The 60948-nt window shown below is 44.0% G+C and overlaps 2 long non-coding RNA genes across 5 annotated transcripts; both read right to left on the reverse strand.

Moving 5' to 3' along the window:
* Positions 1–2708: 2708 nt before the first annotated feature.
* On the reverse strand, positions 2709–19912 carry LOC135310123 (uncharacterized). Its single transcript, XR_010370370.1, has 4 exons — positions 19010–19912; positions 7602–7706; positions 3322–3421; positions 2709–2947 (listed from the first exon to the last, which is right to left on the reverse strand). It is a non-coding gene; the product is annotated as an uncharacterized LOC135310123 (long non-coding RNA).
* Positions 19913–30056: 10144 nt separating this feature from the next.
* LOC135311528 (uncharacterized) lies at positions 30057–59192 on the reverse strand. Of its 4 annotated transcripts, none has more exons than XR_010371163.1 (4): positions 59001–59192; positions 57480–58443; positions 34423–42407; positions 30057–33283 (listed from the first exon to the last, which is right to left on the reverse strand). It is a non-coding gene; the product is annotated as an uncharacterized LOC135311528 (long non-coding RNA). The 4 variants fall into 4 exon arrangements; XR_010371161.1 differs by adding an exon at positions 42598–42716 and having other exon boundaries at positions 30057–42407; positions 59001–59167; XR_010371162.1 differs by having other exon boundaries at positions 30057–34766; positions 42290–42407; positions 59001–59165.
* Between the last annotated feature and the right edge of the window lie 1756 nt (positions 59193–60948).

The raw sequence follows: 60948 nt of genomic DNA on the forward strand, positions 1-60948 counted from the left end.
GACCTGCTGGCCATGCTTCCTGTTACAATATGCTTTCTTGGCAGCAAGTGCATATTGCCCACTTGTATCCCCAAATCCTTCCCTGCAGGGCAGCTCTCAGTCTATTCCTCCCCCAGTCTGTACTCAAATTGGGGATTGTCCTCACCCAAGTGCAGGACCTTGCACTTGGCCTTGTTGAACTTCATGAGATTCATGTGGGCCCACTCCTCAAGCCTGTCAAGGTCCCTCTGGATGGCATCCCTTACCTCAGGCGTGTCAGCTGTACCACTCAGCTTGGTGACACCTGCAAACTTGCTGAGGGTGGACTCAATCCCACTGTCTATGTTATTGATCCAGATATTAAATAATATTGGACCCAGTATATACCCTTGGACGTTGAGCCATTGAGCATAATGTTTTAGGTATGTCAATCCAGCCAGTTCCTTATCCATCTAACAGGCCACCCATCAAACCCATATCTCTTCAATTTAGAGGTAAGAATGTGTGGGGGCCATATCAAAGGCATTACAGAAGGCCATGTAGATGACATCTGTAGTAGGTCTTCCCTTGTCCACTGACACAGTCTTTCCATCTTAGAAGACCACTATGTTAGTCAGGCACAATTTTCCCTTGGTGAAGACAGGCTGGCTTTCTATAATCACCTCGTTGTCTTCCATATGTTTTGAACTACCTTTCAGGAGGATCTGCTCCATGATCTTACAAAAAAACCCAAACAAAACCAATAGTGCAGGGGATGAGCCTTGCACTGGGAAAACCACCTGCTTGATCATGGTGTCTCCCATACCAGGTAAGTATTTGCTTCCTGAAATTTACCTCTACTCCCTTTCATAGGAGAGTATAACATGGTTTTGAATCACTTGTGTCAGAGGTTTAAAGATAACTGTTGGAATCAGATTGTAATTGTGTCTTGGCATTTCAGATGATTGTGTCATTAAATAATTATCAGCCCAGACAAATTATACTGAGTAAATGCTTTGTGTTATTTGGACTTCAGAGGAATGACAGCAGAGAAGAGGCTGGTAAAGCAAGAGCATTTCAAACATTGATATTTGTGTAATAACTCGGGGATTTGCTTTCTTCCTGAAAAGCAGGGATGTACAGACACACTTTCCTTTTTGAAAGACTCCATTCTTTTCCCTTTGTGCTAAACAACTCCAAAGGTGCAAAAGCATGGAAGGTTGGAAGGGAACATCAGCAGCTGTTTACATGAGAGACCAGAAATTATAGAGCAAGCTTGAGTGCTGTTTTCATTTCAAAAGTGTGATACACTTGACAGTATCTCTCAGTCTTTTGAAGAGATTTGGGTCAAGAGGAGAATGTATTTCTCAAGGACCTGCTTAGGAAAGTGTTTTACTCAACAACAACAACATAGACACTACATTTATTTTAATACAGCATATGTTGCAATACTGAACTTCTCAACACCTTGATGATAAGGGGGACAAAAGACACAACACTTCCAGGAGGCAGAACAGCGGTATATGCTTATCACTGTTTTCATGATCTGCTTGACCCTCCAGCTAAAGCTAGACCCTTCAATCTACCTTAAAGGTAGATGCTCTCTGTCCCACAACCTCTAGTTACCCATTATGATTTACAGTGAGAAAGTGATTTGAAATAGTTGTGCTCTAAACCAGTCCTTCTTGCTTGTTGTTTGCACTGAGGGGGGATTTAGAAGCCCAGCAGTTTTGGACTTTCTGCGACCCTCCTATCGAAAGACAGTTTGGGGGCTGAAGGCTATAAAAGCTAAGATTAGAATAAGGCAGAAAAAGAAAATAACACATGAAGACCGGGAAAACGAAGCTGGGCATGACAGGGCACTCTGTGGTGTATCACTCCCAGGGTCACAGCGCGGTGGCTGTCTCTGTGTTGATACGACAGAGGCCCCTAACACCCATTTGTCCCCTTGACCTCTTTTCCCTTTGTGAACTGAAACCAAAGCCTGTCACAAATTAAACCAAGCAACTCTATAAAAAATCTTGTTCCTGGGTAGAAAAACCGTCTCTTGTACTGTGAGGGCTGCCTCTGCGTCCTTTCATTTCAGCCTGGAGCCACATGTAATCCTAGTGCATTCAGTTTCCATGGGAGGTGGACTTTTCATTTCAGTGGACTCATTTTAACATGCTTCTGTGTTAAAAAAGTAAACCTGAAAGCAATTAAGCAGAGCCTGTTACAGGTAAAATTAAGTAGGTAAAATCACTTCAGTTTTCACCAACGCAAATCACTGGTTCTGCTGGTTAAAATACCTCCAGCTGATTTGAAAGCAAGAGCCAACGTTCAGCATTGCACAGATGCACAAAAAGGTGTGAAATCTGCAGGCATCTGATGAAATTAGTACAGACTTCCACAAAACACTGAAAATGGCCTTATGAGGAATGTCATAAGAAGCCTGGGAATGGAGTTTGGGGCAGGACCCAGGCTCAGGCCAGGGCTTGCTGGGGAGCAGCTGCAGCTGAGCCTGAGGGCAGCTCACCCTTGCACTGCATCATGCTTGGGGGTGCAGCCCCCTGGCCGCTGTGCTGCCATGCTGGGGGTCTGGCCAGCCCCACCTCTACCTCTTCCAGCCCATCTGAAGGTGGTGCAGGACATGTCAGAAAAATTGCAAAGCAAGATACTGCTCATTTCTTTTTCTCATTTAGTGTATGTTGATGACCCATCTAAATAATTTCCAAGACAAAATAAATTTGAAAATGAAACGACACCACGGCTCTGCTCCCATTTCATTGATTTGCCTTCAGACTACTCTGCCCCTATTGCTACAGAGCTGGGCTGGGGTTTCTCTTTGTCTGTTGTTAAGTCCCAAGCTGGCTCGATGGACTCTAACCTCAGTCATTAATATCAATTACCATAAGGACAGCTGCCTTGTTCTCCTTGTCAGAACTTCAGCACGGAGGGTAATAGATGGCTTCGGGCTGGCCTCCTGCCAAGAGGGCTCCATTGTTTTCATCTGTGATACACGAGGAAGAAAATAATGGGGTTAAATTAATTTGATTAGACCGAGCTCAGCCTAGCGTAGCATTCAGGCTCTAATTTTGCTCTTCTACAGTATGATTTTACATCCCTGAAATCAGCACAGGTTTAGCTATTGATTTAAGGCTTATTTAGAAAGTCAATCACTCCTTTTAAGCTTTATAGCCTCCACCTAGACTCTCTCAGAGCTGGGCATGTTGACTTTATATTATATATATTCTATTTTTATTAACAAATATGAAATAAGTTTTGAAAGAAAAAGATGGAGATCTATTATTTCCAGACAGTGACATTTTTGCAGCTTGGCAAAGCAGTGAGTATTTAATACAGAAATTCTTCCTCCTGACACACATCGCCTGGTTTTTTTCCTTCTCATGCACAGTGTAGCATCTTCTGCCAGTTCTGCACTTGTACCAGCCACAGAAGCCTCACACGCCGGCACAGCAAAAGCCTACAAAAGAATCAAATAAAGAATAGTGGAGAATGTCTTACACAGATCTTTGTCACATACAAGAGAGCCACAGTGTGCACCAAAGAGATTTTTGCTGAGAGAAAAGGAGAAAAAATGTGACAGCTTAATATATGTACTGTTAAAGTTAATGGGAAAAATCCAAATGGCTTTAGTCAGTCTTGTGCGGGGCTCCAGTCTTTTACTGCAGAGATTTTAGGTTCTAAGAGCTGTATCCTTGCTTGGTGTCAGTTGGCATAATTCCATCTGGAGCTCCACCAGTCTACCCTTTTGAATGTCTAGCCCATGTGAGGTGCTAGCTTTATTTCAACACTGAATGAACTGATTAAAGAAGAAAATCACTATATAAAATGCTCAAAGAGACCATGAAGTTGAATCTGGCTCTGTTGCAGATGTAGAAACTCCATAGCAGCATTGTATAAGGAGCTATTCATGTTTAAATGTGCTGGCAGAAAAAAAAACAGGCTGTGGCATAGTAAATAACTATTTTGAGCATTTACAGAACCCCAATGAGGCCAACCTAGAGAATTTTGCATTTTCAGATGTGAAGATTGCTATTTTTCAATTCAATTTACATAATTACTATAACAAAATGTATATAATTTCACAAAGACAGACATGACTTTTTTGACACAACAAAATTGCTATTACATATTAATGCTAGAAATCTATCAGGGTGAAATTTTATGTAATGAGGAATTTTTGTGCCATTAGATTTGAAGAAGGCTCTATGGATTATCTTACTGGAAAGATGAACACCAAAGATGCAGAGATACAACAGTGATGAGCTCTGAATCAATACGCTGCTAAATTAAGCAACAAATCTGGCCATTAGACCAAGAAAACCACTGGAAAAACCTGCTCCATGGAGAATGACTGCATAGAACCTCATTCAGATGGGCAACCATATCAGCCAGGCTGGCCTACTTGAAGAGGAGTCTCCAGGTGTGGTTGATTTAAAAAAAAAAAAAAAAAAAGCAAAGATGTGCAAGGGGAAATATTTAGCAATTCAGTAAATCAGCAATATTTACAGACATGCTTACCCTGTTATCTCAAAAAGGGCACTTTTCATGGCAGCAGAAGGAAGCATATATACCATCTTTTGTAGGTTTCAGCTTTCAGCTATGCACTTGTGTCAAGGACTAGTTTTTATTATGTGTGTAGAGTCATCCTCCCACAATGAGCTTCATCAAATCCTTATCAAAAGTTTTAGGGCAAGGAGAAATAAGTGAACATACTTTTCTACCTGTTAGGACCTGTAAGACTGTGTATTCACAGCAACACTGAACTAGTTCAACTTCTGAGTACATTTCACAGGCTGTACAAAGGGGGCAAAAAAAAAAAAAGGAGAGCACTTTTCCCTACCCCTGAGAAATATCCAGAAATCGAGAGGTCTGACATGAATCTAAAGTTTCCTGACATCTTCCTTCCTGCTATGCAGACTGTTGGTGCAATAACAAATACTTTGGTATGTTAAGCTAGGGTAGTAGGTTTTTTATATCTTCCAGTGGGTGCTGTGGATGGATTTGTAACCACCTCGACTAGCTGAAGGACATTTAAGAGCAGATGTTTAAGCATAAATTTTTCTGTAATGTAAGACCTCGCCCAGCTGTAAAACCTATTCATGCTGAAAAAAACATTGTGAGGTATCTGAGGATCTTCTGGAATTATGGTTACTATAAATTGAGAGTAGTAAAGATTGTTGGCTAAGCTTGAATAAGGGGAACGGCACTTGGCTTTCTTATACACAATGGAATTTGTAATAAGAGATGTTCTGCCATCTTCATTTTATCCCATAAATGTAGAGGCACATGTATAAAAACAACTGACAGTTTAAAAATAGTGGAGCTGAAGGCCATAAGGCAGAGAGATTTGTGGCTGCTCCTATAGTTTCCTGTTCATGTAGCATGAAGGAAGACAAAATGTCAAAACAGAACCGAGAAAAGAAAAAGTCATGCTGTCCTTTCTGTCTCAGGAGCAGATTTACCCTCCCAAGAGCAGGGACCGGCTCTTGGGCTCTCTGTGTATTTTGTGGAGAAGCTTGAGGTAAAAAAACCCATGGAGCTGCAAACATGGCAAAGCCTCCTGGAAAGTAAACACCGCACAGATAAAAACAGGTTCATTGAGTATTTCCAGAGGAAGAAAAAGATCAGTTATCTGAAGGAAAGCAAGTTCTGACTCAATTTATTTCTGTTTCTGGAAACAAAATGAGGGTTTCTCACTAAGCAGCTCAGCAAGCTGCAAAACATCAGCAACTTCAAAGGAAGAGGGGGCTGCTACTGGTTTGCTCCATTCAACAGGAGTGCTTGGTCTGCTCCAAGGAACAGCCCTGCTGCTTTCCTAACTCCATTCTAATCTCTCCTGGGCTGTTTGCAGCCACAGCAGCAGAAAAAGAGGGCTGCCAAGGACTTGCCTATGCCTTCTGAATTAGTCGGCCTGTTTGAGCAAGAGAGAGGCCTTATAGCCCCCGCGGAGACATGCTGTCCTCTGTCAGCTGCCAGTGGCACCAAGCTGCTCTTTGCCAGCTCTCTTCTCTTTGTTGTGTGTTGGAAGGTCCCTGCTGGGGACTCCCCTGTGACCCTGGTGCAGCGCAGAGATTGAATTGCACATAATGTGCTGCTGGTTCCCCTGCAGGTGCCAGGGAGCGGAGTGGAAGCATGCAGGTGACAGTACCTAATCCCATGCACATTTTTGTGTGGCAAGAGGTTACGGCAATGGATCCCTGGTGGCAGGTGTGGTAAAGGCCTGGGAAAGTTGGGAAATGCATCTCCAAGGAAGGGTGAGGGTGCTGGGGAGTTGCTTGTCTCACTGGCAGAGGCGAGGGGGAACAGAAGGGAAGGATATCTGGTGCTGCCCTCTACTGTCACCTTACAGCAGGCTGGGAGATCCTCCAAGTGGAGTTCCTACATGTCCTCCGGTCAAGCATCGCAGGAGCACATATTGCTCAGCCTGGCTATTATCCACCAAAATGTTCGTTTAGGAGCTCAACCTGTTTGCCATGGTTTGCTCTAAAAATGATTTTGCTCGTCCATCTTAGCTTGGAGTTCCTCCTTATTGCAGAGTGGTGTCTTCAGCCTGACCTTGGCCGGTGCTGTGCAGCAGTGCTGGGTGCTTTGTGTCCCAGTAGCATGAGTGAATCAGCAGCGGTGGAAAGTATGGGCCTTGCAGGGGGGGTGGGGTGTCACACCGGGAGGGGCTCGTGGGGGCCTGCTCAGAGAGCAGCTTTGAGCCCCACTTTACAGCCTCACCCTCCATGCTCCACTGACCTGGTGCTGGAGAGCTGCAAGCAGGCTCTGGCACGTGCAAGCACCTTACCTGCCTGCTGATGACACTGTGCTGGGAAAGCTTTTTAGGAGAAACAACCTGCAGTCCTGCTTTGAGTTTTTGGAAGCTGTTCAACATTATTTCCACATTGCCAGGAAAACACATGGCCCAAACTTAGGAGCTTAATAATCACTTTAGCCCTCAACAGCAACTGATAGTGGCTTATCTTCTCAGGCTTGTCTACATTGCCTACTAAATGATAATCCTAATTACAGCCCTAATTATGTTTCTGCCCAGAATATTTGTAGATAACCTTAACTCTTGATCTGTTTAGTCTAGTTTTCCAGGTGGCAACAGATTTAAAAACAGGTTTTTAAACAAGATATGACTATTACATTTCTAATAATAGGAGAGTGTGATCTCAACATTGCCTGTTATTTACTGGCACGTGGTACAATCAGTTGACAGTGGTGGTTGTGAACACAAGCTTATAAATACAAGTTCACTTTTTAATTGCCTGATTTAACTCTTTGCATAGTGAATTGGATCTGAGGTTTTGGGGGTTTTTGTTTGTTTGTTTGTTTGTTTTTTAATTCCTCTGCTGAAATAACAGTATTTCAGACACTTTCAGTATTTCAGATATTTCAGATTAGGAGCACGTATCTTGTGTGCCAGGCATTGTTTTGAAACTTGTCTCTCAAGAAACCACTGGGGTCCTGGGCAACACATACCTTTTTTTGTCCCAGCTCTTTTATCTCTTACAGGAATATCTGAGGTAGAGATGTGCTCTTATGGGTTCAGTCTTCACTCTCCAGATGTTCCCTGGAGCACAGTATTTGTGGCCAAGATTACAACAAGAGTCGTAAAAAAGACTTGAGGTCTACAGAAAATGCCTTACAGGGAAAGCCTTGAAGAGCCTGAAGGTCTGCTTAGCAAAATCACGGCTTAAATGGTCAGTCAGTTGGCTTGAATGGTCAGTTAAAGGTCAGTCTCACTTCTGTTCCTGGTAAAATTATGGAGAAGATTATTCTGGTGGTTAGTGAAAAACACCTGAAAGACAACACAGTCATTGGTCCTAGCCAGCATGGGTTCATGAGGGGAAAGTCCTGCCTAACAGATTTTATTTCCTTCTATGACAAAGTTACCCACCTAGGTGACCAAGGGAAGCCAGTCAATGTAATCTTTTTGGATTTCAGTAAAGCTTTCAGTACTGTCTCTCACAGTGTCCTCCTGGACAAAATGTCCAGCATACGGCAGGATAAACGCCTAATGTAGTGGGTGAGCAATTGGCCAACGGCTCAGGCTCAAAGGGTCATGGTAAATGGGATTACATAGGGCTGGCGGCCAGTCACTAGTGGGGTTCCACAGGGATCCATCTTAGGGCCGGTACTCTTTAATCTCTTTGTAAATGACTTGGATGCAGGACTGGAAGGAATACTAATTAAGTTTGTTGATGACATGAAATTGGGAGGAGCTGTTGACACTCTCAAGGCCAGAGAAGCCCTGCAGAGAGCTCTGGACAGACTGGAGAGATGGGCAATCACCAATATTATGAAGTTTAACAAGAGCAAGTGCAGAATTTTACACCTGGACCATGGCAACCCTGGATGTACAGACACACTGGGGAACGAGAGGCTGCAGAGCAGCCCTGCAGAGAGGGACCTGGGGGTTCTGGTCAACGATATGTTGAACATGAGCCGATAGTGTGCCCTGGCAGCCAAGAGGGCCAACGATGTCCTGGGGTGCATCAAGCACTGCATTGCAGCCGGTCATGGGAGGCGATTGTCCCACTCTACTCTGTGCTGGTACAGCCTCACCTTGAGTGCTGTGTGCAGTTCTGAGTGCCACAGTACATTAAGGATATAAAGCTACTACAAAGTGTCCAGAGGAGGGCCACGAGGTTGGTGAAGTGTTTAGAGGAGAAACCGTATGAGGAGTGACCAAAGTCACTTGGTTTGTTCAGCCTGGAGAAGAGGAGACTGAGGGGAGACCTCATTGCAGTCTGCAGCTTCCTCACAAGGGGAGGAGGAGGGGCAGGCGCTGATCTCTTCTCTCTGGTGACCAACGACAGGACCTGAGGGAATGGCAGGAAGACATGCCAGGGGAAGTTTAGGTTGGATATTAGGAAAAGGTTCTTCACCCAGAGGGTGGTGGAGCACTGGAACAGGCTCTGCATGGAGGCAGTCAGACAGGCTAATGCACTTTCTTATTTGCTCATGCCTAGTTCCTCCCCACTTACTGACTTACTATGGGTTAGTTTGGGTTCAGGAAGCAGGATTTGTTAAGGCATTTGGAATTTTCCTGACAGATACTGAGGGGTCATCTAATCACCATTTGTCATCATCATCTGTAGGTAATTACTACTTCTTATTAGTCCTTAAAACCATGGAAAACTTTGCTGCTTTAGTAAAATTTTTCGATGTGCAGAAACTGATTAGCAGATCAAATAAAAGGTTTGTGCATCTGAGCAATGAGGTTGCCACAAGGTCCAGCTTTAAGCCTCAGCTTCAAAGTGTAATTTATAACCCAATGTGAGATGCATAGACCCTGCATAGTGCTTGGGAGAGGTGATCAAACCTGGAAAATGATCCAAAATAGCTGAACACTGAGTAGAGGGCTGATTAAAGGTGATAAACACTAGCCCAGGGATAGATGACAATGAAAGGCCAGTGTCAAGGATTCCCCTTTGAATTATTTTTCATTGACCAGAACAGGGGAATGATCTTGGACCCAGGGCTTTTTCCTCCAAAGTAAGTGCCAGACCTGCTGCCCCTTCCTGTGTTTTCTCTCTTCATTTTGATATTCATTTCACATTTTGTATCACTCCCAGGGGAGCAGAGGGGAGTGCAGCCCCATGAGTGGACCCAGAGAAGTGGAAAGTGGGAAGTGGAACCACCTCAGGATAGGCAGGATGAGCTATGTCAGTGCAGGGTGGCACTGGATTCTGCTGTCTGGCTGCCTGCAGACATTCACTGACCAACAGTTTCCTCAGCGCCAGGCTACATGTTCAAATCGCATGGGACTGAGGGGTACCAGGAATATACCATACAAACTGAGGGACAGGCAAGCTCCAACACTACCTGCAGGTCAATGATAAGAGTAGTGTCCAGCAGTCCCAGGCTCCCTTGTAGGAATGAAACCAAATTCTCCTTTGCTGGGCCCCTTCCACCTGTAGCTAAAGATCTGGATTTCACATCAGCCTCTGCATTGCCTCAACCCAGCTTTCAGGTAACCTCACCTCAGCAATAATAGCTGCCTTTAAACCCCTTAAGACCTCCTTCAGTCTGTGGCTGATAGGCTCTTGTTGGCCTTTTTCCCTCCCAGAAAAGTAACAGTGAAAACCTACTGCCAGTAATGGGATAAGCAACACCAGCATGACAACACCTGAAGACCCAGAGGTCTCTGCCACTGGCAATCTTATTGCACTGAACGTGCTAACACAAAATAGCTGTTACCTGAGAGCACTCACTAGAGGTGGTCCTCAAGGAGCCTAGTCAAGACAATTCCTGTTTTCTGCCCCTTGCCTGAGCTTAGAGACAAAGTGCTCCAGATGTGGTCTTACAAGCGCCAGACAGCGGAAGAGGCACTTTCCTGGACCTATCTGGCTAGAGTCTTGCTAAGGCAGCCCAGGAGGTAGTTGACCTTCTTTGCAGCAAGGGCATGTTGCCCTTGTTTCCCACGAGATCCTTTTATGCAAAGCTCTTTCACAGACAAACATGTCTCAGACTGTCCTGCTTCCATCCCAGATGCAAGACTTCCTCTTGCTGAACTTTACAACGTTCCTTTTGGCTTGTTTCTCCAGCCTGTCCAGGCTCCTCTGAATTGTGGCCCACAAAATTGCTGAGGGCATGTTCCGCCCCATTATCCATATTGTTAACGAAGACATGAGAAAACAAGTACTTGTCCCAGTACTGATCCTTCAGGGACCCCAGTAGTAACTGTGTAAGAACTGACCGCAACATCTCAGAAGTGAGCAGCTCCTGCAGAAGTGAAAGGTTTCAGAATCATAGAATCATTAAGATTGGAAAAGACCTCTAGGGTCATCAAGTGCAACTGTCAATCCAACACTACCATGCCTCCTAAACCATGCCCAAAAAATGCCTGAAAATATTTTGTTATTGTGCCTGAAAATTTTTATTGCCTAGAACCAAGGCAGCTGTAACACTTCAAGGGATGCAGAAGATGCAGAGCTGAGCCAAGCTCCCTCTCAGGTCTCACGCTACACTCCCAGGCCATATATGCATTTTTTAAAGAAGCTGGAAGGGACAATTTCTTAGCTGGTATCAATCAGAATAGCTTGCTGGGATGATGCTGAAGAGATGCAGATAACCCTGGATCTTCCGCTCCTCCCAGAAGAGGGTTCAACCCAGTAAATTCCATTACCTTAAATTGATCTGGGCAGGATAAGCCCCAGTGAGCTTCATTGTTAAAAAATCTTTACTGTAATTTTTAGGGAAGGAAAAATAAGCATGCTGTTTTAAAGATGACTTCCACTGTAGAGTTGCATTCTCCATTAGGCTGCCTTTCATTTTGTTTCCAATGTTTGGTATCTCCATCAACATGTTAGGTGCAGGTCTGACAGACAGCTGCTATTCTTGGTCTTGTCAACACATTTCACTGTAGTAAAATGACAGTCACAGCTGTGACTCATTACAAGAAAACGGCCTAAATATAAAATAAAGACTGGGTCAAAAAAGCCACAAGAGTTAAAAAGAGGCTGAGATTAATAGCATGACTAAGAACAGGCCTAGGCTTTGTGAAGCAGATGAGAAAGGCTGCTATTGCTTTCCCCATCTTCCAAATAAGTATAGAGCAAGACTTTCCGAGAAAAGGTTTCCCTTCAAGGAGTGAGTCCGTCAGCCCTCGCCAAGAGCCTTAGAACACCTGCAGACTCGGTTCCTGGATGCGCCCATGCACAGCGCAGAAGCAGACTGAATTATGGCAGAAAGATAACAAAGTGACTATGTGCACCCACAATTTTGATCTCTTTTTATGGGAAGTTAGTCATGCTTTACGGTAGGGTGTATTCATTAATAGGTTAAGAAATGATTCTTGCATCTTTTAATAAATTACTAATTTTGTAGAGTCCAACAGTTTCTGAATCACTTATCAGAAGAACTTCCTACCAGCTTTAACACTTTCTCTCTGTTTCAGTAAAGCTGCTTTAAAAAGTCATGCTGTTCATGTCTTCAACATTGTTTATAAACTGTATTATAGTCATATCTAAAATAGAGGCCAAAAAAAATTTATGACCTAGTGGCAACAAGTGGCTTAACGTGCAGGCCTCAGCATCATGGGTCCTTGACTTCTATATCCATCCCTGTTAATGACTCACTGAAAAGTGCTCTGTGAGGTCTCATTTCATCTCCTCTATCCCCATGCCCCCACAATGGCAATCTGAGGTGTGTGCGTAATACCCTGAAGAAATAAAGCTTAACATTTAGGGCTGTGGTCAAAATTTCTCTTCTTTCTGAGGGCACTGCAGTGCTATTTTATATGGTAGACCTTACATGCTTCTCTATGGTAGTCTTACATTCTTCAACTATAACTCAAAACTAAATAGAAAAGCAGTTCTCCCATTCACCATGTGGCACAGAGATTTTGGATTCCATGAACAGATTGCTGTGGCTATAGCACTGGAGAAAGCTGAATGTAGGCTTGTAGAGGGGCTGCCCTTCAGGTCTGCCTCTTCTTCCTACATATTAGAGCTTTGGAATAGCTGTAGATTATCCACAGTGCCTTTTGCCAGCATCAGAGCTGAATATATGGCAGAGGAGGAGAAACAAAGATGAGGGGTTTCAGGGTAGAGCTGATGAGAAGACTCATAGGAAACAGAGCTTGGAAAATCCACCTAGGCCATCCAGCCTACTCCCCACCATTACCACCAACACCATGCCAGAGCAGCAGTTCCTGTCTTTCCCAGCAAACTTTGGCCTAACCCATTCCCCAAATGGAATTTCCAGTTGAAATGTGCGACAGTTCAGATGTGGAAACAGGTTGCCCCATGTGACCTCCTCATTAAAAAAGGGGAGCCAGGTAAAGGTGCAGAACATGCAGAGAAGTGAGTAGATCTGGTGCTACTGAGTAGTGTGTCACACCCATGGGGCATGCCTGATCTCCTTCGCCAGGGAAGAGCTAAAGGTAGGGTGCATGAAAAGAGTAGTCAAACCTATTGCTCAGCAGTGTGAAAGCTGAGGATCTGCTCATTTTTGTACCCAGCTCCTCTGCTGTATTAACAGCATGTCCTCAAAGTGGCCAAGGTCATATCTTTCTCCCAGAGTTCACCTCTGGCCAAACATATGACAATGAAAGATGCAAAGCACCGTACTTCAGGGTGCTCTGAACTCCGAGGATTTAGAGACAGCCTTGAATCTGGGGCTGGCTATGAACATACAGCAGTACGTGACGCAGCATTTGTGGGAGCACAAGCTTCCTTGCCTGTGTAGCCTCTTCCAACACAAAGTTTCTCTTCTGCTGACCGGGAGCAAGAGGGGAGTGAGTGCTGCAGGATCAGAACCTGCCACTCAAGAGTGTGTTCTTCATTTTAAATAGTCTCACTGTGGGAAATCAGTACCAAACAGTAAAAAAATCAAAGTCTGATGCTTTGTAAGAGACATGAAGGTCCTGCTTTATGTAACCATCTTCAGTAGTGTGGAAACTGCTCTGTCTTCCCTGTTCTCTTTGCAGCAAGAGAGTATAAAGTAGCAGAATAACTAAGACTTCTTCCATTGTTCTATAACAGAAAACATTTTTAAAGAAGGGTTGTCACCTCATTAGCTAGTATAACAACCTATATCCTAGTTCCTATATGAAGTTTCACCTCCAGCTCAACCTTCCTGCAGTCACTCAGGCGTAGTGCAAGTTAAGTGAGATTGCAAACATGTGGGAAGAAAGCTGGAGGGATTGTCCACATCCAGATCCTGTGGAAAGTGTGGACTCATATAGAACCTGCTTTGCAGATTAAGCTGCTCTCATCTGCCTTGCTTTAAGCAGAAGGGTTAGCCTAGATGATCTCCTGAGGTCCCTTCCAAATTGAACGGTGATGAGATTCTGTGATCTGGAAAAGTCTGCCAAACACTGGGAAACCAGGTAAAAATGGAAAATTTCTTCCATGCTGGTTTTGTGACTCTATCCCTTAGTTTTCTTTTGTTTTTATTAAAAATAAAACAAAGTGAAACATTTGGCTTCTGGTTGAGCAAAATGTTCTTTTCAACAAGCAAATGAAATATTTCAGTTTTTCATTTTGGCAAGAAAACCCCCAAAATATTGGTTTTGGCTTTAGCTGTGTTTTGCCACTGAACTGCAAAATCAATTATTTGCATAGCCCTAAGTGTAAGGTAAATCTCATCAATCTTCATAAAGAAACTTAACAACCAAATCTATTCAATGAAAGGATACATTTACTGGCAGAGATGTGATATATTAAGACTGTTTTCCAGCAGTTAAGAGTCCTCAAATTCTGCAAAGCCCATGAAAACCAGTACTAGAGGGCAAAGGAGCTCATGTGCTTTAATCTCGTAATAGAAACTACAAATATAACCTCTGGAACTAAATATCACCCTTTGAATGTTTTCTTCTCGAGCCTAGGTCTGCTGCTAAGAGAGAAGGAAATAGAAATGCTCAGTAGCAAATGGTATCCCCGTCACAATCTTTTAGTGTTTCTTGTGTGTATTTAAATGGTTTACGGTATAACTTAATGAAGCTGTTATCTCTTAGCCATAGGATAAATACTTGTCCTGAAAAGCTCAGCTCTTTGCAAAAGCAAACAAGGTTTTTAGAATAGGTTGAGGAAAAATATGAATAATCTTACGAGCATTTTAATGAAAAAAATCCCTCTGTACTTTGACATTTTTTACTAATTCTGCATTTCTGTAAGTCATTTCAGAGCATGATTTCTTTTTTTTTTTTTTCATTTTATGTTCTTAAATGGCAAAATACAAAGCACAGGAAACTGAAGAGGGAATTAGAAGCCCCTGCTCAGTCACAGTTATGGTGCCAATGGGATCACAGAGATGCAGTTGGAGCTTGACTGACTGCTAGTGCCATGGACTGTCTTTAGGAAGGTCAGAGAGAGGAGGTGATGAGGGAGGCTTCAACTCTGGACAAGAGTGGCTTGAGAGTACGAAACTTTGCAGTGAAATGGGTAACAAACCAGTCAACTGATTATTTGTCAGGATCATCCCAACCCTATTCCCTGGGAAGGTTATGGGGCAAATTTTCCTGAAGCCATGTCCAGGCACATGAAGGAGATAAAGATTACTGGGAACAGCCAGCATAGACTTACCAAGGGCAAATGATGCCTGACCAGCACGATTGTGTTCTTTGATGAGATGGCTGGCTCAGAAAACAAGAGAAGACCGTTAGCAAGGCTTCAGCAAGGCTTCAGGCAGTCTCCCATAATGCTGCTGTGGTCAAATTGGGGACATCTGGACTAGGTGGATGGACTACAAGGATGGCAAAAAAACCTGGCTGGGCTGCATCACTTAAAGAATAGAGGCCAATGGCTTGAACTGGTGACCAGTTATAAGTCACATTCCTTAGGATTTGATAAAGGGGCTGATACTGTTCAATATCTTTATTAATGGCATGTATGATGAGACAGAATAAACCCACAGCATGTATGCTAATGACACCAAACTGGGGGAAGAAATAGAAAGTAGGGCTACTATTCAGTGACATCTCAGCAAGCTGATGAAACAAGCTGACAGAAACCTCTTGAAGATCAACAAATGTGAGTGCAAAGGTGGAGTAACACTAAGCACCACTACAGGCTGTGGAAAAACTGCCTGGAAAGCAGCTCTGCAGGCTATAATCTGAGGGTCTAGGTGGACAACAAATTTGGGTGAAGAACGTCAACAGGATCCTGAACGGCATCAGCAAATGTCAGCTGGTTCAGGGAAGTGATTTTTCTTTCCATTTGACACTTGTGAAACCACTCCTGTAGAACTGTGTCCAGTTTGGGTAGTTGTCCAAAGAGGTTGGGGAAATCTGCATCTTTGGGTATAATCAGATCTCGACTGGACAGGTCCCTCCAACCTCTGATCTAGCTTTAAACTTGGCTCTCCTTTGAGAACAGGGCTGGATGAGGTGACTGAAGTGGTCTTTATCATCCTATTTTTTTCTATTAATTTCTACTTAGTTTGACAGTCAGGTATTATTGTTTGAGGCCCCAGTTGCAGTATTGTTTAGAATGGCTGGTGGTTTTTGAGGGTGAAGTGCTCACAGGTGTAGAGGGTAAGCAATGGATGCAGCCTCTCTTCATTGCTACAGTTTATTCTTGCCCAAAAGCACCAAATGTCTAGGCACCTCCTTGAGCTTCCTTACAAAGTGAGCAAAGTGCATAACTGCTTTACATCACAGGTGGTGAAAGACATCCTGGACCAGCTTGCGGATGATCATATCATCACTTCCCACTGCTTGGGAAAGAGTTCTATTCACCAGGTTATCTGCTACTCTTGGTGTAGGCACTGAGAGTGAAACGAAGAGGTCTCTAGAAAACTGAGGCATCTCCAGCCCACATGATTTATTGGATCAATCCTTTAGTGCCTTCTGAATGACACATATCTGAAGTTCTCAGATGAGTAGCAAATGAAGCATATTTTAGCACAGTACTGCAAAAATGTCAGTGACACTTGATAAGCTCATCTGTCAAGCAAAAAGAGAAATCAGCAATAGCTACTGAGAACAAAATGCTCTTTTACATCTGCAAAAAACCAAATGCTTCTGCTGTGTCTCATCAAAGCTAATTTTCCTTGGTTTTAAAGTGTTAAAAAAAATCTAAGACTTTAGCTCACAAAGAAATGATTAATTTTCTTTTTAATAAGCAGTTATGGCATTAGTCATCTCTTCTGATTCACAATGAAAGCTACGGGGCACAGTGGGATGTATTTACCCGGAGAGGTGTTGAATTTCGTCTGACATGTAGACTTTTTAAAGTATTATTACTTGAAGTTTTATGTGTGAAGGAAGAAAGGCACAAAGGCTTCGAAACTGGAAATGGCTGAGTATAGAGAAACAAATGGTGAGTCGGAAAAAATATTCTTCAGAAAGTCCTGGCTCTTCTTACATCAAAGGTCTCTTGTGTTTCTTTCTGCACACTTGTACCCCCTTTAAAACTTCCAGGAATACCAGCTCTGGCCCTCTGTCTCTTGGCAGGAGCTTCCCAAAAGATACCTCTCAACCCATGGCTCACCAGGATATGGTCCTTGTTTTCCTGTGCTTTCCCTGCCAGCTGCTACATATTGCTCAATGTTCACCTTCCTGGCTGTGCAGGCATCCGGTTTTGGTAGCATGGATGAGAGACTGCCTTATTCAAATACCTCCCAGCCACGTACATAGCTCCTGAGAACCAGGCTTAAAGGCATATATGAAGGCATACAATTCCCTTTCTTTCAGGAGTGCCACAACAGCCAGGCTTGGTACCTCCGTTAGGCTATTTCATAGAAACATAGAATCATTAAGGTTGGAAAAGACCTCTAGGATCATCAAGTCCAACCACCAACCGAACACTACCATGTCTCCTAAGCCATGCCCTGAAGTGCCACGTCTACACGTCTTTTAAATGCCACCAGGGATGGTGATTAAACCACTTCCCTGGGCAGCCTGTTCCAATGTTTGACAACCCTTTAGGAAGTTTTTCCTAATATGCAACCTAAACTTCCCCTGGCGCAGCTTGAAGCCATTTCTTCTCGTCCTATCTCTTGTTACTTGGGAGAAGAGTCCGACCCTCACCTCACTTCAACCTCCCTTCAGGTAGTTGTAGAGAGCAATAAGGTCTCCCCTCAGCCTCCTCTTCTCCAGGATAAACAACACCAGTTCCCTCAACCTCTCTTCATAAGACCTGTGCTCCAGACCCTTCACCAACTTCCTTGCCCTTCTCTGGACACACTCCAGCACCTCAATGTCCTTCTTGCAGTGAGGGGCCCAAAACTGCACACAGTAGTCAAGGTGTGGCCTCACCAGTGCTGAGTACAGGGGCACGATCATTTCCCTAGTCCTGCTGGCCACACTATTCCTGATACAAGCCAGGATGCCATTGGCCTTCTTGGCTGCCTGGGCACACTGCTGGCTCATGTTCAGCCGGCTGTTGACCAACACCCCAAGTCTCTTTCTGCCAAGCAGCTCTCCAGCCACTCTTCCCCAAGCCTGCAGCGTTGCATGGGGTTGTTGTGACCCAAGTGCAGGACCCGGCACCTGGCCTTGTTAAACCTCATACAATTGACCTCAGCCCATCGATCCAGCCTGTCCAGGTCTGTCTGCAGAGCCTTCCTACCCTCGAGCAGATCGACACTCCCGCCCAGCTTGGTGTCATCTGCAAACTTACTGAGGGTGCTCTCAACCCCCTCATCCAGATCACTGATAAAGATATTAAACAAGACTGGCCCCAACACTGAGCCCTGGGGAACACAACTCGTGACTGGGCACCAACTGGATTTAGCTCCGTTCACCACAACTCTCTGAGCTCGGCCATTCAGCCAGGTTTTTACCCATCGAAGAATACACCCGTCCAAGCCATGAGCTACCAGCCTCTTTAGGAGGATGCTGTTGGAGACAGTATCAAAGGCTTTGCTAATGTCCAGGTAGACAATATCCACAGCCTTTTCCCTCATCCATTATGCGGACCATCCTGTCATAGAAAAAGATCAGGTTGGTCAGGCAGGACCTGCCTTTCATGAAGCCATGCTGACTGGGCCTGATCACTTGGTTGTCCTGCACCTGCTTGGTGAGCGCACTCAAGATGAACCGTTCCATAACCTTCCCTGGTACCAAGGTCAAGCTGTCAGGTCTGTAGTTCCCCCGATCCTCCTTCCAGCCCTTCTTGTAGATGGACATCACATCACCAAGCCTCCAGATATCTGGGACCTCCAGATGGAGAGGGCTGGGGTGCTGGTCCTCTCATAGGAGGTCTGGGTCATGATGTGACAAGGATCTTTAGCAGACCTATGCTTATGTGCTCTCTGATTTTTTGCTGATGGGTTGGGGACAGTTTCTAAACCACAAATTTGTCCCAAACGTCACCAGTTTTTACACATATGTTATGCATAAGGTGGTGGGTACCATTAGCATCCCTCTGTCTTTAAATACAGCTCTGAAGTTAAACTGGCCTTTTCCATGTACGTGCACATTCTAGAAGGGTTTGAAGAGGAATTAAAAATTGATTCTAATTCTATATAGTAAGGAAAAGCAGCTAAATAAAAAGTACTCATAATACTTAATTGTCTGAAGGAAAAGAAACCTGATGGAAAACCAGCAAGTTCTGAAAGTGCAGACTGTGTTGCAATGACTTTAGAAACAAAATACACAAACCTGAAAATGGAGACTGATTTTCCTGCTCCTCCTCAGCTTCCTCACAAGTCAAAGGAGTCAGAAGAGTTACACTAGCCACAGTGAGAAGGTGACTCAAACATAACCCTTTGCTCTCACCTTCCTGTCTCCTTCAAGCAGTCACTTCTCTCTTCAGAGCAGATGTGATGTGTCTAAGCATGTTGCCATGCTTAGATCAATGTTTTAAGGTTGGGGGTTTTTTTGATTGTTTGCTTTAAAAAGAGAGCGCTACCCACTGAATGTATATAATCTTAAACCCCACAGGTCAGAGCTCAAATTAAGAGAGAGGCTGGACTGGATTACAGCTAATAAGTAAATCTTTGAATGAGACAAGTTAGTAAATCATCTTTAAAACATTATACATCTGTATAATACTTGAAACATTCAACGTTTAGACCTTTGGTTTTACTCTTGCACTGTGACTCCTACATAGACCCACCTTTTCCTTTTTTTCTTTAGTCATTATTTCTTCTGCTCGCTTACTTGTGTTAGGTTGGTTTTTTTTAAGATTGTTTTGCATTTTTATCAGCCTGCAGACATTTTAGCTTGTTAGTCAGTTAAAAAATCTGTACCTGAAATTTCAGAGTAGCTCAAAAGCTTGCAAAGTTTAATGCTTATAAAAGTGAAAAAGCAACAGCACTGGCCTGACTCATACCCTGTAGGAGTAGGTGCTAGCATAAACCTCCCCACATATATCTGCTGGTTCATCTCAGCCCTTTTAACAAGCTGCAGTCTGTATTAACTCATTACAGTGCAGTAATCGCAAGATTTGTAAGAGACTCTTTCCTTTCCTGGGTGAAGACAGCTTCTTCAGCAGCTACTGAACTGAATGTTAGTGTTAGCAGTTTATATTATTGTATGCTATTAGAGTGCTTGAGCCAAAATGTGTCAGGTTTTGTGTTGAAAAATACTGTATGTGTTAGTAAATTTATAACTCACCAACCCCTTGCCAGATTTAGGGTGGATGTTGTATTTGCATGTGGTATGTTCCCTGCCTGCCTAGCCTCTCTTGTGCCCTACAGATACAGCCTGACCTGTGGCAGAAGCTCTGTTTCAAATATCTGACCAAAAGGATCATTTCTGCCCAAACACAACATGGATGTGGGAAATATACCCATATAAGAAGTGCTCTGTCATGCCTTTGCTTTGCATGGTGCTGCAGGAGTATTCAGGTAGATGGTACTTGGTTGCCACCTCTCCCCATGCAGAGTGTGCTGGGTGCCAGGGGTAGGCCAGGAGGTAAGTCATGCCATTTGGCTTGGACCTATATCGTAACTCTTGCTGGCACCGACCAACGAGGAATATTTATTCTGAATACCACTGTGCTGCTCTGGTCTGTGGCCAAGAGAGAAAAACAGGAGGAGGACCAGAAATCCTGTGCTTTGCTTTGAAAGTTCCTCCGTAGTTGCGTTTCCTCTCCAACAGGCCCCTAAAGGAGATGAGATGAGCATATGTTTATGTTTCCCTGTTGTTTTTTTTTTAAATGATCTTCATTTAAAGTGTTCATTCCGATTTTGTTAGTGGATTTTTATTTGGCTACTCAAAGTGTGTTCAAAGTCCTTTTCTCTCCACCCCCTTCCTGTTTTGGTTTTTTCCTTTTTTCTTTAGTGGTGTGAACATAAGTTATTGTAATTATTCTACTAGGACTATTCAAAATTTTTGTCTCTGCACTTGACTTCCTAGGTCCCTGTAGAACTGGTCTCATGTGCAGAAATCCACCATTTTGGAGAAAACAGGTGTAACAAAGGATGCTTGTTTAGGGCACTTTGGCCTTCAGGAAGAACAAGGGTCGAGATCACCAACAGGAGTGAGGTACCTGAGTGAGTTTAACAGTCTCGGCTAGCCAGGGTATGGTATGTGGAGCTGCAATGTGCCATATCACAGTATATAATGGGAGGCAAAGTGGCAGAATCTTGTCTAAAGTCACATTCTGGGATACTGCTGAATTTGTAAACCATTTATGCACTTACACAAAAAAAAAAAAAAAGAAAAAGAAAAAGCAAAGGGACAGAGGTGTATTTAGCTGAACTGTGAACAGCCTACTCCAGCATTACCTTGATTTTCTCATACTGATAACATCTGCAAGAAGAGGGTGTTGGAAATGAGAGCAAATCATTTTGCAAAATGAAAAAAAATCACATTCATCAATTTGCAAGTGATATAACTTCTTCTGGTATTTTCCCTTCAAATTAAAAACACTTGTCAGGCAGATTTCCAGCATAACATGTGGTGAATTTGTAGCAAAAATTATGATGAACATAAAGAAAACACTGTCAGGTTCGATTCAGCTCTATATTTGGGGTTTGGAGAAAAAAAAAGGGGGGGGACCAAAACCAATAGAAAGACTTATGGCTGGTTTGTTTTTTAACTTCAACAAAAATGGTTAAGGAAAACAAGAATGCAAACACTCTTGGTGGGGTGACCGTGAGTCACACTGCAGCTCTGTGTTGGTGCAGAGGTCCTTCAGCCACGGGACTGAGCTCCTCCTGGGACGCAGACCGCTGCAAAGTCTACGTGACCCAGCACAGGTTCGGCAGCTATGGCTTCCTCTGTGTTACCCGCCTCCCTCCCCCCAAAAAAAGTCTATAGGCACCTGTCTAAAAAACATGGCTTAAAAAAGCAGCTTGGCTGGCAGCCATCTTCTCCTCTGGGACAAATGAAGGAGAAGGGAGGGGGAGCTTTTACAGTGAAATTTAAGCATAAGATTTGAGTGCTCTTTAATGTTTTTACCCCAGCTGTTGTCCTATGGCCATGAGTCTGATGTGCAGCTGGCACTACCCATACACGACCCCAGTGCAAGTCCCCAAAAGTGGACCCCTGCTGAGGAGTCTTGTGGGTGAGAAGTGGCCAGGGTTTGGAGAGGCAAAATGTTTTTTTTCATCAGAAAATACCAATAGGTTAAACCTGACACTTATAGTGAAAAAATGTCAGAGGCGCAGACGAAAAGCTGGTGGCGAGAATAGCCCATCTCCCCCTGCCCCCCAGGGGTGGTTGGAAACCTCACTCAGCCTCTATGAGCATTTTCCAGGTTTTCTCTGTAAAAATAGCGAGTGAACTTTGGGTTGTGTGAGTGGGTCAAGCTATATTCAAGTCCAATTTTAACGAGCTGGGCACTTGCAGTCAATAACTCCACGGCCATCCTGTAATCAAACATGGTTATTTTAAAAACCAAAAGCTTCTGTGGGGCAGAGACGGGCATCAGTTCAGCCACTGTATCTTTCCCAGTCCCTGCCAAGCATCCTGAGGTGGGCCAGGGATGCACTAATTAAAAGAAAATACAGCAGCCTCCGAAAACAGGATGCTACAAAAAAGGCATTAAAGAATCCACTGCATAACCATAAGTGACTAATTTAAAAGACAAATTCAGAGTCCTGGGGTGGAGAGAGCCAAATGTTCCTTTTCCTGTCATCAAATGTTATTTACTCTAATGTGCAAACAATGAACAGAAGCCTTTTTTCCACTCCCAAACTGTGTGAATTACTGTTTAAAAGAGTTTTCCGGTGCTGCTGATCAAGTCCACGCACAGAGCTAAAATACAGCCCACCACACGTTGGCATTTATTCCTCTTAATAGCTGAAACACTTCTTTGCTGAAGCCTGCAAACTATGTTTCTTCTCGTTACTTGTCAGAGAGGCTTTTGTCTTTTTAGCACACACTATCAATCTGATCATTTAAAGATTACATGCACTAGTCAATTCACCACCCTGAAACTGGAAGTGTTTTAAGAAGAGCTTAGCAATAGCAGTAAATACAATGTTTCACTCAAGCTGTTAATTATATCCAGGACAGGCTGGGAAATTCTTCACAATAATTGTGAACATTAAGTGCTTGAAAAATAGCTGCTCAGGATATTCTCCTGCAATTAGCACCAATGTATGTGAATGAGAATCATGTATGCCAACAGCCACCCTATTACTTGTCAAATCAAGACATTAAAAATCATCTCAGTGGGATGCAACTTTGCTTATCTGGCTCATACTTGAGATATTATGGTGAACAGCCTGGAAATAATAATAATGAAAAATATGATCTGTTGTGTTACCACTCTGAAGGTCACTTAAAGGCAGTTATTTCATGCAACGCTGCCAATAGGGCGTGTTTATATTCTGGTGCAGACTCAACAATATCAAGGCTATCATGTTTTGGATGGCGTTTTAATGGCAGCAACGAGTTTTTTATTTTGTAGCAGAAGCACCTTAAAACTCTGACAAAAAGTTGGCGACCTCTGATTTTCTTCTTGAACATGCTTTTAAGGTTACGTGCTGACCTCCTTGAAGCCAACAGCAAAACTCCCTGACTTCCACAGGAGACCTCCTTCCACTTTTTTAGGATACTCTGGGGTACCCTGGATATTTGTACTGCCTGGTACTTCTTATTTTGTTACCTATCCAGCCTTACATCTGATTCTGTGCATTAAAGTAGTGCCTGTCTCAAGATGGAGTTGTTATGATGATGATGAAATAAGAGATGTGGTGATCGTTATCACATATCTGTGAAACTAGGACAATGGCTCTGATTTTTTTTATATATACTGCAGTTCTGGGGAATTTATTTGGCTACAGTTCAGAGCATTCAGAAACTGGTCTCCCAATTGTCCTGCCTAGAAGAATTTTACAGCACATCATTTAATCATATACCAACTCCTACAACTTGGCTGCAAGCTTGCTATAACTTTTCTGTAAGTTTGCTCAAATTATGCAGTGTTCAGAACTGTCACTGCAGCGATACTAAATTGCCGTGGCAGCTTTATTGGCATGGCTGCAGACATGTTGCTGGAGAGGCTGAAAGGGCAAGGGATGGGAAGGCAGAAAATGGGCCCAGCAGGAGCAGATACTGACTGTGGTAAGGTTGAGGTTGACCAGGTTAACTTATAGAGCTGCACAACCCCTCCTGAGGCAAACAACCTGAATGTTCCCAACAAGGAAAGCCACATGCTAAAAAGAAGAAAATAATGTGTTATGGTTGGGTTGAGGGTGCCCTATGGAAAAATCCAAGGGGAAATTTAGTCTGCCCGCCAAGGGTACCAAATTTTGACTCTACTGTCAGTGTTTTAGGCTGTTGTTCAGCAAGTCTGGGCTGGGGTATCTATTATAACCACCTAAAGAATCAGTGGCAAGAAGCAGATACCTCTGGAGACTTGCAATGGAGATTGGCTCTGCCCTAATGCTGAGCTAGAGGGTGGCCTGGTCTGCCTGGCTGGGTGTCCACCTTTTACACAGAGACTGGAGGGGCATAAGAGCAGATCTTGGGTGCATCCATTTTCTACCTCTGATGCCTTAGCTTGCCTTTGCATGGTGGCCTTGTGATTAGCACACTCACTGGGGTCTAGAGGACTCTTCCTACCAGGAGATAGCCCCACCTATGAACAGTGGGTTTTCTTGAAAAATGACCTGGATCTCAGGCTAACTGACAGGATACCGCCTGTCAGGCATGAGAGGATGGACCTAGCCATTATTTCAAAGGAAGTGTGATATAGTTTCTGTGCTTGGAACAGTTTTGTGTTTGCTGCTATGGCAATAGTGAAGAAACAACCAGAAACAAAGAAGACAGGAAGCGTTACTCCCTTGGGCACATCCTAATTTATGTAATTATCTTCAGCCTTACTAGATCCCTCTTACCATTTGAAGTGGGTATAGTGCTAAGTTAGTCCTTTTCCTTTATCTTCTAGGCTTGAGTACTTCCCACTTTTGCCATCCAGGAAGCTCCACTGCATCAGGACTGATAGAGTGAGGAAGAGTTCCCCTCTATCACCATCTCCCCGTGAAATATATAGAGCTGTTTGTAAATGATGTGCTGGCTTGAATGCAAACAGATACTCAGACAACTTTGCCTAAAGCTTTGGCTATCAGCAGATTAGTCACTTCCTTTCACCAAAACCGCTGTGAGGCCAAGGACACTTGCCAGCTCTCTGTGTGAGGGCAGATCTCACACCTCTACTCACCTGTGTGGCAGGGACCTAGGAACTGTGCTTACTCTCACGATGCCAGCCACAGTTAGTGCAAGTTCAAAGGCTTCACAAACCATGCTATCGCACAGCCTTCACTCCCAGCCAGCACGCTCCCATGGCATGGCAAAGCATATTACCTCAGTCCAAAGCAAAAAGAAAGCAGAGGGCTGGGGGTGGCGGAAGTGTTCATCTCCAGAGATAGTGAACAAGGGAGGGGAATGAGAAGCAAAGGGGTGGGAGGTGTTTGGGTCTGATCTCTTTCTTGATGCATAATATAGCGGGAGAGTTGGTGCAGTGCTGCAAACATTTTGCTTTTGCAGCTCCAGGCAGTTTGTAGCCCAAGGGGAAGGCAGGGCTGCTGGAGGAGGGGGGATGTGGCAGCACGCTTGGACTTTCTCATGTCTCCTCTAACATTGGCCAGAGAGGCTTTTACAACAGGCTGAGACTCAACAGGTTCACAGGTGAGCTCCATTTCTGGTTCTGGAGGAACAAGTGCTGTCTTTGGACTTGCAGCAGGCTTCCCTGCTCCTTGTACAGGGCCCAAAAAATATACTAACTTGTCCCTTCTGGCCAAGGACATAACTCCAAAACAGAGTCATTTGGCTGTCTTAGCCTGAACCACAACCCTGCACGGTATAGCTGGAGAAGGCCCAAGCCAGGTCCTTCAGGCTGAAACAGGTTTGCTTGTGTAAAACCAGCTTGGTAGCTATTCTAGCTGTATGTGTCATGTTTTGTGTTTAGTAACAAAACAGTTTGTATAGGTGACAGGAAGAGGGATCGTGTAGGTTGGAACTAGCGAAAGCATAAAATTCCTCTTTAAAAAAATAGAAAGAAAAAGTGAAGTTGTTTTTCAATGTCTGTTGAGTGTCCTTGTCCAGGAAAGGGCAAAGTACTAAGAGAAGGGAAATTCCTGCTTGATGAATTTGAGATGAAACCATACTAGAGAGGTAGAGTGTCTTTAGTTCATGGATCTTGTATAGTAAAAATAGGTGGAAGAGGTGAGCGGTCTCTCTGAAGTGTGACGGGCACCTGGGTAAGGGAGGAGCTGGAAAAGGCTCCGATGAGGCAGACGTCAGCTCTGGGACACCAGCATTTTCTGTTAGTGCTCCTGTAACTGATTGCAGTGTGAGGGGAAGAGGAGGCTGACCCTGCCCTTGTCATGGGAGAGGAGGAACACTACAGGATTCATGGTTTTTGCAGCCATGAGATTTGGAAATCTTTGCACGTCTTATCCAGGAGAAGGGGGATTCTCACCTGCCCCTTCCTGTATCAGTCACTGCCCAAGAGTTGCATCTCGGGGAGCTGCTGCTCCTCTGAGGCGCTTGATAAAGTTTAGACATGTCCTTCCATTCCTAGGTTGTCATTCACGATTGAACATATACATGCAAGGTTAAATCTTTGTGTGCAGAGGAGAGGCCAGAACCTGTCTCCTGTAAACCCTGCAGAACTGTTGTTTCATGGGACCTGTGCTAGTCCAGGCATGCCCTCCACTGCAGCCCTCTCGTGGTCTTGGCAAGGCACTCAGTCCAGACTGAAAGCCATGTTTTGTTTTACAGCACTTGCCTTGCAGTGCTTCATCCCTTCCACACAGAAATTATGGGGTTGCTCAGGTAATGCACACCTTGCAGCCACCATATTCCTGTATCCCAGAACAATCTGGGTGTTGGAGAAACCTCCCTTGCAGGACCCACTGGGACTTACTGGTGCAAGGAAGTGGGTTATGGCACAGAATAACAAGGGTCACCCCCTACACCTCCACCTCTTCATGCAAAGCTGGAGCAATTATGACTCCCTCCTGTTGTTGCAACTTTCTTCAGGCACTCCTCTAAAGACTTGCTCCAGGCTTTGCAGACAGCTGTTACAGCTGTTACTTCTAAAATATCAGTGGAGGATAGATGTGCACTCCAGTGGCAGCAGCACCCGGTGCCCACAGGCAGTTTCTGCAGCCAGAGGCAATCCAGGAATTGCTTTCTCAGGACCCACTTCCTTTCTTGGTGTAGACCAAAATGAAACTCATGGACCCTAAATCCTTTACTTAAGCTAGTTATTGTTAATCACATTGTAATGATGAAACAGGCTTAGGAAGAGGAGAAAACTTCAAACTATGAAAAAAAGATTTCCCCACAGGCTTAATTTCAGCTTGGTCTCCTTTGTTACAAAGTTTTTGCTTGGTAATTTATCTTATTTGGATGATGCTCTTCTATATAGCTCTCAAGTTAATTCATTATCTCTGAGATTTGCTGAATAATGATCTACACCACTTAATACTTTTTAAGATTTACAAACAGAATACCCTATTGAATTTCATTTGGCAGAAGATTTCAGGCACGTGGAATGAATTCACATTTCTTTAAACTATTCCTGAAGCAAGACGGTAGTTGAGAAACTGTAGGAAAATATGATTTAGGTCTTACCTACATGGGGGAAATGAGCAACATACTGCATGACGCCATTACGGTTCCCTAGGTACACATTCTCTCCTGAAATAGAAGTGATTTTATCCTGGAAGAATTACTCCACTCTGATTCTAAAATTTAGTAGAATAGGTCAAATATTCAAGGCTAGGTGCTTTTTTGTTGTTGTTGTTCTTATATTCCTCATGCCCTCTAAGGGTTTAGATGAGGGAAAAATTTTTCCTATTACAGTTTTAAAGAATTAGCTTGTATAAATAGCAATTAATTGGTTAGAGCTCTGCAAGCCAAAGAAAGGTTAAGCTCTCTTTCATAAAAACCTCAGCAAGATATACAAGGAATGAATGTGCATCCTCTGGTGACTGCCTGCAGTTGGCTGTTTGCTTCCTAAATGTAGTCACATGGTTGCCTGCAAGGTCCTCCCAGAAAGTTTAGAAATATTTTGGTCAGGGGAATGGAAGGACAGAAGATTTTTCAGTGACTCCCACAGGAAATGGTGGGGTGGACTGTGCATAGCTACAGACTTTCCTGCTCCAGAATAAATTGGTCCAATGTACACAAAACATTCTTATCTGATCGAGGATTGGAAACAGGTTTGTTTATTAAAATGTTGGAAAGACCATTGGGGTTTAGCTTTGTTCTTTGGTGGATATTGGAAGAGGGGCTTTCTGCTCTAGTTGCACTGGTTCACCAAATTAGAAGGCCTTTTTGCCCTATTTTAATATCTCACTTCAAGGTGAAGAAGGCACAGGGGGGCAGTTCTTTCTGTTTCTAGTGGGATCTTATGGAAGGGCAAGGTTTCATTGTGTGAAGTAGCCTGGACTTATACTGAGACCAAGAGCAGGACCATCTCAGCAGACAGCAGATGCAAACAACAGAGATGCCTTCATTTGGTCCACTGAATCTTATCCCAGTGCCTGCAATACAGAGGCTATTGGCATAATGATGGTGTTTTGCTCTTCTCCTACTGTTTTGTGCTCTTCTTCACAATATCTGTCCCTGTGAGTAATATTTGTTGCAGTATATAACTGTAATAAAAGGGAGGGCAAAGTCTGTAGGTAGAGATACTATCTCTTATTGGACAAACAAGTGTAGTTTGAAAAGTAGACAAGCTTTCAAGTAGGCAAGCTGTTTTTCAGAGTTGAAATGGAAGCAGCAAATTCCAAAGCTAAATACGGATTGTGAACAATTGCCCTGAGTGTAATAAGATATTTATCAGAGCATTGGAGAGGAGGTTGCTGGGACCAGTAGGGAAAGAGAGGCAATGTGTTTCCTAATGTATAGCCTCTGGGACAGGGAGACTTTAGTGGGGAGAGGAGGATTATGAAAGCTTGTAAAACCAGTATCACCACCAAATCCACAGTACTCGATATCCAGTGGAGTTATGAATCTTTGTTCCCAGGCTTAGAGGGAAGAGGGGTTTGAGGTCAGCATGAATCTGCTGTGAATGAAGAACAGAGATTTAGAAACAATAGTAAGCACTAGCAGAAGCTTGTGCAGAAAAAGAAAGCAAAACTAAATTACTTTAAAATCAGTTTTGTCTGGAAGTTCCTTATGGTAGGGACATTTGCTGAAACATATTCCCTCTATTAAAAGAGTTGTGTGGGAACCAGTGTCTTTGCATTTCAAAGGAAAGTTAGTGATTCAAAAAATATTCCTTTTAGGAACGGAACAAAAAAAAGGACTAAAAAATAATAAATTTCTTAGGAGACAAAATTGAAAAGAGAAAAATAATGCTTCTGGTCAGATAATTTTTGAGGAGAGGAAAATGAAAATACTGTGCTTTTCTGGTAATTAGAACATCTGAAAAGTTCTTAATACAAAGTAGAAAAGTTGTTTTGAAATGGAAAATCAAATTTTTTCTCAAAGAGGCTGAAGAGGAATGCTTTTGACTGGTGGCTTTTGACCAGTTTTTAGGAAATAACTTCCATCTAAGAAAAAATTTTCTGCAAAAAATTTTGCCTTCACGGAACCAGCATTTTCAAGCTGAGAGACATTTCACTGCAGAACCAGATTAACTCATGAATTTTAAATCGCAGCGTCCTGATTGACAGTGGCTAGCGGCAGAGCAAGCACAAGGGTCCTGGGCACACTCCTGTGGGCTGCTGCTGTCAGCTGCCTCCCGTCTCAGAGCACTGTGCGGTTATAAATACATATAGAAACGCCTGCAGCCTGCCTCGACCACCCGTCTGCCACTGGCTCTGCTGGGGTGCCAGGCGGCATGAGCTGCCAGTGCCCAGAAGTGCAGACAAGCGTGACCAAAGCTCCGTGGCCAAATTAAATTATCTCTACAGCTGGTGTGGGGAAAAGCCACATGCAGCAAGCATACAGGCAGGTTATATCCCACCCACAGCCCCGAGCTGCTCCCAGTGCCCACCGTGGCTCACAAGGACACACAGCACTGGGACAAGGACTGCTTGTGCCCAGAGCAGGCAGAGGTAAACTGCAGCAAAGGATCCAGATGAGTGAGTTAGGGTGACAGCAATGACTACTCAGAGTCCTTTACTCCAGCTGTCACTGTGAAACAAAACACTTGCTTTGCCTCTGTCGTTTTTTTGTAGGGGGCTTTTTTATATTTAGCCTTTAAAAATGTATCAGTTAATTAATGGCCAATAAAAACAAGGAACAACTACCGCTGGGCTAAGCAATTTAGCAGCTAAGTGGTTTTCAAGCTTCTCTCCACATATTTTTGTTAATTAGAGTAACCAAATCATCTGTTCTGGATAAATCATTTAATCAGTATAGCCCTCCAATCATTCCCTAATTTCTGGGAATTGGTTGATTATTTTTAAGGATTACGGGGATGTGTTTTCCTGTAGGCTGCTCCTGCCCTGGACTTTTTAGATATACAATAGTTGCTCTTAATGAAGTGTAATCAGTTACTCAAGTCATGCAGTATTTGTGCTATGCCTTCTTTAGACAGCCGGCACTCAAGTAGAAAATATACAGATATACGTTTGATAGAAATAATATTTCTCTGAAATAACAATATCTGAAAACATAATCTTTGAAACTCTTGGAATTTACAAGCAGGAGCCGATTCTGACATTGCTAAGCCATAAAATAGCATGAGGATGCACAGCAAACTTGTTTTGTTTCCTTTCTTTTCACTCTTCTCCCAGCATTCCTGCTACCATCTGAGGCCGTGACCCACAGCTCCTCATTCTCTGGCTCGAACTTTTCATTTTTTATTTTGGTTTGAGATATGAGATAAAAGGGAGTGGGACATCAGTAAACCAATTTTCACCAATTCATGGAAGAAGAGTTCACGAAGGACATGAATAAGGGCATCTTTGGTTCCCTGAGCCATGGACAGCTGGAATTTGGGAGGCTGTGTCTGAGAAATACCTCTCCCTTTTCACTGAGGACCTGCAGATTGCACTAGCAGAGAAAGGGTGCTGAGATACAGGGAGCTTTTGTTGGGGCATGTATGGGTGCTGTTATGGTTCAAACGTGCCTTACATCTTACAAACACCAGATGATTTAAGGAACAAAAACAGCACCAAACCCTTCTGCTATTGGTTATCACCGTTCTCACCATCAGTATGATGGATTAAAGCTCTTCTGGAGTATCTTTACAGCTGGCCGGTCCCTTTGCATCTCTGAGCAGAGACACAGCTCCTGTTGAGCCATTCTCAGCCACTTGTACTTTCAGAGATAGCTTTGTTAGGAATCTATATTTCTGATGAAAAAAAAATGTTGCTGTTTGGTGTGGGTTATTTCATGTTTGAGCAAAAGCAGTCAGGAAGGAAATGGGGAGAGAATTGTGTAGAAAGACAAAGAACTTTCAAGCAAGGATCTTGTCAAAGCCGTGGGGAACAAAACCTTTCCAAGATAGCTAGCACTGGATTGTCTTTTTCCCTGATAAATCAAGGCAGATAAGTGCCAAAATGAAATGGTAAACTAGACCTTGAAATGATAGAAAATCACCCAAATTAAGGCTAGTTCACTGCTAGTTCAGTGAACAAAGGGTATTGCCTATTCTCACCTTTTCTATAATATACGTTGTGCGTGGGGTGTGTGGTGTAAAGTAAAAATGCATCAAAGGCCACTGTCAGCTTTTACCTGGTGACAACTGGGTCAGTACTGGGCCCACAGTAAGGGTCACCAGCACTGGGAGAATCTCTCAGAGCTACCAATACTTCATTTTTTAACCTTTGCGCTGCTTGTACTGAGGACATCTGCGGGTACTGATTTAGGACTGGGGAGGTGCTTAAGTAAACAGAACACCACCAGTTTTTAAAGCAAGTTTTAGGGGTTTCAAGTGCTATGAGACTCCTTCTGCGTTCAGGAGTTGGTGATGTTATTTTTTTAGAATAATCCTAGAAATCCCTTGTCACTGCCTGTTCCACAGCAGAAGACTCCCAGCCTACATCCATCACAGCCCAGGCTGCCTTGGTGGTCAGTCAGACGTGCTGCAGCCTGGTCAGCATTCTTACACACGCTCACTGCATTGGTATTTTACACAGCTGATATACAAAATATTTATACTCTAAAGACTTTTAGAGAAGGTCATATGTGGTCTCCTCACTGGTCATGGTGAATCTTTCATAACTCACTGTTTGGCAGCAGCTCATAAAATTATGTTTTCATAGCCTAGCTCCTTGACACTGGAGTAGTGGATTTAATCTTTTTAGCCCTCTTGAAAGGATTGTTATGGTGCAATAAGTGACAGGGTAATATTCTGATAAAAGAAAAAAAAAAAGAAGAAACACACAGTGATACCAAAATTAATTAGCAGAATTTTGCCAAATATCTCACTAAAATTTTCAAATTGTTTTTACAAAATACAAAAAATAGCATCATGGTATTGAAGAAGTATGCATTGAAAGCATCAGCCATGGTGCATTAGCCTTGCAGCTACTGCAATATTGGCTTTCCCTCTGCACAGTTCTCAGGGTTAGCCTCATCTTTGGTCCTTGTCTCATGTTATCCATCTAATGTAACATCTGATTCTGTGTGGTCTTAAACTCCCTTAACACCAGAGACTCAGACTGACAGAGATTGGAGTGATAAGAGGCAGCTGAGCTGACATGCCTTCAGACAGCAAGGCGGAAAGAAATGCAAGCTCTCTTCCAAGCGGGCTTTCTTGTCCTCCTGTGCTGAGGGAGAAAAGCAAGAGGCAGTATTCAATCACTCACTTGGACAGAGTTCAAGTATTTCTGCTGGGAAATAAACCCACAGCATTGTTGAAAGGTGCAAAACTGCCCTGTTACCTCAACAGCTGGGCCAGGCCAGCTAAACTGGAAATCTTGCAGTACGGTGTAGTTAGTGATCTGGCTAGCCAAACAAAATTTCACTGCTAATCTTGACCTCAGATGAGTTGCCGGTCTTAATCCCACTTTAAGATACACCTTTCTACCAAGACCTGGAAACGTGCTGAGTAGCTACTGGAAAATTTGCATGTATTCAGCTACATGTAAACAAAGACACAAGGAAAGGTCTCTAAGCTGTGGCTGCCAATGTACAGGACAAGTCAAGTTTACTTCTTGCAGGAAAATTGCCAGTACAATTTAGGAGAAAGTCCTTGTTTCCAAATCTTTGAGATACATCTCTATTGCCCTCATATTGCCTTTGGCTGTTGGAGTGTGGAAAGGATTGTTTTTATTTCTCAGCAACTTTGGCCATGACCTACTTGCACTGAAAGCACCTAAGATTGAAATGACCCCTCCTGCTTTCTAGCTGTGGTACAAGTGAAGTCTCTAAGCATCTGAGTCTTTGTCACTGAAGTCTTCAAGCTTGTTTTAGCATCTTGCAGGGCTTTTGTGGCTTCTGGTATGAGGAGGTTGGAGCAGTTGTCCTTGTATTTGCTTCAGGTCCAAGTGGCTTACCACAGCTGCTGGCAGTCACACCAAGTGGCCACAGCTTCCCTCCCAGCCCTCCATTTCTCAGTGATGTCTAGAAATGGAAAGAATGAACGGTCGTGTCATTTTTAGAAAACAGATGTTGGCAAAAAACCCAGTCAAGCACTTGCTGGGCAAAGAAGGGGGAGAAGGGGCTGCAGGGGAGGCTGAGGGACTCTGGTTTTGCCTCACTCATCCCATTGCATCCCTGGTTTGGTGCAGCAGTTCCTCTTCAGATGTGAACCCCAATGCGAGAGGAGACACAGTGCCAGGCCAGGAGTCAGGTTGTGTCTGGGGGCAGCAGGGAATGGGAAATGAGGGTCTCACATGCCCTCAGCTTACTGCCATCCATCTGGCTCTCACAACAGCTGCTTCACCCCGCTCTGCAACAGGGGAAACTGTCTGGCCCAGGTTGTGCAAACCCTCATCACACAGTCCCGCCACACACAGGGCACAGACACTCCCTGGGGCTGTCCCAGCCCCAGATTGCTCAAGCGGCGGTGACTGTGTCTTGCAGATGCTTTAGCCAGCCTGAGAAAGACACAGGAGGTCTAAACATAATAAAACACCTGGATGCTTTTCCCTTCCCCGATCTCCTTCCCACTTCGCAACAGTAGTTTAGGACAGATATGGGGAGTGAGGAATCCACCCCTCCCACCCAGACCTTCCCTCAGCACTTGGCTCAGATGGGAAAATCTGTTTTGTCACAGGATGCCATCATTTTGCTTGTTTGTGTTTTTCAAAGAATGATATTTACAAAGATGATTTTTATCTCTATACCTGATGCAAGATATTTCCTTCCATTTCCTATGGCTGCAGGAGTTCATACATAAGGTCAAAGAGGAAAAAAGAAAAAAAAAAAAAAAAGGAGGTCATATCAATCTTAGAGAGGTTGACAAAGATACACGCAGACAGACTTGGTCCCCAGAACCAAGCTCAAAAGATGGACAGAGGCAGATTTCACAAACTGTTACAGAGTATGAAAGGATAAGATTATTAGGTGTCAACACACTTGATGCAGGTGATAGAGGATCATGTCAATTCTCTGTAGGCCATCACTTTTCGTAACTCAGCAGAAATCCAAGTATCTAGTAAGAAACACTCCCGCACACACTGTTGTGTTGTATGGAGCTATTTTGAAGGGAGGCATCCTTACACTTGCTCAAAAAAAGGAGCAAAAATAGCTATACATACTGTATATACAATTGTCCTTGGGATGGACCAGCTGGACCGAGATGCCCATCTCTGGCTCTGCAATGCTGATGTCCTCAGCAGAATTCATGCACAATGCCAGTCAGTACCCCTGCCTGGGGTTCCTTTCTCTAGGACATCATGTACAGAAAATGTTTGTTCATCTTCAGGTCTTGGGATTTCTTGGGCAGTTGGTTGGCAAGGGAACATAATGTGAAAACTGTAGTTCATGTTTTGAAACACCTATGAAGTCTGGAAGTTTCCATCACGTAGAGCCAGCCCTTTCTGGCTTGAATCACATCAGAAATATTGCAAAGGTAGGCTGTCACCCGGTGCTGGAATGGTGGCTGAGAAAACAGGGTCAGAAACGAAGACAAAGCAAGGACATGAAGGTATATAATAAAAGTAATTTAAAGGTTAAGCAAAGAAACATAAACCTTTTCTATTTAATGCAAATTTGGGGTTGACTTATGTTATCAGAAAGACTATGTAACTGTTAAACTACTCAGGGAAATCTAGATTTCCCCAGATTTGCTACGAACTATTGGGTGTATCCATTTTGGCCATTGCTGAAATACATCAAGCCTGCCTACTGCACAGTGCTGAGCAGCCTACAGACCCCATGGTTTGTTGCTGTTGGATCCCTGGTGACTCTGACCCTCAATACAGAGGCACTCTCTCTGCAGCTCCTCCCGTGTTGTCTGCCCTCCCTTTGGGCGTGGGGCGTCAGGGAGTTGGATGAGCCCATGGGCTTCCCTGAGATGAGATGAATTCTCACCAAGGTGGAGGGTAGAGTGGGAGTAAGACAGCACTGCATCTTTACCATGAAGAAGAGTGTGGTACAAGGCTAAGGGGCAGGGCTGCAAGGCCTGCGTATACATACCATGTACACCTGTATAAGGCCTGCATATACACCCCATATACCTTTTGGGATCTGAGTTGCACTGAGTTGACATTTCAGTGCACTAAAGAGGCTCCCTAGGCCACGCTCTTCTGTACAGGGTCGACATGTGGCTAGAGAAGTCTTAGTGTGAAAAAAAACCCAACCAAATTAGCTGACAGCAGTTTGGGTCCAGATACATCCAGCAAGTGCACGGTTTGGGTTGACGCATGCATGCTTTCACCGATGTGCACGGCAGCTATGAGGGTTTCCCTACAGAAAGCAATTTCAGTGAGGTCTGACTTGACAACATAAGAGGGTTTTGCAACATGACACAAGTTTCATGGTGAATCAGGGCATCTGAACTTAAAGGTTGATGAAGCTGTGCTGTCACAAGAGTGGGCAGAGGTGGGGAGGTAGCATCTAACCCAGAAACACGCTCCCTCTTCGTGTGTGTCTATCATCACCCGTAGGAAGGGTGCGTGGGTGCCCTCTCCCTGTCATCCCAACAGTTCTGCCACCCTCAAATACATCAAGCCACATTTGCAAGCAGGATGGGATGGGGAAGTGAAGAGGAGAGAAGGGAACAAGCCCTTCCTGCATCACCAGCACCGCAGTGCAGTCGAAGTCAGCATTACTGTGCACTGCATCCCTGCACAGCCGTGGCAGAAGCTCATCCCCAGCAGGCTGTCTGTAGCATGCACTGGAATAGAGCATTGCTGCTGACCTTCTGTAATATGTATTTTACTCTTCTTTTTAGTATCTGCTCCTGGCACACTCATATTTGAACTAGGACCACCCCACAAGCCCAGAAACTGATTCCCCTTTGCCAAATGAACTGCTGTAACCTCAGTGTTACCCTGGAGAGAATTCCTTTGTATTTTGTCTTGCAAATAATTCACACAGGTTGACACAAAGTTCTAGTCTGTGAGTACAGTACGTAGCATTAGGTACAGTATGTGGCTCCTTGCAAAGCACTATTGCATATACATGCCTGGGATCAATTATTTTCATTGAAACAAGAGAAGCCGCATGATGAGTAAACCCTTAAGTATGACATTTTATTCCCCCACTTGGTAGATATATGAAACAAAATATACTGCAAAAGATCATTTTAAAAGCATACTTTAATGCCAAGCATACTGAAGTCTTATTTCATCTCAGGAAAGGAACTATGGTAGATAATAATGCCTTTCCCTCAACCCACAATGCTCAAACTTTAGAAGCACAAAAGATCTCCCTGAAGAATGAACCCCATTCCCAAAGAGTCACTATGCTGCTGACATTTTTCTTTCTTCATATTCCAGTCCAAGCTATAGGCTCCAGTCAGAGCAGGGACTCCATCATGCCGAGCAATGTGAGCACACAAACTAGAAAATAACCCCTATCCCAAAATTTCTACCCTAAAATGCCAGTGACGCGGATCCCTGACACTGTGCCTGTTCCAAGAGAAAGGGTGTCAACACCAAGGGGGAACTCCCACTTTCAAACAGCCCACCGATGCGCAGAGGCTTTCATTTACAGCACCACGGACCCACCTCCCTCCCCCATCTCCTAGCAAGGGATGCGTTCCCGCACTTATGCGCCCCAGCACTGTCCCACTCCCCAGAGGTGCAGGTCAGGGAGCCCACTCCTGCCCTGGGAGGACCCTGCCTGACCTCTGGGGTTTTTCTGAGGACCCCAGCTCCCCTTGGCTGGGTGTGCAAGGCACAAGCCCCAAGCGCCATCAAAAGTCTCAGCTGTTCCTCTCTTTCCGGTTTGTCAGGCTGATTGGTCCAGGGTGTATTTTTGAAGCATTAAAGCCATAAGAGGCTTAAAGTGATAAAGTATTAGGATAGGGTTTAAGTACATCTAAGCCATTGAATAGGAACAAGCTGTGTGCAAAGTACCAGCAGCCTGCGCAGGCATAGGATCTTATCTCTGCTGCCCTCATTATTATAACCCTCTTCACGCTGATAGCATTATAATAAGTGTAATATGAATAAAGAGAAAGAAATAGCGCTGCATCAGGGAACAAGTCTTCTGCTTTATTGTATCCATGGCATCTATTAACACCTGTATCCTAGGCATTCACTGATACACGTGCACGTACGCCAAGCCACACTTTGTAGTGATGACTCCGAGCTCTTTCACAGCTGGAAATGTCATTCTTTTCCAAACAGTCCCAAAAGCTGGGAACTATCCTATTTTTACAGTTGGGAAGCAGAAACATTATGGACCAGCATTTCAAAAGGATATGACAAGCCAATGGGCTCCCATGAACAAAGTAAAAAATCCCATTTGGCAGCCTGCTTTCTGGCTCTGGGTAGCTCTAGAGCTGGCCACACGTTGACAGCATTAAGCAACAAGTCAAACAAAAGCAAGGTGGGATCTACAAGCTCCTGCCCTTCCCCATCTCAATGGCAAGAAGCTGGCAGGTGACCTTGGAGCAAACTACCAGACTGATCATCTTCAGACCAAAGGATGGGCAGACTTTTTCTATTCCATGCCTGATGAGAACTGAAAGTGTATCTCCTCCTGCTGTACTCTAACTACCTTGACCACCTCTTGGCCAGTGTTGTGCTCTTCTCAGTTGAAGCTGTCCCACTTCCTGGATAATTAGGGGGCTGGAGGACAGGTGAGGGTGGCTCCAAGCACACGGGTGAGGCACATCTCAAGGAAAGGGTACACCTGGATTTCAGTCCTCACCTCATGTCCTTCAGGGAGGCAACTTATCTGTAGAGTCTTAGTGCTCCTGACCAGCTCTCCTCATAAGAAACTTTTTCCGTTTCTCTCCTCCCATCTGAATTACTGGCCTAGGTATGAGAGGTGTTGCCCTTTCCTCCTTTTGCTGTGTAACACAGGGCCACGAGACACTCACCTGGCTCCACAGCTGTGATCCTGTGCACCTTTCAGCACCTTTACAAATAAAAATGCAGTAAAATCCTTGTTTGGGTAAGTCACGACTACTGTGTCCTGAATGAGAGACTAGAATAAACACAAATCCTAGTGCAGTGGAGAAGCTGATGTGGAGGCTTACAGTGGCAAGGAGAGACCAAGAAAACTCCACAATCAGATGGAGGGAAGACGAAAAGGAGTTCCTCTTAATTTTATACGTAGGAAGAGTACAGAAAAGTCACCAATGTTGTCAGGGAACATCTCTATGTAAAAGTGCTTGGTTCAAGTGCATTGGTTCTGCACCTGTTTGAGCATCCTTTGCAAATAAGACTTAAGTCAGATATTTTCAAAGGAGCCTGAGGGAGCTTGGCACTCAGCTCCCATTGGGTTTTGACACTTCTCAAAAAAAACAGACTAAGCTCCTATGAGTGACGTTCAGGAGGAGGCCATATGTATGCTTTAACATAGCTTAAATAAGGCAAAGGATAGAGCAGTAGCCACAGCATTCCTGCAACATTAGATCAGGGCTGACCCAGTGGGCCCAGCTGCCCATGTTGAAGCTGAGATAAGGATCACACAGGAATTTGGAGGCACAGGTTGCAGCATGGTCCTGTTGCATCATTGTTCCACAGTGTCCCTGCTCATTTTGCAATCTCTGTAAAGCAAAAGTACTGCTGTGGGCATGTGTCTGTTGGACAAGGGTGCCTGCCATATACCATAGAGGCACCGTGCTGAAATGGGCAATCCTATGGCAAAAAATGCATGGTGACGTTCAGGTGTGACCATAGTTTTCTGCGCTATTTCAACGAGTGATCATGCATCCCTGGGGAAAAAAAATGTCATCAAATAAGCATGAGTATACAGAAATGTTGACTCTCATACTTAGATTTAGGACCAAACAGGTTGGTGGGGTTAGGGAGAACTGGGCCTGTTGCAATAAAACCCAAAGAGCAAATGCACACTGAATTTTCCAAGTGCTGAAAGACAAATAGCAGATGTATTCACTTCTCTGCCTGAAAAAAAACTAGGGGTGGGGAATCAACGATGTTGCCCAGGGTGGCTGCTGAGCCACTCCGCAGCTGTCGTGCACACTGTGGAGAGTACCCGATGTCCACAGCAGCCGCAATAAGGCACGACAGGATGCTTTCATTTACAGAGGGTCTCTGCACTTCCAGGGGTTTGGATTTGATGGAGAGTGGTCCTGATACTGCCTTTGAGGGATCCCAGAGATGTAATCTCTAAATAAACATGAATAAACATGTTTATAAACATTGGAAAAAATGAATAAACAAATACTCTCCAAAAGTTTGGCTGCCTGTAGTGAGGTGCAAAGGTATTGTTCTTCAATTCTATAGTCCTGTAACAGGGACATTCATTCAAGGGATGAGAGATGCAGGTCAAATCCTCACTCTGATTTACCTTTGGATTCAAATCAAATTCCCCTCTCTTTCAAATCCCTCTCAGCAGTCTTTCTTGCAAGAGCCGTCAGAAGCATACCTCTCCCACTTAAATATTTTTCAATAAAGAATAATTATTCAATATTTAAACATTAACTGGGGGACGAGGAGAGGAAAGCCATAGGAATGGTAAACTGGCAGCTGGGGACCAGGCTCTGCTCCGGTGATTACTGAAGTATTATATATGGAGTAAATTACTCCAGGAAAGAGACACTGGGATCAGCCATGGAAAGTAGTCCCCAGCTGGTGGCAGGCACATTTCTCAAGGAAACAACTAAAGCACATTCAAGTGTTTCCAGGCAGACAGCAGTGTTAAACCTGGAAAACCCCAAGGCATCCTGGAGCATGATCAGAAAAGGAAACAGCAGCTTCTTGTAACTATCAGAAATGCACTAATTGCTTAATTTCACTAAATGATCCCAAACACAGCATTGCTGAAACACTCTCATGAACTGATTGAGTTGAATCGTTTGTCCTGACCTTAGTTTGCTTTACTGGGTCAGACTCAGTGATCTGCATCTGTGAAAATCATCTGCCTTTTTAGTGAATACCGGGTCACAAAAATACATTGTCCTGCTGTTATCACATATCGGGTATATTTACGGGGAGCTAATATGTGCATTTCTGGTACACATCGGTGTGTGATGAGCTCTGCAAATGAGAGCTTCAGAGGAGACTGCAGGCAGCACCACCACACTGCAGCCATAATTCCCACATGTGCAGGGCTTGCTCCCAAGCCTCTTAAAATCAATGGAAAAGATTGCACTCTTATTTACTTGGCACAGAAGGGAAGTTTGAGGCAGGGCAGTGAAGTGATTATATACCAAGGTGAGCCGAGGCGAAGATTGCAGGAAAGTAGCCAATTACTTGCTATCCTGTTGATACGAAAGATGATTATACATTACTACTAGTTCACTAGTTGCACTGAGACTTCATTTAAGGTAATTAGTTTCTTATTATAAAGCGGGATTGAGATATTACAGAGAAAATCCTCCTCAATGAGCTTGCAAGGGAATGAATTCCTAAGTCTTTCAGCGGAGCTCATGACTGACTTCAGACATTCACTGAGACTTCACAAAGAAGAGCTGCAGGCCATGTGCTTCTCAGTGCCATGAGCAGTGCTTCTCAGCTTCAAACATGCTTTCCTGCCAGGGCATCAGCCAGGCCCCAGGACTGCTCAACCAGTAGTGTCCAGTGAGCAGTGTGCTGGCAGGAGGACCAGCACCCTGAGATGCTTTGGTCCACCTGCTTCCCCGTGCTAGCACAGCACGCTGCAGCCATCCCCTGCAGATGGAGAAGTTCAGTAGACCTGAGCAAAATCATGGCCAAGGTTGCTGAGCAATAACCATGAAAGCAGCTTTCACAGACTATGGGCATCTTATGGCACAGTGGACTTCTTGCCCCACCTGGGATTGCTGGGGAAAGGTCTCTTGCTTTCACTGAGACAACATTTAATTGGGTTAATGGCACAAAAACAGGTGTCTGGTGGAAACACTGGAATCTGAAGCATGGTGCTGAGTATCCAGCTCTGCCAGTGCAGCACCAGCAGAGCAGGGCAATGAGACGCCTTGCAGTGGTGGTGACCATGCCATGTACAAACTCTCCAGGAGGTGGTTCTCCTGCATCCAGCCTGCAAGAGGTGCAGAGAGAAAGGGGTTTAGAAGAGGGGAACATGTGTGGATTTTTCCTACATTTGTTCACCACTCTGATGCCCTCATACTCTTACATTATGTGGCTGGGCAGGAGCTCAATATGCACTTGACTGCTCCACTAAAGTGCAGGGAGATTTTGCCTTTGATTTCAATGACATCACAAAGTGGGTAGCTGTACTATGTGTCTGCGCTCATCAGAGAGATGAGCAGGCAAACCCTTTGTCTTTTGTATGGGTGAAGATGCATAACAGGGATTCCTCTTAGACAACAGCATACGTGCTGCTAGGGTTTTCAGTAAGCACTTCTGATTGTATACATTTTCAAAGCTAGGAATAGCTGCTGTGCTATCTTCTGCTCTAGCAGATAAATTAGCTTTGTTTCATACGGTTAATACATAATCTTAGGAAGTTTGCAGGCACGTGTGTGTCTATCCTATCTCAATAATGTGCAAATACAGTGGTTTAATTCTTCATTTTTGAGTGAGAGTTATCATGATGGGAGGCAATGGCTGACAAAGTCATTATTGTCTGGGCATCAGAGAATCCACGCAGGCAAGGAGTGCTGGTGAATAGGTTTCAAACGCGTCACTTATCATGGAGGTCTGTTTTAGCTTTTGCTGACCCTGGTTAATGCCTTAGATGTGTGAGATAGTCCAGGCTATTTCCTCCCTCTCTGCAGGCAGCCCTTCTGAATTTGAGAAGATAATTTAAAATTCATAGGTCCAAAGTAATCTTAATCCCTAACTGTTAGTTGGGATTTTTTTTTTTTTGTCTTTTGCTCCATGTAAGAGGTTTCTGTGTCACCCTATACTACTGATGGAAATGGATACCTGAAGACTGAACAATTTAGATGTCCCATTCAGCAACAAAACTGTGTGTACTCAGACAGGACCAACTCCCAAATGCCTTAGTTGTTCCCCCCTTCGGTTGTGAAACAAGAGCCTTGATCTCTTCTAAAGGTTGGCAAACAGCACCTGTCCAAAGAGCACAACATCACATATTTACCCACGTCACCCGGCGCACGTGACAGCAAGCAGGGCCCAAGGGTCAGCCTCCTGAAGGACCCTGTGGCATGCCAATGCCCATGGAGGAGCCAGGCTGGGCTGGTTGTTTTCCTTGGGTTCTGTATAAAAGAGAAAGTTCATGCTGAGCCACAGGTTTGGAGGCTCCCACTTTATGGCAATTCAGTTGGGCGCCCTCTGCAAGAGACAGACAGCCTGCCTTTTGCCAACTTCATGGCTGGGAAATGACAAAACAGGTCTGCTCCAGAAGCTCTGTAGGACAAGTTATATGCATTAGACCCTCGTACTCACTTGGAAATAAAGTACAAGATGGAGATCTGGACCAGTCTCATCAGCGGTGTGAGAGCTACTTCAAATTGTTGCTTAACTTCTGCTGCTTGGCTGAGCAGCATACTTTCCAAATGGCAGCTCTGAAAAATAGACAAGGGCACCCTGGGGTCTGATAAATTGGCTGGGCTCCAGTGAGTTCAGGATATGTCTGTTCACATCAGCTTGGGGGGACCAGCCATGAAAATATTCCTAATACCAGAAATCCAGAATACTGAAACTACCCATCTGCCTTATGTGGTCTGAAGGCCAAGAAAGGAAGGGGTTGTGTTCTTTGCTTGCTCTCTGAATCAGTGCGTTTGCTCCGTTTTACTTTTCTGGTCTCCTAAATGATCAGAATAGGCACTCTAAAAACCATAAAAAGCAAGTCCCCACTTTGCCATGCTGTTGTCATCGCCAGCATTGGTTGCTATCTATTTATTAAGGTACATCCTCTTAATAAAAACATCCAAGAAATCAGCCTTTGTTTGCTGATTATACATTCAGGTATTCCAGATTTATAGCACTCATTTACCGTAATTGAAGCTTACGATGAGTACAAATTTTCTGCTAAAAGAAAAAGAGAAAATAGCAAAATGGTATGGGGCAGCGTTCATGTAGAGATAAAGCAATGATTGTGTCATATGTTTTGGAAGGTAGGTTTGCTATTAAGCTGAAGTCTAAAGTAAGGTACATTGATTTACAGGAAATTGCTCACTTACACACATATTAGGCATTTACAAACCCTACTTCAGAAGCCCCTGAATACTGATAAGCCTTTGTGGTTTCAGCCAAGTATGTCATCAGTAACATCAGTGTCTGTTTATAAACATTTTTTTTCTCCTGATTCAGGTAGTCAAAGTTCAGGAAAATATTTGTCTTTGGTCTCTGCAAATGAATGGCTTGAAATTCAGTGACATTGCCCTCTTCAAGGGGAGCTGGAGGAACCCAGTCCTATTTCCTAGAAGAGACACAGAGAAGCAGGAGAGCCAACGTGACTTTCCAGAGAAGTGGCACCCTTCTTTTTGTTTTCACCATTTAATGGAAAAAAATAATTGTTTCCTCTTATTGTCCTCATGCACCCTGGAGCTTTGAAAAATGTTTTCTTGATCTCCTGGATTACTTGTGGAAGTGTTATATATATGACTTGAAAGAATACATTAATAAATAAAATACCTTCCTATAATTAAGACAGAAAATTTGGACTTGGCCACCCCCATCTGATAGCTGGCACTGGGACCTTTTCCCTGAAAGGCTTTGGCATGCCCCTAAGGGTCCTGATTTAGCAAATCACTTTACATGCTGCTGTAAAACGGATGTGCTTAAGAGTTGCTGAAGTGCAACCCTACATTTCGCTCATCCTCCCATGTGTAAAACTGCAGAAAACAATCTCTCTTTTGTCTGACTTGTGTGCTGCAAGCAGGTGGCGTCCCCTATTACATTTCAACACAGAGAATACACGATAATAGGACTTGGCACCAAGGCAAAATGCAAGTAAATATCATGTGGTGCATCTATCTGTTACTCTAAAGCAAACACTAGGAAATGAATAATCTAAATAATTATGTACAAAAGGGCAGAGCATGGGCCACTGTCATACAGGCTTCCTCCGCTCAGAGGCAGCCGCTGGTGCTGCGGTGTCTCCTTCAGAGCTGGCCACCCTCCATCGCTCCTTCGGATGGGTGGTGGCCCAGAAATACCCATTTTCTCCATAGGCTGTGGAAGCGGCACAGGGAGACTTTTCACAGGGGTGTACAGGATGCTAATTTATTTGCTCTGCTGAGTTTCCACACCTGATTCCCGGCCTGCTGTTTGCACTCCCCTTCCAACTTCCAGTGAGGGAGAGCTGCTCCCCTTTTCCCCCACCCCTCTTGTGCCATCCTCAACCCACTTGGCTGACACCAGCATGAAAACCAGCAGAAATGGCAGTAACCAGTAACACTTCTGCTCTGCCTGGAGACAGGTTTTGTGCCAGCTAATGCTCTAGAGGTGTCACTGCTCCTCAGTGCTGTAGTTATGCTGGAGTGTCTCATGGCAGTGGAATCTCAACCTCCTGCGGAACAAAATAGCAGTCTGGGGTCAACGTGGGGCTTTGTGAGCATCTAAACCACAAACTGAAAATAAACCCAAGCTGCTGCGTTTGCCCAGCAGCACTGGTACTGCTTGGTGCCATTACTCTGAAGAGGTTAATTTGCTGCTTTTTTGATGGCAACCCTGAGATGGATGCAGGCATTGAGAAAAAACACTTTTGTCAAAATGAAAAAGATGTATGGTAATTTCTCAAAAGGGTCCTCCTCATGATGGCCAGAAAGGGAGCAGAGGGGTGCCTGGGGGTCTGACAGCAGTGGTGGGGCACAGACCCCTGTGGCTCACCTCCCCACAGCCACACTGCTCCAGCACCGCCAGCTCGTCTCCTGTCTCAGCAGCACTTGCTTCAGCTGCAAGTGAATGAAACCAGAGTGGACAACTCTGCAGCCTGCTGAGGATGTCTCTTCTGAACTCCCATGAGTCACAAGATGGGCTTCCCCCTGAAGCATATGCCTAAGATACTTATCTCATATAATTGTGCATATTCTCATTACCCATATTGGTGCCTTATCCTTGTTGAGTGGCACAAGATATTTCCCTCTTACAGCTCAAAAGCTGGTAGCGGGGCAAAGACAAGGTAGGGGAGGATTCGCTGGCTCTTAGTTTACCCTCCTGTCAATCAATCAGCAGTAATCCCTTCCAGATAATAACAGAAAAATGTGTCTGTGCAGATCAGCTACTGCTCATCAGCCTCTATGAGAAGCTGCTGGGACTGAGCTTGAAATCAGTGTATTGAAATACAGCATGCTGGATGAGCTAATGAGCTGTGAGAGGGAAGGAGGGGGGGAAAGGAGGAGAGGGAGAGGGAGGGAGGGAGGCAAGCATCAAGATCCAGCTTCTGCTCGAGTTCCACTGGGATGTGGGCACTCACTAAGCAGTACCTACAACATCCCAGCTCCAGAGCCATAAACAGCGGGGAAGAGTGGCGACGGCAGAGCAGCTTTGCAAGAGAAAGCAACACTGAGAGAGGAAGGAAAGCATTTGTACTATCTATGGTAGCCACAGCATACCCTCTAAAGGGGCTCTGCCTTTCCCCACAACCTTTCCAGATCTCTTCAGATCATCACTTTTGTTCTTGGTGTTTCACCAAAGCTCCACGCCTAAAGCAGATGTGAAAAAATATATATCCACACAATGTGAATATATATCTACACGCGCACACACATATACCCCTCAGGATGAATTTGAATGGACAGTTGTGATGCAGTTTTTGACATGCAGTTTTGCACCCAGTCACACCTCTGTCATCAGCGGATCATTTTTATGCCATTAGATGTTTGCAAAATGTGCTCGTGGAGTCCCAGAAGCGATTGTCCCTTGTAAAATGATGACAACTCCTCAGCAGACACAGAGACATCACCTGGGAGCAACCCCTGCTGTCCACAGCTGTCTTTTATATAAAGGGTACCGGCTTTTGGAGACCAACTCCCCCATTTTGCAGGCAGAGTAACAGGGAGTTTGTTGCTTTCTCGGCTTCACAACAAAGCTATCCAGTTCTAAAATTATCAAAGTGAAATGGAGGCTTATGAAACGTGTGTGTGGGTGTTAATGGAGACAGAACCGCTCTTATAACTGCCTTAAAAGCTATTTCATAAAATAGTTTCATTGTCAGGGACTTTAAACATACACGATTAATATCTTAACTGACTGTGCCTCATTTTACATTATCTCAAAGGACAAATTTATGAGATGATACACACTACTTAGTCTTTATAATGCTTGCATCTGTAACTGGCATGCTTTTGGAGAGCTTTACCATCATTGCTAGTTATAGCAACATATTAACTTGCCATAAACAATTAGAAGTAAATTAATCAGATTCGCAAATGTGTTAAGGAGTTAGCTACTATATATAAACTGCCAAAAGCAACCTGAAATCTATATGAAGTGAGGTAAATATTGCTTAGAGATATTAAACAACACATGTATAAATCAGCTTAATTTAAAGCATCCTTGAAACTACCAATGCTGTTTTGACTTGTAACATGAGGTTGTATATTTTATAGAAATATTTTTACTGAAAATGTTTCGATTTTTAAAAAGTTCCAAATATTTTATAGATTTCCTATTTCTAGAGATTTCATTTTAAAACTTGGGATAGTATTATTAGGGCATCTATCCATTTTATTAGATAGCCTCAATGTGTTAAGAAGGAAAAATAAAAAATGCTGATTATAGGATGCCTTAAAACACACTACTTTTCAGAAATGTTTCATGCCTGGTAATTGTCTATGCTCACCAGTGTCCTCACAGCAATCCCTCTGCTTCTCAAGCATAACACGTTCTCACAGTGTGGGATGCTCAAGGGAAAGCAGACCTTTTCTGTGAGTGGACAGGGAAAGTGGTCATCTTCCTTAGTCTTGCAAATTAAAGACAGAGAGGAAATATGTTTCTTCCCTGTGAATATGTTCGAGTAAAATACCAAAGAGCTCTTTCATCTCATGGAAGATACTGGCGTAGAAATAAATGTGAGCATGTTAAGAAGACAAGAATTGACAGGTCTATGCAGCCCAGACATCCTCTTTCTGATGAAGTGATGCTTAGGGAAGAGTATTAAACAGTATCCATTTTAAGCTATCCCCAACACCCTTGAAACATTTTGAAATATTACAGGAATCAAGAAGGATATCCAAAGCTGTGAGATTAAAGAGGGAATATGATGTCCCAATTTTCTTGGAAAGAAAAGGTAAGCCATCCTTGTCTTCAAAGATCATTCTGACACCAGACACATCTCTCCTCTACTTTTTCTTGGCAGCAGTTCTCCAGAGCCTCAGAGGCTCTGAAAGAGCTGGGCTGTCATGTAGAAAATGCTTCAAGATTCCTGACATCAGGAGGAGAATAAAAAGGAAGGAAGGTGTCTCCACAGCAGGACTGATGCACACCCTGTGTTTCCATTAGCTACATGTCCCAGCATGCTGTATAGTGTCTGGGGACACTGGATTACCCTCTGAAAGCTCTCTCTGGTCCATAACACTAGACCTAGACACTGACTCCATCCCGCTAAGGAGGCAAGGCACCAACTTACAGACTATTGCAATATATACACCAGGCAGCTGAAATAAACTGTCTCTGGGGTTATGGATGAAACCAAAAAAGCCTGTTGTGACAGATGGCATTCCTGCCACCAGCGTCCTCTGGAAGACACTTGGATACATTGCTGGGGAGGACTGTATAAACCCTGTGAAGAATACTGGAGAGGAGATCCACTGGGAAAGATGGTATCAGCAGAACCCATGCCCTTGCTGCAGACACATCTCCTTATTTCCATGCTTTGGTATATTTTCTTGCTTTGACTCATCTCTCTTTATCTCCTGCTTCACCACTGCTGCCTCCTGCAGAACAACCTCCAAACCAATTTGTCCTAGACACCAAAAGGGGTAGTTGATTCACAACTGTAGGTGCACGAACAATGAAAGGGAGACACACCTCCAGAAGGAGATTGGGATGGATTTTGGAGTTTTTCTTCTCTTCCTTGACTGAAGGGTACGTTTTAGGGCAATTACACCCTTAATTTACATGCTGCTCCTAGGGTACTAGTTGTAACTAGGATGACTCATGAAGTGTAAAGGGAAAGGTGTTATCAGCTATCAATTATCTGTCAGTCTGATGACATCTTTTATAGCTGAAATAGCTTCAGGAATTATGTTCAAGGCCGCTCTCTAGCCTCGCTTGCAAAGGGTCTGCTTAGAGCTCATGTTGGCACAGTGCCTCCCCACCCCTTTCATTTTCGGTAAGGGCTTAGCTCCACTGAGCACATTGTTTTGCTGGCAGATTTCATCTGGACCCTAGTCCCATCCCTGAGGTGAACACCATTGCATTGCCTGGAAATTATTTCAAAGGGCAGAATTGTCACACTGAAGTTGTCTCAGGTCTGAGATCTTTTTCCCTTTCATACCCTGATGGTTTGCTGCATCAAAGTACTTTGCAAAGTAGCTTTTAGGTGAAGTGCAGCAACCCTTCATGCCCACAGATTTCAACCATTTTAAGACAGCAACAGACTTAAATACACAAAGTATAGCTAGAACATCTCCTTGTAAAAGTCCACATTATCTGAATCATACAAAAAGAGCAGAGTAGTAGTGAATTGTTCGCCTTTTCATAATTACGCCTTCTAAAAGATCTTCGATTTTTCTATCTTTCATCTGTGTTTGTATGGATTGGTGTTGCCAAACCTTGCTTTGAACTTACAGACTTTCTTTTCCTCTACAGACTGCCCTATTCCTCCACTCTTCTTTCAGGGGAAGTCTCTTGCTCATACACACAGACTCAGAAATCCTCGCTGTTATTGAAGGCCAGGGCAAGAGACTTAAAAGGTAAGCAAGCAATTGGCACACTAATGGATGTTTGAGGTTAGACACTCTGATAGTAGCAATAGCCACCCTGGTCTAAAAATACCTTGTAAGATTACATTAAGCCCAAGGACCCTGTGTGAGAGCTATTTTCACATGAAAACAATGTCTGTGACTTTCAAGGCAAGCGTACTTGTTGTTTTGCAAAAACCTTCATCTGGAGAACTTTTCTATCTTCTGTTGCCTCCCGCTCACAAGCCCCATCATGTTTTTGTTCTTTCCACTGTTTAATGTTTATATTCCTTCGCAAAAATAAAAATCAGATGGGAAACTGTTTTTTCTAGGCATTCCCACAGCCCGTTTTTGCATTTTTGAGCAGTATCTCAATACCACGGTGTTCTTCAGATAATCTGAAATCACAGAGGCTATGCAGGTAGCAATCACAGTACTATGCACAACTATAATTGACTATGCCAAGCAATAATCAACAGCCCAGAAAGAAAACAGACTGGCTGAAACTGCAAAGGTTAGCTGGCAACTTTACCCCAACAAATATATGCGGTCCTGGCTCCTATAAACTGCAGGTTAAATGGCAACAACATCCCGGGGTTGTGATTTCTTTCTCTGTTGTCCAACTACCATGAATTTCAGGCTATATTTTACAGTGCTGTGTGGACCAGCAGCAGAGAGTGACATTGGTTTCCAAAAAAGCCTTTAATCTGAAGATACTTCAAAAGTTACAGAGCACCTTGATCTAATCTGACAAATTGCAGCACCTCCAGAGTATTCACTCAACTTGAAGCATTTTTCTTTCTTTTTTTTTTTTTTTTATCTTCAGTCATGCTGTGAGGAGGTGATAAAAGTGGCCCCCCCCATTGCTGAAGTGAAAGGTATCCAGTTTCTCCGGCACTGATGTTCTGACAGCTCAAATAGTAAGCAACAAGGATTTGAGCTAGGCTTTTTTGTTTATTGGGTTTTTTTTTCCTGCCTGCATGCGGGCTGGAACTGCATTTAAAAATACAACACCAGCTTTAGACCATAGAAGAGCTACAGCAGGGGTCAGTGGTGAAGGAACTAGTTGCTCGGACCAGTCTAGCTCTCTATGGGCCTTAGGTAACACAGGCAGATGGAAGGTTTCTTTAGGAGAGAAAGATGCTAACGCAAGCATCTGCAGTAAAGCAGGAGTCAAGTGTCCTGTTTTTACAGCCTCTGGCTTGTGTCCAGGCTATGACCTCCCCGTTCCCTCCCGGTTCAGCGTGCAGCGTTCAGCAATGCTCAGCTCTGGCTGAGCCTTGGCCAGCATTTTGGACAACTTCGTCTGGCACCGCTGATGCCAGCAAAGATCCCTGCCTCAAGGTTTCCAACTGGAACCGCTCTTTCCCGGTGTGTCTTTCTTGATAAAGTACAGATAAGCAGAGTGCCGCCAAAACAGATTTAAAGAAGGACCAATATAACCAATATAAACAGGAACATTTTGCTGCTGCTTTTACTTGGCAGGACCAAATGCAGATGCCTGCCTAACTGGGTAAATAGGGAACAGGTCAGAATTACACTTCACCCCTTTATCAGGGTTCAAGGGAAACATTTCCCTCCTTTTTTCCTATTTTGTGCATATTTTGGAGTTGGTTTTTAGAAGGTTGTGGTTTTTCTGTTTTTTGTTTTGGTTGTTTGTTTTTTTAAAGTTTCAGTCTGGGTTTCTGGAAAACAAACTAGCTGAAACCGATTGTGAAAATTCCCTAGAAAAAGGTAAATACAAATCATGCAGAAATGCTGACAATAGAACTTTGACAATCTTTGTTTTTAAAAAGACTCTTCTTTGGTTCCCAATTTTATACATGCATGTTTTGACGTTCTCTGTGTTATGAATAAGCAGAAGTTGCAAATCTGCCATCCTGGACCAGACCTAAAGCTGAGCCGATTCCCCTCCTGCTTACAGTGGTCTGGAGAAGGGCCAAGCAGAAGGTCTTATGATTTCATGAAGGGGAGCAGTAGGGAATCTACCTTCACACAAGATCCCCGGCTCCATTATGGGATGGAGATTTTCTAAACATGAAGTATAATAAGTATTGTGCAACTTTATTCAGTATGACAAAATTCTGATATTCTTGTTTACTTACATATGCCCAATGGTCCCTTAAAACTTGATGAGATACGGGGTTAGGCCTCCTCTGTTTCTGATTTCTGTGGCTTAATTACACACAACATGAAAACACTTTTCCTCAGTTATGATTTTCCCACCTTTTACCATCATACTGGATTCCCATACTCTTACACTGTAAGCGCTTTTATAACAGTATTATACGCTCAATTAAGATCATGTTTCTCAGGTATTAGATAAAAAGAGATGGTCCCTGGCTGTAACTGCTCACAGTTTGAGCAGGCAAGGCTAAAGAGCAGGGGAAACAGATATTATTTAGCAGAATCACAGCATGGATTCAGCCTCTCCACACATGTCAGATGCTCCAATCCCTTCACCATCTCTGTGGTTCTTCCCTGAACTCACTCTAGTATGTCCATGTCTCTCTTGTACTGGAGACCCCACACCTGGATCCAGCACTCCAGATGAGCCTTACCAGTGCTGAGCAGAGGGAAGGGTCACCTCGCTTGTCCTGCTGGCAATAGCCTTCCTAATGTAGCCCAGGATACCATTGGCCACATTTTTCACAAGGGCACATTGTTGGCTCATGTTCAGTCTGATGACCATGACCCCCAGGTCCTTTTCTGCCAAGTTGCTTCCAGATGGTCAGCCCCAAGTTTGTACTGGTGCAGAACTTTGCATTTCTTTTTTGAACTTGATGATGTTCCCGCCAGCCAATATCTTCAGTCCTCTGGTTGGCTGCACAGCCCTCTGGTGTATCAGTCACTCCTCCCAGTTTTGTATTGTCTGCACTCAGTGGGCAGAAATTTGACATCAAAAGAGGTGAGCACCCCTCCTTGGACCATATAGGAAGGCTGGGTAAAACCAGGAACTGGCTTCAGTCACTAATTATCCTTTTGTGTGCAACAAATTTTCCCTTTAACACACAGCAACTCTATATTTTAACAGTTTGTTTAGGAACATCATATCTATTTCCTTTCTGGATTATGTTTATTATAATAGCAACCTACAGTGAGTTGCAATGGGGCAAAACTGTAAATCAGTTGTCCCTGTCTTGAAATTTTTATCTAACAAGGTAGCTCAGGGTGGAAGGAGTCGCGGCTGTTCACAGCACCCACTGCAATGAGGCTCCAGTCTATGACGGTTGGATCTTCTTTCTGCCAGCGATGGTCATGATGCCTCAGCCTCACCCGAGCCCTCTGAAATTTTGCCGATTCCCAGTAACTCTGCCAACCTCTGAGCATTCATCCATCCTGAAGGCTCATGCTCTTGCTCTTATCTCTCCTCTCTGAACAGTGTGATTCCTGTTGTTTAACGATCACTAGCAATAAACAGGAAAGGAGAGTGCAAGAAATGCCTTCCCATGTCAGATCAGCATCTGTCTGTCCTGATTCTCTGGGAGGAGCACCCAAATCTTGCTTCTTCCCAAGGTCCATTGTCCTCATAGTGCCCTGTGCAGCGGTTGTAGGAATCGGGATGTTAGAGGGTATGTCCTGGCTTTTCTTTAGGATCTGTTTACAGACCTGTTGGTCATGAGATGTTTCTCTAGTCCTTTTGCACCTGGCAGTATTGTCTGTCTCCACAACATCTGGTGGCAACAAGTTCCCAAATTTGTCTATTTGCCTTGTAAAAATTGTCTTGCTACTACCTGTTACAAATTCATTCGAGTTTCATTGAGTGCTCAGACTTCTACTATTGAGGGATCAGATGAACAGTAGCTCTGCCTTCACTTTACTATTGCCTACATGTTTTGTAAGCCTCTGTCATACCCTTCCTCAGCATTCTCCTTTCCAAATTGAAGCAAACCAGCCTTTTCAGTCTCTTCACAAGCAGCTTACACCATTCTCTTTACCATTTTAATTGCCATTCTCTGCAGCTTTTTTGATTCCATTATGTCCTTCTTCAAATGCAGAGACCAGAGCTGCACACAATATTCAAGATCTGTGGGTGCACCAAGGTTTTACAGCATGGCTATTTCCACCAGTATGAAAATAGTAGTGTATATAAAAAAACCCAAACCAGTCCAAGATAGAGAATGCAACCAGTACAGACAGGATGAGCAGAACAACAAATATTCCCAAATGTGTCTAGCTAAGATCAATGGTGAACAAGGAGTGGGATAGGCACTGAAAAGTGGAGCAGTTACAACCTGGTAAAAACAGGAAGAACACGATGCTTAGAGTAATTAGAGATTTGATGTTGAGGCCTTAGAGAAGAGGAAGCTGTACTACTTGGTAAAGATGCAGTGCAGAATGGTAATGAAATCACAGGCAGCTCCTGTGGGCAAGGAGCCAAGAGGTGGAAAACAGGAGAAAGGGCTTGAGCAATTGCTGAGTACTAAAAGAGAGGGAAAATAATTCAAAACTTTCTCTCCTAGGATTTATGGCTGTTAAAACAAAATGAAAGAGAGGGTTAAAAAAAAAAATATCCCCTGGTAGAGAGAATACAACTTAATGATCTGCAAAGTAAAGAACTTGGTGGAAAATTCACCCTGAACCTAATTTTTCACAGTAAAAAGAAATTGATTGAAAGCAGTAACAACAAAAACCAGAGCTACTTAAATTCAGATTACCACAGGGTAAAATCCCAGTGCAAATGTCTATGATTTTATGAAAGCAATCTAATTAGTCACAAGTGTCTAGGACTAAGGATTAAAGTCAGCCACTATGGGAGAAGGCTAAAAGATATGATCTCCAGTTTGCAATAGAAGAACGGGCTCCTAGAGAAGAGGCAATAAGGCTTTACAAGGGAAGTGAGGTTTAAGAGGGAAACTGCATCAGCAATGAAAAAAAGGGAGCCAAAGTAATGAGATAAAGAGAGTCAGGTAATTCTGATATAGAAAAGATAAGGCCAGAAGAAGATAAGAAAAGAGAAAAGGGATGTTTTAATGTAGAACAAATCTTCAGTCTTTAGGTAAAAGATCTTAAGGATTTATGAGAACAACAAAGGTGAGGGAAAATATCAGTGTAATATGCCCCTTCTGTGCTCCCCACGACCAGCTTAACAATGTCTTCGTATGGTGGACCTGCAGTATGTGGGGCTGGAGAAAGCCAACTCTTCCTCTAATGTACAAGAAACAATTTTTTAGACGTTAGACACAGCTCTTAGTGAAAGCTATCATTTGGCTAGGTGGAAAATGAAGAGATAATCTCTTTCAATAAACACGAACAGCAGCAACAAAATAAGCAAAGCCTTAAAGCTGAAATTGCCTCAGGTGGATGTTTACATAGGGCCAAAGCTATGCCCCTGTTGGTGACTTTACCACCAGAGTTCTGATTCGTAAAAATTCTCAGGTTTTAGACCTGAGCTACCTTCTGTATAATTTGATGTTAAGCTGTGGGGTTTTTCTGGCTTTAGGACCTGACCTGGCATTTAAGTATACAACTGTCCTTACTGCTTTACTATCTCATAGTCTTTGCTAAATGGCATTTCAGATGAGGGCAGTGATCTGGCATCCATCTACGACACTGCTGGAGAGGCAGAGTACAAAGGGCAGATAAGCAGATTTAATCTTCTCCTGCAAGTGGATGCTAGGGGATGCTCGAGGAGGGCTAAGCAGATCCTCCTCCTTGCTGTCCTTCTGTAGGCTGCGGCCAGATAAGGGCACAAACAGAGTGGAAAGATTCAGATTAGACCAAGAACATCAGGGTAGTAAAATATCTGCTTATTCAGTGCTGTGGTTTTGGATGGGAAAACACAGCGAAGAGGCCCTTTCCTCACACACGCGTGCGTTCAGCTTCCTCTCACCCCACCACGGCAGGCAGCTATTCTTGACTCCAGTCGAGCTATTCACGACACCCAGAGTGGGGGAACTGAAGCACAGAGATTAAGTGACTTCCCCACCAATGGTGACAACCAGGAAAGAAACACAGATTTCCTGCTTCGCTGTTTTGGGCTTTAACCACAAACCTCTCTGCCACAGGGTCTGCAAAACTCTCCTTTGCTTATCCCCCTGCTCCAAGCAAACTGCTTCACATCATTAGCAACCAGCTGCTGTGGGGACGCTGAGGCTTAGATATGGCATTTAGTCCACTTGTCCCTCTCACCTCACTTTCTCTCCCCACAGAGCTCACTAACTTTGGGTGCCAATGCCCAAAGCAGAAAGGGTCCCGCTGGCATTGTGCATCCCTACTGCCTCTCCCAAGCATCCCCCAAGGCCCTTTGGAGCCTCCCCACCTTCTGCCCAGGGGCAGGGGACAGACACAGACCTCATATGTCTCCATCACCTGCAGGCTTCATCATACGGCCCATTGCACTGCAGCAGGGCTGAGGATTATAAAAGCTGCATGGTTTTGAGGCTTACGCAAAGGTGAATGTAACTCCAGTGTGCTCCAAATGAAGGGTTTTTTTTTTGTTTGCTTGTGCCTGGCTTGTAAACACCTGTAATACAGTGTATTGATGTTTCTGACTTCTGATATAGATGGGCCTGTCTGAAATTTCATTACCTGAAACCTGAAAAGCCTTTATTCTTGCATGCCAGAGTCTATTTTTAATGCACAGCATGATCCTTCGCTCAGGAATGATCACCAGCTCCCCACTAATTTCTGCTCTCTGTTTCATTCCTCAGAATGACTTTCTGAGCAGCCTCTGATCTTGCCGCTGCCCCCCCAAACCATGGAAGAAACAGCCTCCCGCTATCTGCAGAAACACCCTTCCCTCCTACCGTGTGCCCCAGCAGCCTCGGCACAGTCCCTGTCCCCATCGCCAGGGCTGCAACTGCCTCCTTTATCTGTACTTACCAGCCCTTCCTCTGTCTTTTTGCTCTGGCATCAAGGTCTAGAGCAGCTTCCTGTAATATATTCTGTGCCACTTGTATCTTAACTTCTGTCTCAAGTAATCTCTGACTCTGGTGAGCGTTTTCCACATCATGCCTTTCTGCAGAGCATATATCTTTCTTTGCTCCTGTCCCTCACACTTCCTCCGATCCTACTGAATCTCTTCTTTACTGACTTGTGATTTTCAGGTTTCCTGTTCTCAGGAGCCAGAATCTCCAGGCAATATAATATAAACTGCCAAACCTATTGGCTTTTGACCTTCTGATTAAAGTAACTGACTCTTGCTCTGTTACACTCAAAGTATACATTGCATTTCTCCTGCTTTTTTTCCCCTTTATGATTTTGGACCAAAACCTGCTCTTAAACATTGCTGCAGTTAAGACGTTTCACAGGAATCAGTTACAGGCAATGTATTTAACAGCTTGACTATTAAATAACAATGTGTATATAGGAGAGCCTGAAAGAAGCTGCAAATGTTCTATATATTATGTCTTTAAAAAGAATGGGCATCATATAAAAAATACGGATCTAAATTCATAGCACTCTATGTATTTCCATTTGCTCAGGAGAAATCAGGACATATAGTGAAGATTATGTTTTAAATATATGGACCAATAAAAAGTATGTTCTGGAAAACAGATAAACGGGAAAGAACCATAGCTGAGGATTTCTATGTTCTGTGCTCCTTTGTTTAACAGCAAGCAGTATCAATATCCAAGGTAACACAATTTATTATGAAATCCACCTCTCTTTTCCTTTTAGGAGGGGATAAAAAAACCCAACGCAATGACTAGATTAGTTTTAACTGAGGTTAAAGGGAGATTCTTTAAAAATGTAAATACCGGCCAATATACATGTACAAAATTTTGCTCGTGTTTTTAACACACCTAAATGCAGAAAGAATCGATTTCTCTTGGTTTGTTAAAAACTCAGTCTGTCGGTGACCTTCTCTATGGAGAGAGCTGTACCGGGAGTTTTCTTCTAAGCATGTTGAGTTCAGTCCTTGACCCTAAGAATGTTATTTCTCCACCTTCAGTTGTAGCCAGAAATAACTTAGATATGATGGGACGCTCTTAGAGTTTATTCCAAGACAGTACCTTTGCTGCGGGACTGAACTTCAAAAGGTCTGCAGCCTTACACATCCCTGTGTGGTGGGGTTCATGAGAACATACTTACGTAGACACGCCGTCCTTTGAAATCACCTGTTTAATTTGCAATATATACATGCAATAGGATTACTTGTGCTGAAATGTGTGCATAAGTCTCTACCGCAGCAGGAACTTACTGAAGAAATAAACTATTAAAGCATCAGGTACTTCTGCCCTTTGCCCTCTGCCACCCCACCCAAGTCAGAGTCACCTGTAACAGAGCTCTGAGCTAACTCTGGTTCCCACTTAGGCAACACTTTTAGCAACTTTTCTAGACCAAGAACATCATAACTTGAGAAAATGCATCCAGGGTAAGTATTCCTGGGAAGCTAAAAACCTGCTGTTTCTGTAGCTTAGGACACAACAACACATTCTAAACCCACTGCATTTCTGCATCCAGAAATTCAGTAAAACCATTCTCAGAAATGCTGGTGCTGGTCCATTCTCATTTCCCAGCAAATGTACTTACCTGGTGAGAAAATATGACTTCAGGGCATGGGAGAAATGATAGCTACTAAATCCATGTCAAGCGATCTCTACTCAGGACTTTGAGATTTACAATGGCTGTCAAGCTCTTCAGATGGAGGTGGCAGTGGTAATCAGAGGGTCTCAGACTCATTTTTTGCTGTATGTACTCGTGTTGCTGCAGCTGCAGTCAGTGTAAGCACCTGAGCTTCTCACGTGGCACCTGTTGAACGAGGACTGTGGAGCAGCAGGCTGCTCAGGAGCAAGGCTCCACGGCTGGGACTTGCAGAGGTCAGGTCCCACCACATCCCAGATGTGCTAGGGAAGATGGTACTCAAAAAGATCTTGGAGAGGTCACAGCCTACACTTTCTGTCCAGGAAAATGCAGAGAGGAGTGCATGTATGTATCTGGCTGGTTAAGTACCCATGGAATTATTTTATTTCTGTTGTGACTGTGGCATTTAAGTGTATTTTAGGCCACACTTGGATCTTTAGTTACTTAAGCTATGCCAACCCAAGCAAACTCAAGCTTCCACGTGGTTCTGTGTGGAGCCAAGCTCACTCGATTTGCTTTTCTCTGATTCTGCCTTTTCCTTACTTAACTGGGAGAACAAAGCAGGGCCCAGGGCTCAGACAGACCTGGTGCAGATAGCTGCCTCAGAACTGGTCCCCACCATACTCTCTAGGGGGAGAGGTAAGCACTTTTACAGCACAGTTATCTCTTCTGAAGCAATCTTCTCTACCTGATCAGAAAAGTATCGCTCTGAGTACCCAGTCCTGTGCCGCTGACATCCTTGGGAGCTCAACAAGAGCTGTCTTTGGGTCTCAGGCACCTGCTGGACTTAAGCAAATGTTTATGCTCCCACGAAGTCACTCCGTCTTAATCATATGCTGAGGAGCTTTGCAGAGTTGATGCCAGAGTTCAATCATGTAGCAGTGGTTGGAGGGAAAGTGGTAACTGCAAAGACCTGCAATGGAGAGTCAGAAAAAACTACGTTGCTCTCCACATAAGACCCTTGTATTCTTCACATAACACCCATATATTATTTATCCCCCTATTTAACTTACAAATCTGCCCAATAGATGAAAGTTTGACTCTCAGCTTTTTCACTTGTTTCCCTGGCTGTTTTCTCTCCTATAGTTAGCCTGAGTAAATATTTGACTTTGTCCCCTAAGCCACTGCATACCGTTGTGTAACCTAATAAACCCTTTTATTTCATTAGCACCAGTTTATCCAATGTTCCGGACTAATTGAGAGTGGATTTCCAAGAAGAAAAAGGAAGAACATGTTCACCACCACAGACACCTCCTCACCTGTTTACAAAAGACAGCGCGGGTTCTGCAAGACAGAAAAAATACTGGCAAAAAATACCTCATCTCACCTTTCTGCAATTTTCACAGTCCGTATCAATTCCCTGAACTAAACCCCACATCATTCAGTATTTAAATAAAAATGAAAGCTAAAAAGGAAGCTCGCTGTTTTCCTCCAGCCAGTAGGGATTATTGGAGCAGATTCTGCACTTACACGTGTGGCGATCGCCTCCCTCTCCGTGCTCTGCCTTAGTAATCGAGGACGCGGCTGGACATGCACACGTGGGAAGTGATGACTGCCGTCCTGTTTGTAGTCACTTGCTTCATCTTTGTATGGAAAAGGGGAATCAGAAGGAAAGGCAAAACACCACAGCAGCAACTAGCCTGCATCCTAAGCCTGTGTCCTGCTGCGATCTCCTTGACCTTGATCACACAGCAGCGGTGGAGGGTTTGGGCAGCGACTGCCCCAGGCATGGGGCAGTCGCTGCTCTTGCCGTACCCACCGTGGTCTCACCTCCAGATAGCTCAGCTTTGTCACTGCTCTTCCGTGGTGTCAGCTTAGTACTCAATAAGACTTTCTCGGCTACACCAGAAAACCTTGGGAATATGATGCTTTATAAAGTTATGGAAAATGCACAACTCCTTTTCCAAGGAGCTTTGTGTCTAGGTGAGGAAAAGACGTAAAATAAATAGCTGAAAACCTCTTGGATGCATGAGAACAACCAGACCCAGCACAAAATTGGAACAGGCTGCCCAGAAAGGTGGTGCAGTCACCATCCCTGGAGGTGTTTAAAAGATGTATAGACATGGCACTTCATGGCATGGTTTAGGAGACATGATAGTGTTGGGTTGACGGTTGGACTTCGTGATCCTAAAGGTCTTTTCCAACCTTAATGATTCTATGATTCTATGAAAATCTGCTATGGCAAAATAACCCCTCCAAACCCCTCTGATCTGACTTGAACAAAATTTGGAGTGGCAACAGGAGATTGTACCTTGTACAGTGTTTCTATTTGTGCAAATACAGTGGCTCTGACATGACACTGGCACCTGAAAAGCAGATTCATGATCTGGACACCTCTGTGTCCAGGAGATTTGAGGACCTGTGAAACTTCTTGGAGTACTGTGTTCAGTTTTGGGTCCTCAAGTTTAAGAAGGGCAGGGAACTGCTTGAGCAAGTCCAGCGGAGAGCTACCAAGATGATCAGGGGGCTGGAGCATCTCCCATGTGAGGAAAGGCTGAGAGACTTGGGTTTGTTCAGCCTGGAGAAGACTGAGGGGAGATTTCATCAATATCTATAAATATCTAAAGAGAGAGTGTCAGGACAATGGGACCAGACTCTTTTCAGTGGTGCCCAATGACAGGACAAGGGGCAACGGGCACAAGTTGGAACACAGGAAGTTCCACCTCAATATGAGGAAGAACTTCTTTCCTATGACGGTGCCAGAGCAGTGGGACAGGCTGCCCAGGGAGGCTGTGGAGTCTCCTGGAAATATTCAAAACCTGCCTGGACATGTTCCTGTGCCCCCTGCTCTAGGTGTGCCTACTCAAGCAGGGGGGTTGGACAAGATGATCTCCAGAGGTCCCTTCCAACCCCTATCATTCTGTACTTCTGGATGCAGTAATTCAGGATTAGAAATATTGTATTTGGACAGTTTGTAGAACAGAGGGTACAAAGAGAACTGAGGAACTGGGATGACCATGCAGAACTAACACAGACTGTAGGTATAAGTCCTTTCTTTACAGATTTCTCCAGGACTTCGTCCTTCTGAGAAGCATTTTCTGAGGCATTGCTAAGGGAGAAGGACCTTTAAGAGCTTAGCCAGTCTTTTAAGAGTCATCTTCTGAAAATCATTCATAAATTCCTTTAAAAGTTCATGAGGCTGCTAGGCTACAAACAAGGACACCAAAAACACTAAGGAAAAAAAAAAGATTATAATAAAATATGTGTCCTCTTCTGACTCTTACCCACTTCTGACTCTGATCTTTCAAGGTCAACTGCCATTCCAGAGAATGAGCTCATGTCCTGCCCCTGCAGCCTGGCACCACTGCCAGGGTCTCTCGCAGAGCCAAGCCTTGGCACAGCTTCAGCCCCACGCTCTGCCCCTGCAAAACCTGCCCTTGCCCAGCGAAAGGCGCATGGCCGGCCAGGGACCGGTGCA

Source organism: Phalacrocorax carbo, chromosome 1, assembly GCF_963921805.1.
Source record: "Phalacrocorax carbo chromosome 1, bPhaCar2.1, whole genome shotgun sequence".
Lineage (NCBI taxonomy): Eukaryota > Metazoa > Chordata > Aves > Suliformes > Phalacrocoracidae > Phalacrocorax > Phalacrocorax carbo.